Source organism: Miscanthus floridulus, chromosome 14 (genome assembly GCF_019320115.1).
Source record: "Miscanthus floridulus cultivar M001 chromosome 14, ASM1932011v1, whole genome shotgun sequence".
Lineage (NCBI taxonomy): Eukaryota > Viridiplantae > Streptophyta > Magnoliopsida > Poales > Poaceae > Miscanthus > Miscanthus floridulus.
This window is the reverse complement of record NC_089593.1, coordinates 22,212,912-22,284,538: the sequence shown is the minus strand read 5'-3', so window position 1 is coordinate 22,284,538 and position 71,627 is coordinate 22,212,912. Positions and strand designations below refer to the sequence as shown.

Here is a 71,627-nt window from a genome sequence, read left to right as displayed (position 1 = left end):
CTTAAAACTTCAAAAAGTTGAAAGTGAAATTAGATTTGAAAACCCACTTTGCTTTGAACTAAATTTCAAAAAGAGTAAAATGTATTCGGTTACTCTTCAAAGTGTTATTCTAAAAACACTTTTGAACGATTTTATTCTAAAACACTTTGAAAATGACTCTAAAGTGTTTTTAAAATGGGTTGTTTGAAAAAGACCGATTGATTTTTTTGAGTTGTCTTATTTCAAATTTTATTTTAAAGGTGTTCAAAATGCTTTCAAGATATTTTACAAAAGTTTGAAAATTTTGGTTCAAAAGTTTGCAACAATTTGCATTTGGAAACAAAGCACTTTTGGCTTTGAATTAGAATTAAGTTTGATTTCTAAACAAAATTTGAAAAGAAAAGGTTTGAGTTGATTTCAAAATTGTATTTCTAAAAGGAGTCTTCCAAAATGGTTTAAAAGGGTTGAAAATTATTTGATTTGATTCCCTAAAAGTTTTATTCCAAAAAGAACTTGAACATGTGTATTAAGTCTTTTGTTTGACTTCAAAAGAAAATGGGAATTGAAAACTTACTCTCTTTATTTCTAAAGTAGTTTTGAAATTGATTTGGTTTGATTTCAGAAATCCCAAAAGAGTTCATTCAAAATGATTTGAAAATGAAGTTCGAATGTTTCATTTGTTTTCTAAAATCTTGAAAATCCCTTGTTTGAAACAGATTTCAAAAGAACCTGAGTTGATTTGTCAACTCTTCATCTGAGATTTGATTATAAAGTTGAGTTTCCAAAAGAGTTTGAAAAACAAAGCTTAGTATGTTTACCTGAGTTTCCAATGATTTGAAAATGGTTGGGTTTATTTCAAAACCTTAAAAACATTTATTCAAAAGAGTTTCAAAACATGGTTGAAATATTTTCTTGAGTTCTAAACATAAAATATATTTTGAAAGCTATTTCAAAAGGAGTTGAAAAAGAAAATTTGTTTGGTTTTGATTGAAAGTCTTCCTTTTGAAAAGAAAAACATTTCAAAATGCATAAAAATGAACCATAGAATTCAAAGTTCTGATTGAAGCTAAGCAAGATCTTTTGGAAGCTTAACATATGGATAATAAGATTCATTGGAACATATTAAGAGAAGCAACAAGATCGGACTTGGAATAAGATGGAACAAGAATCTACAAGAGTAGCCACGTGATGAATTATCATACAACACAAGGTGAGTATCAAGATGGTGTTGCTCAAGGAAATGAAGAAGATCCCAAGTTGAAGTTATTACGTCCCATGTTCATAATATTATAATTTAAATAATGATTACGTAAACTTGTTTCTAAATAACAACAATCTAGGACAATATCTACCTTTTATAATTAATTATTAATTAATGTCAACTTAAATATGTATTTATTAATTATAATTTGCTTAGTTTCAACATGATTTATATAAAGTCAGTTAAGATGCTTTCACATGCATTTTTCTCTTGCAAAGTTAAAGTTAATTTGATTAAATAATACGTGTTTGTTTATGTATAAAATATGACTAGTTCAACTCGGCTTTTAAAATAAAATGTGATTTTATGTAATTTGAATTAATATGCTTCATATAGTTTTGCTCAATTAAAATAAATCAAGCATATAGGCTTTTTCTCAAATCTCGATAGTCGTTTCTTTTTTATGATAGTTCCGTTATCGGTGATTCTTGCGTTCCCGTGATTGTAGCGATGCTCCCACTCTTTTAGTATATTATTTTAAAGCTTATGGTTTTCCGTTTTATAAGCAAAATCTTCTGGTAGATGTATCTTTTCAACCATAGCTCCGATTAGCGTGCCTCTCGCGACTATGTGTTCGTAGCGATGCGTAGAATCGTATTTAATACTCTTTTACTTTTTTTTCTATGATTGGTGTATTGTTCTGATATAGATGTAATTGTATACTATACATGTATGTGTATGGATGTTGTGTGGTGTTATATGATTACGTCCAGTCGGTGATATATACGTGGTGATCCAGAAGAAGAAGGACGTTGAAGATTAAAGCTTACCGAAGGATCGGTATTTAAGACAAGTGTACCAAAGGCCCCTTGTACCTATGAACAATTACTATTCATATTCATGCATGTGTTTAATTTGATATACCCTTAAGGACTTTACCTAGATGAATTCTTGTACCACATATCCTTGTTACCTATGGTTTGGGTATGCATTTTGGATAGATGTTGCAGTGCTGAACATAAAATAATAGCTAAACATGACTAAAGACATTATGCAATATGATAACATGAAGCTTTGTAGTAATAGATAGGGGGCAAGAGTATGGAGTTGAGTACTCTAGTGCCTCTCCATAAGGACATAATCCTAAAGCGACAACCTAGGAGGCTCTGTACAACTTCGAGTGTCACATGACTCTGACTTTAACCTGTTAACTAGATTGTACTAGCTCGTCTGTAGCTTCTAGTAAGTGTAAGAGGGTATCTTTCCTTTTTCTGCTAGGATGTGTGTACCGTGCTGCGTTGCCCATGTGTGCCACTCCTTAGTAGCTACGACTTGTTAGTGCAACTAGCTAAGGGTTTCATAGTGAAACCCTGCCACACTTCCTAGGTAGAGGTGTAGTGGGCCTTGCAAACCTAGCATTAGGAATCATGGCTCGGTGGGTAAAGATGTACAATTTCTATAGAAATATTTGAACTATTATAGCAGCCGTGCTCACGGATATGAGCGGTCTAGATCCTTCAAGATTAGTGGTTACTGTGGATGGTGGATGGCTAGAAATTGAGATAAACTTGACTATACTTTAATATCACTTAGGAATTGGGATTGTTCACTAAAGTAGTGATATAGGATGCTAAAACTTAATCAACTAAAATTGTGAACCACAGTCAAACAGTGTCAGCCTTTTTGAGCCTCATAGATCCCTTTGATATACTTGCTAAGCATGGTGAGCTTACAGTTGCTTTACATCCAATGAAAACCCTAGATGGGTACTAGATTGCTAGTCTAGAGGAGCTAGGCTTGTTGTCAACCAGTCAGTCGTCCCTGTGGATATAAAGTCTTTGCCTAAAGATCGGAGTTGTCTTTCTGCTGTCTATACTCTGAGATTATATTCTTTATACTAATATGTTATGTATTTAAGTATTGTCTATTGATATTACCCTTATTTATGGCTATATGTGAGATTTGACTTTCTGGGCTCACATATAGTGTGTATATGGTTTTGTCTTTAAAACCAGGTGCGACAAACTCTCTTTTTACTCTATCTTTTTTAGCAAGACTGAGCTGTCATCTTTATTCATTCATTTTTTAATGTCCCTTGGTTTGCATGGAGCTCGGGATTCTCACCATCCTCCCCCACACTTGGACTTTTCTGTACAAGTCAAGTGTAGAGTCAGGTTCTCCTTTTAAGTGTGTTCCATCACCCAAAAGCACAAGGTTTGTAATTGATGCAACTCCCATGTTCTCGAGCATTGCATGCCCCTTTGTTCTTCTTGGTCTCTACCTAAAATGGTTAGTGACAAGAATACCCGAAGGTGCATACTTACTTGATAACATGTCCTTACTTTTATTGAAAAAGAAAGTTTTTTATGATAATAATATTTCTTTATATTTATTATTATTTTTTATGATAATTCAGGGTATCTCATCTTGCAGCTATCAATGGTGGTATAGTTCCCAGCTTTACCACCAAATGTTTAGCATCAATGCTCAAGCTGCAAGGTTAGTACCACAGTGCTACTATGAGATTTGCAGTATTTGTGATAAACGAAGACATCTACAACCATCCTCCTAAAAAGTTTGGAAATGAGGAGTGATGGGTGGTTGTCTTCCTCGTAGCAACAAGCAGCACTAAGCACAATAATCTCTAGAGACTCCAAATGTGAGCATGAAATATGAGGAGTATCGAAAGAGAAACTTTCATGCTCAATAGTGGAATCTTTCTTCTCAGTCTCCAGAGTTGGTGCTTTGGGCATGTCCATGGCACAAAACCTATCATGTAGGATCAATGTTGATTCTCGATCACTATTGAGAACAACGTTTGGATGGCTAAATCGACATGACTTGGGTTTGAGTGAGGGTGATGGCGTACGTTCTGTTTCACAAGCAAGCTTAGGTGAAATGAACGGGGACATGAATTTTGCCTCCTTAAATGGGTAACGGCTAGGAAGATGCTCTGCCATTGGGTTTTCTAGGTGAATGGCAGAAGCAATTTTACCCAACTTATCATCAAGGCACCCATGGAAAAGTTTTTCTTGAATAAGATTTTCTAAAGGGTAACCTATGAGAATATCAAACTCAAGGATGGCATAGATATGAAAGTTTATATGAACCTCAGTTTCATTTATTTTTATTGGCATGGCCCTAGCAATCCCACAACACTCGAAAATGAGCCCTAACAGACTGTTGAAGAGTTTGTCGGTCGTGACTAGCAACATGTCGCCCAAAAGGGTTTTCGCTAAGAATTGTGACATGATATTAGTCCTGACTATGAGGTTGTGTAGGGCTTCTATGGAAGTTCCATTTAATGAACAAGACATGGTCATGGAAGGTGAAAGGATCTAAATTGCTTCAGACGAACATTTCACCTCAATTAACCATTCTTTTGAAGGCTCTACGTTAGGAGAGACTTCCTTAGAAAGAAATATATTCTCTTCATGCCAAGGAAGGTTTGAGGTTCAACCATAATCCATGAATTCGGTCGAAAACTTCGAAGGATGAATTTCTCCTTCCTTTAGTGTTTTAGGTTCAGGTGAGGGCTCAATAGTCGAATCTAAGGATGATAAGGGTAAGGACTCGGCTAATGAGGGCTCCTCAAAGCTTGACATGCCCTTTTTAAGGAGGGGGTTGGGTTTTACAATGATAGGAACGTGCTTCTCTAGGATGTGATCAAGGATTTTCCTATGTTCCATCGTAGTTTTATGTGTAAATGACCCTCCAACGGTCATGTCAAGGCAGAGGGCAGCTTCTATGTCAAGACCCAAACAAAGAGATGCAAAAGCACACTATCAAGTAATGACAAGTCTGGGCCAGCATGTATTAACATTGAAAACCTGGCCCAGGCTACACCTATGGACTCCTTCTCATTTTGCTCGAAATCAAGGATTACCCTTGGTAGAGAGTTGATATGGGACATAGGAAAGAATGCAAGACAAACCTTTTCTTTAAGTTCTTCCCAGTCCCCATTCATACTTCCTTTGGCATTAGTGTACCACTGCTTCACCTCCCCTTTGAGGGAGAAGGGAAACAATTTCCACATAAGAATTTCTTATGTCAAGCCCGGGATGCTCAGGCATGAACACATTTCCTCAAAATCTTACAGGTGGTTAAGAGGATCTTCATTATCATAACCAGAGAAGGGTTGTGCCCAAACCATGGCTTTTAAACTAGGGTGGAGTTCATAGCTGGATGAAAGTTTTGATTTTGAAAAAGACAGTGGCTCTGAGAACTCCCCCTTTGAAGCAGAGATATTTTGAATAGGAGTGGTTAGCTTCATGATAGAAAAGGTAAAAGAAAACTATTTTTGTTTTTATAAAATAAAGGATACAGATACGAGGATGAACTAGGCTCAAAGAAAATAGCAACCATTCCTCGACAATGGCGCTAGAAAGCTTGTTGGTATTTCTTAACGAATGTAGAAGAATCCGCAAGCATACGGAATTACCGTTGTAGCCTTCACCTAGAAGTATTCAGGGTATCGTATTTTCCACAGGGAATGGAGGTACTTTCTCCATCTAGTTTGTCCAAGGAAAACTCAAGGGTAGAGGTGGAAAGGGGTAGAGATGGATTCCTATAGCTTTTAGGTCTTTAGGATAGCGATACTCTACTTCTACTTCTTTACTTCGGGCATTGGAGATCACCTGGTCTACCAAGCGATGCCAGCCTATAGCTCTATGCCATACCCAGACATGGGGGATTACAAGGGATGAACATGGCTATCACCACCTGCCGCCTACCCCTCAACTGTGGAGTATGAGGCAAACGAAGGTAGCCTCTAGCCTAGACACCACGTCTACGCTATCGACTACTACTCTAGCATTGTATAGGGTGATCCATCTTTATCGGGAGCCCTCTACTAGAGTATCCACCATGGGGATGGAAGACAAACCCACAAGCAAGTATAGGTAAATCTCAACTAGACAAAAGGCATAAAAGATTATAAGAACTATGATCACTTACTTAGCCAAGATCCCGTTAAGGAGTCCAATATTTGTTCAAAGAGGAACAAGCTCGAGGAGATACCGACAAGTCTGGCGCTTCCCCGCTCTCTTCCCTCACATCTCACTTTCTCACTCTAGTTAGCTACTAGGGCATAGCCCTTTGGAAATGAAGCTCAAGTGGTGCTCTTTCACCCTTGGAATGTTGTTGTCCTCTTGTGAGGAGAGGGGGGCTCCTTTTATAGGTGGGAGAGAAGGGAATGTCCATGGAATATTCTTCTCCCTCACATTGAAAGCACCAAACCGCCTCTTAGGTATAGTGAACCTAGCATTTCACCACCGCACTGCCCTTCCCTCATCATGTTGGAACCGCTAGTGAAGGTTGGACCCACACGGCAGCAGGGCTGGCACGGGCGCGGCCACGCCCAGGTGTTGCCTCCCCCCAGCCGCCTTGCATATGTCGATTCTCCTCTAGGCCTAGGCCTCTATTGTGGGGTGGACTCGCCCATTTGAGGTAGGTGTCTTGGGTTTCTTTCTTTCTTTTCCTTGTTTTGCTTTGGGCCAAAATAGGACTTGTTATTTCTTTTGCTCTTTTCTCCACTTTTGGCCCAACTTAGTATGTTTCTATACTTAGCCCTGCAAAACAAGTGAAACACCAAAACTTGTGGAATATATTTAGTATAAAGCCCTATTCACTAAGTTTGGTATGGTTTTTATATAAAAGTTGGCAGTTAAAAATGTGAGTTAAGGACCGCCAACAGGTTGTAAAGTGTAGAGAAATTCAATGGTCAAGAGTCTACACCCTTGTTCATGTAACTCCCATGCATTTTCCCACCCGATATTCTTGAAAACAAGATCAAATTCAGAATCCATACCTATTGTTTGGAGAAGTGTTGGGTCAAAGGTAGGAGTATGGGCGAATGTCCTATCCTTCAATGCTCTGAAAAATCCTCTTCTCATGATCGTCTTGCGGTTTGATGTCCTTATCCCTAAGGAGGGTGAAGGACTCTTCTTGGGATGTCCGTGAGGATGACCCAACTGCTGGAGATGGAGGGTCAACCTCCATGTCAGACCCGGCATGAGACGAAGTATGGCTCCTTGATGGATGGAATGACACCACCCTCTTGATCATGTCGACGAACTTACTCATGGTTCCTCCCGACGAAGGTTCAGGATTTTGAAGTCCACCGAACTAGACTCCTTCATTCGCATTTATTCTTTGGGTGTGGCGATTAGTCCTGGAGATGGAGACCTTACCAGTTGTACTTGAACTTCATGCCACTCAAAATTGGAGCATTGTTCTGGTCTTGGCTTGAAGGCGAATCACTCTTCTTTTCCATTGATGCAGAATTTAATTTCTCTGGCCCCGACATCAATGTGAGCATTCATAGTGCTTAGGAAGGGTCTCCCAAGGATGAGAGGCGTTTTCATATCTTCCTGCATGTCAAGTACTACAAAATCTATAGGAACAAAAAAGTTTCAAATCTTTATCAGAATATTTTCGGTGATTCTTGTAGGATAGTGGACCAATAGGTCGGCTAGTTGTAGACACATTGATGTTGACATGAGTGTTGAATAGTTGAGCTTATCAAAGACCTTTTTGGGCATGACACTGACACTTGCTCCAAGATCGCATAATGCATTCTCAAAGTTCTAGTTCCTGATCGAGCAATCGATAGTGGGACATCCTGGATCCTTCTTCTTGATAGGTGAAGTATTTAGGATGGCCACACTACACTCCTCCATCAACTTAATTACCTTAGTAGATGGCAGTGCGCTTTTATTGTTGAGGATGTCTCTAAGATACTTCGCATAGGTAGGTACCTATAGGGCATCTAGCAACGAAATATTGATATATAACTTTTGAATTACCTCTACAAACTTACCAAATTGTTCATCCACTTTGGCTTTCCAATTTCTTTGTGGAAACAGTAGCAGAGTTGTGTCATGAAAATCTTGTTGTAACTCTTGTTCTTGTGGCCCAAATTCTTCAACTCCATTGGATGTTTTCTCTTCTTCCTGCACTACCACTGGTGTCTTACATGTCCTTGTCGGATATGGTGGATCATGACTAGACTTGCCACCTCTTGTAGTTATGGTGTTTACCTTCTCAAGGTTAGTAGCAACAGGCAGAGCAGCAGCCAATTGGGCTAATTATGATTCTATTCTTTTATTATAGCTAAGTTGGTCTTTTATAACAGAACAAAAACTATCCATTTTATTATTCATGCTTTCTAGGACTTTATCTTTAAAAACAAGCTTCTTAGAAATATTCTAATTAATCCTAGCTTGTTTCTAAGATTAAGTCTCTTAAGGATGGCTATTTAGGAGTATTATAATAACCACCTGGGTGAGTTGACCGTTGTTGTAGATTCCATCCTTGCCTCTGTTGTGGAGTGGAGTTGTTGGTGACAATGTTGGCATCTTTCTGATATTCAGGGAATTCAATCCCTAAATACTCTCCACATGCATTCTGAGCATTGAATGTATCTTGAATAGCTTGACGATCCTTCTTTGTAATTGGCTCGTTGTTCAAGCCAATTCAATAGTGTGTCCATCTTGGTTGATAATGCACATACCTCCTCTGGTACTTCTTCACTCTTGTGGCATGATTGAATATTGCATGATGACCAGCCTTGATTAGAGGCTATCCTTTCCATAAGAGCCTCAGCTTTTCTAGGGGTGAGTGACATAAATGATCCTCCAGCAGTGGTGTTGACGGTAGTTATCGTACATAATTAATCGTCAACCAAATATGAAAAAGGGTATAAATGAATCATCAAAGTAGACTTAGGAGTTTAAACTAATAAATTCCACGAGTTTTAGTAAATCTATGTTTTCAGCAGGGTGTATCCAAGAAACTGCCGAGGACTTAAACGTCAAAGGGAATTATGGAATTTCAACGCAACTCAAAATCTAGAAGATTCTAGAGGACTCTAGGAGTCAACCCCCGAGGCAGGCCATGAGAGGCTGCTAGGTGGGACCGGCCGGTCCCACCATGGTGCCGCCTAGTCCTGCTCGGTGGGCCCCACATGTCAGCTTCTAGAAGATTCCTCCTACCGCCTTTGAGGATGCATCTAAGCCATTCCTTAAGTCGGTTTGATCCAAGGGCTGATGTTGCTTCCCTAGGGCTATATAACCACGGCCCTACCCTTTGAGGCATTGCTCAGTTGATCCTGAGAGCTACAGAGCTAGAAACCCTAATTCCTATCTCCACTAGGATTGAAGCATAGCAATCAAGAGTAGATTATTTCTTCATAGTTCTAGTCTAGATCTAGAAATAGAGAGGTAGAGTGGGAGAGAAGAGTTCTAGAGGAGTCCCGGCCTATCGGTGCTTCCTCTACAACTTGTATCTGGAGGGATCAAGTTCTTATTGAGCTTGCTCCTGAGATTTCTTTGGCATTCGACTTCTAATTCAAGTAAGCATCTTGTTCATATTATTCTTTAGGTTTGCGACTCTCTTTTAAGTACTTTAATCCTTGTAGCTCTTGGGTTAAAGTAGTATTCGTAGTGTAAGTGTGGTGCTTAGACTAGGTTACTCATAGATGTATCCTATTTTCTGGATCGGTGGTAGCTCACGAGGGTGACTTTTATAGCCTCATTGAATCCTCTATAGTCCACCTCCCATTAATAGGACTAGCAGGAATTATTGAGCTATAGGAAACATACTTCGTTTGTGTTTTCTATAAGTTTCATCCCTAGATTGAATAATAGAAGACAAGCTTACTAGAGTTAGGATTAGAAGGCCTTAGTAGTCTCCTCTATATCCCTATTGTTTGGCCTTGATTGTGAGTTTGGGATAATTTTAGCATTAGTTAGTCTCACACACATTTCCTCAAGTTCGATATAAAGCTGAGTACTCCCGGTGAAGTGCTACATTGGTATAGTCTCCATGTGCTTGCGAATTATTCTATGTGCATTAATTTATACCAACAAGCATTTCTGGTGCCGTTGCTGGGGAAATGGTTGTTGAGTTAACTTCGAGTCTAGCTTATCCTTGTATTATGCTTTTATCTTTTTATTCTTTTTACCATGGACTTAGAATCCACACCCATCTACCAATATGATGTACCCATAGGCATGAGCCTATAGCCAAAAGAGTCTTCAAAGCCTATCCTAACCCCTGGCTATGAGCTACGCCCATGTCTAGTTGAAATGGTTCAGGCACAAATCCTTTTTGGGCGAAGATAATGAAAACCCCTATTCCCATCTTAATGAGTTTGAGCAAACATGTGCATGCCTACGCATAGCGGGCATGTTAGATGAAACCATACGTTGGAAGCTCTTTCCCTTCTCTTTGACGGGAAAAGCTAAACATTGGTATAATCTCACCATAGAGAGTAGACAAGGAGATTGGGGAGCTTTATGTTCTAGCTTTTGCCTACAATTCTTTCCCATCTCTAGGGTAATCAAACTTCGTGTAGAGGTTCTAACATTTAGACAAAAGAAGAAAGAATCTCTAAGCATGACTTGGGAATGCTTTAATAATCTTATCAATACTAGCCTAGACCTTGCCATTCAAGACCCCATTCTTCTTCAACACTTTTATATGGGTCTTGATAGGAAATTGTGGCAGAACCGACCGGAATAGCATACTTATGGAGGCACTCATCTTCCAGCAGACACTAAGCACCCCGAAAACAAGCTACAATAGGCGGTATCCGTTGGGCACACCCCAAGGGAGAACCCAAAAGATCCACATTTTTTCCAAGGATCCAATAATGAGAATGAGTTACAATACAAGTCCATTTCATACATCAGAGTTTCTTAAAAAGTACATTATTACAATACCAAAATCAGAGTGTGGAATGATAAACAGCGGAATTTAAAAATAAACATCTAGCGATAGGGATGAGGATCCGTCTGAGCCCACCAGAAGCATCCTCCACACAAGGTACATCTCATGCATCACCTACAATAGGGGTAAATAAACCCTGAGTACACAATGTACTCGCAAGACTTACCCGACCAGTGGGAATAATTTCTCGACTCCAAGGAATATGAGAAGCTTTATGGCTTGCTGGTTTATTTTTAGCAAAAAGCAATATTAATAGTGAGTCCTTATTTAGGTTGTTATTATTGGCCGCATTAAGTAATTATCTATGCAGTCTATGTAAGCACTTATTCTACTTTCAAGAAAGAGTTGAGAAATCAGTTACATTTCATCACCTTCCATCTTTTAGTTCTTACTATGATGCTAGAGTTAAGACAAGTCGTATCGCCTCGGCAGTGATTCACAAACCAATGTGCCCAGCTGGGTGCCCTGAAAACACACGCCCCACTTGTATCCCAGGCACAAGCAGGACTAACCCATCACCCTCCTGTCCCGGGTGTCTAGGTCCCCATCCAAACTTGGACTCCAAGCCCCCACTCCTGAGTCCCGGACTCAGTGTGGTGCCAGGACCTCCACCATCTCTGCCTCCAATCAGTTGGTCCAAAAAGAGCCGGATCCATGACAAGAGAGCAACAAGTTTTCCCTACACCCATACCCAAGTATGCGCTCGGGACAATAGATTTGTGACTTGCCTAGTGTCCATTGCAATGACCGGTCCTTAATCGACAAGGACAGGGAAAAAGTGTAACCAAGTCATGCCCTGTTGGCCGCAGGACACAATCCCTTACACCCACCAGTACCCAAACCATATCCCTGCCCGGTCACCATTTTCCTTTCCACCTTTTAATCATGAGTGATCATATTTTATCACCTATTTGAGAGTAACGGGAAGTTACTCACGCTACCGATATCCTGAGCATAGCAGCTACTCGACCTGTACTAGTAGGGCTCACGGGTAGATACATCTATGCATGTAGTTTCCATAAAATGTCTGTAACTTAAATGCACATCTCATATATATATATATATATATATATATATATATATATATATTCAATGATTATTTAAAAATAGGGGTTATGCATCGGGGCTTGCCTTGGGCAGGTGATGGGTCAGTAGGGTCAGCACCAAACGGCTCTAGGGCTCCTTCCTGCACGAGGATCTCCTCCTCGTACTCCTCAATGACCTCGTCATACTCCTGTTCATCGACGGGCATGACTCCTACCAGCTCATGATCTACATGCATGAAGTGATGATGCAATACTTAGTAATCTAGCAACAGCAGCTCTTAAAATAAGGTACGTCTATCTAACTACTATGCTAGTGCTACCGACCATGGTATTAAGTTATTTATTGCTATCAACACAAGTATGAAGTATGGCATTTATCATTATAGCAACTATAGCTATCCTTACCCCCTAACGCTGATTTACGCTATATACAATAATGCAAGGCTAATAGCTACTCCACTTATCAACCTACCCTAGGGCTACAAATTTTACAGCAAGTACCTACCAACCTAGCAAGCCTACTGTAAAATTTTTATATCTACATCTATCACCAATCTTCCACAAATATTAACCTACATAATATTAGCTCTCTAGTTTTGAATTTATGACCCAATCCTTATCACAGCTAACTGTAATCTAACTGTACTAACAAGTAGATGGTATTTTTGTGAATCTAACAAAATTAGTCTCACTATTTTTGGACCCCTACAAAATTTACTACAATTTACCAAAGTTTAGCCAAATTCTTTATTGAATAAACACTTCCTATTTACTAGAAATTTGAAAACGTCATTCTATTGCGTGGCCCACTCGGATCGGCTTGGCCCACAGCGGCTTCCCGCCCGTGCACAGGCTCAAAGAATGGCACGGCCCACTCGGCGTCGCGCGACGTGGCCCATCGCAAGTGGCCCACTATGGAGCCACGTGGGGCTACGCATTTAGCGAAAAAGCCCTCGTCCTTTACCCTATTCTCAAAACTAACATGAGCTCTATTACACTAAGTCATAGGTTTTGCAACTGCCACCCTCTACTTTCCCTTCTTCATCACGATGACATCCCTCGGCACCCGCGCGTGCACCGGCGCGACGGCGCAGCACCAGGCGGCCACGCCGGCCACACCCGACCCCCAATCCCAACCTAAGGAGCCGATGCTCACCTTGACTTCAACGCGCAACCATTGGAGGTGATACTGCAAATGGGGATGCTGTCCTGAGCTCCCTCCTCAGCGATGGCTCTTTCCCTGCGACGGCGGACGTGTTCCCATGAGCCACCACCTCAACAGCGTGAACCAACTCATGTGTAGGCAACAGAGACTCACCCCGTGCTTACCGGTCACGGTGGCTTGACCGGAGATGGCTCAAGTGGGCCTGGCCACATGCACTCGGCAGGCCTTGCGGCGGCGGCTATGGTGAGACTGCAGTGGTAGCGCTGGGCAGGCAGCGGTAGGGTGAACTAGGGCGTGCATGCGGTAGAGTGGAATAGGGTGAAGGTGCGGTGACAAGCAATTGGACAATGGTGGACGTGGATAAGGGAATTTCACGGCGCGGTTGTGGGTCTTAAAATGACCGACGACGACGAAACGGTCCAACTAAGCATGGCAAGGGCCAACAACAACAGTGGACGCATTCGACATGTGGCTAAGTCCACACTCCATCCCAAGGCATGTAATCACACTGCCTATGCAGATGCTGCGCTGACTCGGCACGGCCCGACGATGGTAGGACAGGGGAAGGTAGGGGCGTCGGCTTGGCGCTATCGCCGCAGAGGCTGGCAGGGTAGAGGGAACAATGGCATAGCGTGGCAGCAGGCACTGGCACGCTGGCGAAGTAGGTAGCCGCCCCATGCACATGCAACTGTGTGGCATCAACGGCAATAGTGCCAAGTAGGCAATGCTCATGAGCGCCAGGCGAGTGGCGACACCAGCTCGGCGAGCAGGAAGGCGCAAGCAGACGCAACGGCGCAGTACGTGTGCGTGTGCGCATGCACGTGGTGTGTCATGCAGCCACGACAGCGTGAACTGCAGCATGGGACCCAATGGCTCAGCCGACATGTGCGAGGGTAGGGCGCGGCAGGCGTCCAGGGCGTAGCACGGCAGCAGCGGCGGTGCTAGCTATGCGCCCGTGCAAGGTGGCAAGTGGCCGTGGCCCGAAGCGCAAGGGTCATGCGCGTGCGTACATGCCCCGGCGTGGTAGCGGGAGCATAGCTGGCATGGCAGCACGCGTTGGCAAGCCAGCAGCGGTGCCAGGCCAAGCAGGGGGGTGGTGACCATGCCTGGAGATGGACCATGTGTCTTGCATGCTTTTTAAAGCGGCTCAAAAACTCAGATCTGATGCTACAACCGCCCAACCAGTTGTTCTACGAAAAAGGGTACCCAAGGCTAGCCAATCGTGCCAAACATCTTGCCACTTCTTAACCCGGCCGCTCTATAAACTTTGCCAAACATGGCTTCGTCGACCCCTTTTCAAACTTACGTGAAATGTCTTAAACTTCGAATGGTTTCGCGTCGAATTCCAATTCCAACCTACTGGGTATACGAGCTAGCGAGCCTCGTCCTCGACCACACCTATTTCATCATCGCCTATGAAGTACTTACTACCAACTCTATCGAAGTTCGCATAAACGTACTATAACATTTTTGTTCGATAAAAATTCACTTAGAATACTAATCAACATGAAACGTAACATCTATTTCTTGTTTTGGATAAACGTTTCAAGTGCCGAACATTGATTTATGCCTCCGGTTACACACTATTGCACATAAGTATGATGCTCATGCAGTGTTTTAGCAAAAACAGTACAATGTAACACCGAGGGTATTACAGAAATCCTCAACTCTTCTAAAAACAGCCTTGGGAGGCTCATTTTTGCATGTCGCCGCAACTGCGGGGAGAAGCATTCTTACCAAAATTTTAGATAACACCCCTAAGGAAGTAGAAGAAGAGCCACTAGAGGAAGAACCTTTGATAGTTGAACCCAAACCTTTACTAGACCCATCACCAACTTCTGCTATCCCATATCCTGAACCACAAGAAAAGGAGGAAACTCCGAGTTTGGATTTCATGCTGGAATTTGAGGATGCACTTTTTAATGAATATGGAAATACCTCGAATTACCATACCACGAGGAGACCCCAAATGTCTAAGGAATTATCTAGTGAAGAACCTTTACATCGTTCTGAGAAAGTTTTCCTTAAAAAGACTACGAAAGAGCAAGTGTCTGTTGTTAGCAATGAATGGCTAGCAGAATCAGAGCTTTCCTCTGACATGATTCATTTAGATTCACCTTCTATATCCATTAGTTGACAAACCAACAAAGCTCCTTTTTGATGCTCTTTACAATCCAGTTGTGGGTATTAATATCATGTCTACATCTTTTGTTCTTGATTTATTGGAACACATGACATTAACCCCCACAACAAAGTTATTGAAAAGTCTTTTAGGACACATTCTCCCAAGTTTGGGGATTTTGTATGTCCTCCCTATCCATGTCAACAGGACTAGAGTTCATTTAAGCTTCTACATCTTTGATGTTATAGAGTTTGACCTGTTGATAGGGCAACCAATAGGAAGACTTATCCAAGAAGGACAAACGGGGAAGTTAAATATAAGACTTGGGAAAAACTTTAAACTTTCTATACCTATTACTCATTCCCTAAATACTAGGAGTGAGTCAATTCCTAAGGAAGACCCAATGGAAGAGGTTAAGGTTGCATCTCTTGAATTTTTGATTGAACCTAATCTTGAAGAAGATGCCTAGTTCTTCATTGAGGAAGAAGAAGATCCTATGGACCCTGGCCCTCTAAATGAATTACTAGACCCACCTATGCCCACCATTGAGCTTAAACCCCTACCTTCTGCTCTTAGATATGCTTTTCTGAATAATGATCAGGATTCTCCTCTGATCATAAGTGATAAACTCTCCCAGGAAGAATCCTTACGCTTACTAACTGTCTTAGAAAAGCATTGTTCTATATTTGGATATTCACTCCAAGACCTTAAGGGAATTAGCCCTGCTCTTTGCACCCAGCGTAGGCTTAATAATGCGATGAGAGGTTGTTAAGAAGGAGGTCTTAAAACTATTGCATGCCAAGATTATTTATCCTATGTCGCATAGTGAGTGTATTAGCCCAGTTCAAGTTGTGCCTAAAAAGGGAGGCATGACTGTTGTTAAAAATGAGAAGAACGAATTAATCCCCCAAAGAACTGTCACTAGATGGCGCATGTGCATAGATTATAAAAAGCTTAACAAGGCAACAAAGAAAGATCACTTTCCGTTACCCTTCATTGATGAAATGTTGGAGCGACTAGCAAACTACTCTTTCTTTTGTTTTCTTAATGGGTATTCTGGTTATCACCAGATTCTGATCCATCTAGATGACCAAAGCAAAACCACTTTTACATGTTCATATGGAACTTATGCTTACTGTAGAAGGTCTTTTGGATTATGTAATGCTCCATCTTCTTTTAAAAAATGTGTGATGTCTATATTTTCTTATATGATTGAAGAAATTATGGAAGTTTTCATGGATGATTTTTCTGTTTATGGAAAAACTTTTGATGATTGTCTTGAAAATTTAGATAAGGTTTTGCAAAGATGTGAAAAAAGCACTTAGTCCTTAACTAGGAAAAATGTCATTTTATGGTTAGAGAAAGAATAGTGCTTGGACATTTAGTGTCTAAAAGAGGGATTGAGGTAGATAGAGCTAAAATTGAAGTAATTGAACAATTACCTCCTCCCATAAATATTAGAGGGATTCGAAGTTTTCTTGGTCATGCTGGTTTTTATTGCCGCTTTATAAAAGATTTCTCTCATATTGCTAGACCACTTACAAATCTTTTAGCCAAGGATGTTCCCTTTGAATTTGATGATACTTGTATGAAATCTTTTAACATTCTTAAGAAAGCAGTCATCTCTGCACCAATCATTCAACCCCCTGATTGGTCGTTCCCTTTTGAAATTATGTGTGATGCTAGTGATTATGTTGTGGGGGCAATTTTTGGACAAACTAAATATAAAAAGCATCATGCAATTGCCTATGCTATCAAAACTCTGACAGGACCTCAACTTAATTATGCAATAACTAAAAAAGAGCTCTCGGCTATTGTCTTTGCTATTAATAAGTTTAGATCTTGCTTAGTAGGAGCTAAGGTGATTGTTTACACTAATCATGCTGCTTTAAAATACCTACTTACTAAGAAAAATGCTAAACCAAGATTAATAAGATGGATTTTACTACTCCAAGAATTTGACTTAGAAATAAAAGATAAAAAGGGAGTAGAAAATTTTGTTGCCGATCACTTGTCCAGAATGCAGTTTAAGAATTTGTAGGAACTACCCATCAATGATTCGCTGCGGGATGACATGCTCTTCAAGGTCACCAAATCCGCCCCCTAGTATGCAAATATTGTTAACTTTATGATTGCAGGATATGTACCACTAGGGGAGAACAAACGGAAGTTGATCTACAAAAGTCATTTCCACATATGGGATAAACCGTACCTCTTCAGAGTTTGCTCTGATGGCTTACTTAGAAGATGTGTATCGGTAGAAGGCATCAAGATCATTGAACGATGCCACTCATCACCATATGGAGGACATTATGGAGCATTTCACACTCTCAAAACCTGATGAATGGCGAGAAAAAGCATATCATAATTCCAAGATTTACAAGGAGAGAACAAAAAGATGGCATGATAGGAGGATTAAAAAGAAGGAGTTTACACCCAGAGATAAGGTATTACTTTTTAATTCAAGGGTCAAATTATTCGAGCATGGGAAACTTCGGAGCAAATGGGAAGGACCATTCAAGGTGATAAGCACTTCGTCGCATGAAGCAGTAACTCTTCAAAATGACGAAGGTATGTTATTCAAGGTAAATGACCACCACCTTAAGATCTTTCTAGAGCATAATAAATCTCCGGAGGAATTAGATGCAGTTTATTTTCTATCTCTACCTTAATTTACACCACTGCCATCCTCCGTAACAATTCATAACGAAGGGATATACTTTTCGGGATAAGGAAGAGGTTAGAAGACACCTCGAAAAAAATTGGACCCAAGAGGATGACATGTGGGACCAGGCGGTCCCACCATGGTGTCACCCTAGGAATCGGTGGAGGGATCTTCTATAAGCTGACAGCGGGAGCCCACTGCCAGGGACCGACCGGCACTAGAGTGGGACTGGCCAGTCCCACCTGGCAGGGTCTTGGCCTCCGCTTCGGTGTGAAGTCTTCCTGTATTGCCTAGAACTTTCTAGAGTTGTTTCCTTAGTGAAATTCTGATTTTTCCTTTGACATTTAGATCCCTCTTGATGGTTTTCTGATTATACCCTGCTGAAAACATAGATTCACCAAAACTCATGGAAATTTTCAGTTTAAACCCCTAAGTCTCTATTGGTGATCATTTTCATGCATTTCCTTGGGTTATTTTGGCATATATTTTGATTGATAACTATCGTCCACACTCATTCAAGTCTTCACGTTGTTGTCGAACATTCATTTGGGGTGCTCAAAGAAAGATGGACAATTTTACGATGTGTCCCCAACTATCCAGTAGAGATGCAAAATAAGATAATTATATCATGCTTTGTACTACTGAAAGCTCTAGTTTGGTTTTGGTGAATTGATGAAACCCTAAGTGCTAACCTAGTTCATCAAGTGATCATGAGATAGGTAGCACACTTCAAGTAGAGAAGCAAATGAAGATCATAACATGACAATGGTGATAGCATGGAGATGATCAAGGGCTTAAACTTGAAAAGAAGAAAGAGAAAAACAAAAAGCTCAAGGCAAAGGTATAACTTGTAGGAGCTATTTTGTTTTGGTGATCAAGACACTTAGAGAGTGTGATCACATTTAGGTTTGATGGCCGTACTATTAAGAGGGGTGAAACTCGTATCGGAATGCGGTTATCAAAGTGCCACTAGATGCTCTAACTTATTGCATATGCATTTATGATCTAGTGGAGTGCTAACACCCTTGAAAATATTTTGTGAAAATGTGCTAACACATGTGCACAAGGTGTTTGCAGGGTTGAGATGGGTTTGGGTCCCTCTCTCCCTCCCGCCGAGCTTGCGAGGCGGGATTCGGCGCTTTTGGAAAAATGAAATGTCTATTTTCTATTGCGCCGGATGCAAAATTCTTGGTGATTGGCACATTTGAAAAAGGGTGAAGAAGTTAGAGTTGAAATGGAGTTGGTCGAAATGATGCTGGCGTCGGTCTACTGACCGGACGCTGGGTCACTCAGCGACCGGACGCTGAAAGGCTGTGTCCGGTCGAGCTGTCAGACGGCACAGTAGGTAGGGTTGAGCACCGGACGCTGGTCTGCGTCCGGTCAAGGTGGACCGGACGCGTCCGATCGAAAAAACATGCCTCGGGGAGCTTACTGGAAACGACCGGACGCTGGGGCTTCAGTGTCCGGTCAGTTTTGACCGGAGCGTCCGGTCAGCTTCGTAGCCGTTGGAATCTGACGAACAGCGTTTGAAGGTGATGACACGTGGCGTCCATCGGGCGACCGGACGCTGAGGGCCAGCGTCCGGTCAGTATGACCGGAGCATCCGGTCAGAGCGCGTTTTGCCCAATGAAGGGGTATAACGGCTCTATTTGTTGGGGGCTCTATTTATAGCCCCATGGCCGGCTCAAGGGATAACTATTGCACATTTTCATTGACATAGCAACCTTGTGAGCCTAGCCAAAGCCCTCCCACTCATCTACATCATTGATTCATCATCATAGTGAGATTGGGAGTGATCCAAGTGCATTGCTTGAGTGATTGCATCTAGAGGCACTTAGTGATCGTGTTTTGCTGCGGGTTTCGCTTGTTACTCTTGGTGGTTGCCACCACCTAGACGGCTTGGAGCAGCGAGGATCGTCGAGCGGAGGTGGTGATTGTCTTCGGCTCCGATCGTGGTGATTGTGAGGGGTTCTTGACCTTTCCCCGGCGGAGCGGCAAAAGGTACTCTAGTGGATTGCTCGTGGCTTGTGTGATCCTCATCTTGTGTTGGTTGTGCGGCACCCTATTGAGGGTTTGGCGTGTGAAGCCAATTAGCGCGTGAACCTCCAAGTGAGTGAATCGCCACAACGAGGACTAGCTTGCCGGCAAGCAAGTGAACCTCGGTAAAAATCATTGTGTTCATCATTGATTCCGAGGTGATTGGTCATCATTGTTATTCATCTTCGTGATTGATTGGTTCATTCATCTACACGGCGGTATAACCCTCTTGATCACTCTCTTTACTCTACCGCAAACTAGTTGACAAGCTCTTTAGTGTAGCTAGTTGTGAGAGCTTGCATGCTTGGTTGGTGTGGCTCTTTAGTTAGCCTTTGAGAGCACACTAACATAGGGTAGTGTCATTGATCTTGTGTGAATTGACACTATCTAAACTAGAATTGTGGTAGGTGGTTTGCATTTTGAGTAGGCTAGCGCAACACTCGCTTCGCCTCATAATTGTCTAACCATTTGGTTAAGTGTTGTTGTAGAAATTTTTATTAGGCTATTCACCCCCCCTCTAGCCATTAGGACCTTTCAACTACACAATTACCTGTGGGAGTGGGAGCATGGTGATGGTAGTACATCAAGGTACCAACCATCTGATTGGGTTGCTCTCCACTCGCAAACTAATATGTCTATGCTGCGAGAACTTATCAGCAACGGACTCTCCTACGCTCGTTAGGTAATGTATGTCATTCATGCCTTCTTTGTTATATAATCGCAACACACATGGATACTCCTTCATAATTGACTTGTATTGTATGACAGTACTATGATGACCACCTAGGGAAGGACACATGGCTAGGTGTATGTGGAGTCCAACGACTACATGTTCAAAGTGTGTCGTTGATTGTGTGGCTTTCGCACAGGTTTTTTAAATGCTCCATGTATGCCAAGTACCAAACATGCGTGGTTGATGTGCCATCAACACTGTATTCATGTGTTGTAATGATGTCCTAGTCCACATGTTGTATGGAACTCTATGTTGTAATGTATGAATTTGTACGTTGGACGACATGGGATGTTGTATGCAACTGTATAACGACAAGCAAGGTCGGCATGTCATAAAACGTCATAGCGACCCCCAAGTTTGGACTACATAGCCTGTTATAAACATGTACGTCAGTGTTGTAGGACCAACTGAGTCAAACCAAAAAAAAAGTAGGAAGCCATCTCGGCGTTAGAGAACAGCACGCCGAGGTGCCCAACCTCAGCGGGAGTTGATTTCACGGCGAGGTTGGGGGGTAGCTGTTCCTTACTGAGTTAAAGGTGAAACTCACGCTGAGGTGGCCAATCTCGGCGTGGGGTTACGTGACGCTGAGGCGGAGGAAGTCGGCGTTGGCTGACTCAACGCCAACCCTAAGGGCAGTGCTGGGCCCTAACCTCCAAGCCGTTGTTCGACTCTAGGCATAGGACGTATCCTTTTCACAAAGTAAGCATATGCTAACTAAGCAATTGAGGGTCATCCACTACGACAACCATTTTTTTAATTGGTATATTGTAGCCCTCAAAGTAGTTCAAAGCATTCCAATTGCTTGTGTTCTCATTCATGGACAACATCGGCTATTTGTTACTTCAATCTAAACCACAACAGTTGAAATCAAGGATACAACGTACAATATATGTAATGGACACAGCTAACATTCCGTACAAAATTGAAACAAAGAAATTTAAAATGCAAAGAAACTACAATAGTTGCAATGACATGTGAGGACCTATGCATGCCAAAGGCGATGAGTTCATGCACTACAAGTTACATGCCTTAGGGAACTTTAACTTAAACAAGCGTACGGGACATCACCACTGATAACGACAAACATAGTTTACTTCTAGTAGTGCTCCCACATCGCAAACTGGGTTGAACCTTCTCCAAAATATCCTCCAGTACTAGGTGGAGCCGGCGGTGGCGGTGGGGAAGGGGAGCCTTTCTTCCTGTGATTAGTGCACTTACAATATGGATCACTGCAAAGGTTCCCTGGATCATTTGTGTTGTTCTCATCCTCCTCGTCTCTAGAACCGCTACCAACTTCCCTTTCTAGATCAAAAATGTGTTCGTGAAGGTAGTTGATGTACTATTCATGGGGATAAATCAGAGCAGGATCTACCCATCAAGTGAAGCCATAGTTACCCTCACTAATGGAATTCTAAGACACATAAAAATTTCCTATAAGTATTCACAAAACATGAAAAATATTTCAAAAAACAAGATATAGAACACAAGTAGTGCCCATCCTTTCAGACAACTAAAGAAACGATGGCCTGCTCCATCATTCTCGTCGGTGCACATCTGCACTACGCAATCCAAACCGTGGCGACATCTTGGCCAATCTTCTTTTCGGCTATCGTATCCTCTAAGAGGGCACTCATGGTTGAAATCTCTCTTGCTCTCTAGAGGAAACTCGAATACTGGTTCATCATAGAACTCAGGGCCAAGAGAACCCTCCCAAACAATTGGATCTCCCTTCTTCCCCCCCCCCCCCCCCCCCCCCCCCCCTCTCCTCTCCCTAGACCTACACCCTTTCGCTTGAGGATCCTCCACCAGACATTTGAACTACTACGAAAACCTACCACTACTGACGAAGTTACGCAACAATACAAGGTGGACAACATATATATAGACAAAGATGGTTCACCATTATTGCAAGTATAGCAAACAAGCGCATTTATTCAACCTACAAAGGTACTAAAATTTTTTGTCACCATTTAAGTTTTAAATTGTGTCTGAAAAGCCTAGATGCTCGATCTAAAAAGCCTACAACTGCGTCCTGTACAAATAGACCTAAAAAGCGTGGTACATTGCACAGTAGATGTGACAACACACTACACAACCTAGACCACTAACATTTAATGTATGAAAAGAGCAAGCAGTTCATGCTCCTTATAATATCTCTGCAATGAAATGTATTGAAAAACCCTACGAAATTTGGTAAATTCAAATAGTGTTCCATAAATGGGACCATCTGAAAGATAATACACCACAAAAAAGAGGTCTAGTCCATAACAACATTGTTCACTAATAAATCATGCAACTACAAAAACTACAGCATAGAACTACCACAAGGCGTAATCAGAAATCCTTAATAAGAAACATATTGAGTGAGCAACTCGTCATCCGAATACCATTCATCTACCACAACCTTGTTACTATGGCTAGGCTCACCTACAATTCGCTTCTATGCATGTCCACTACTACACGTAGCCTCCGCTTCATTGGCCACATCGGCCAATAACGCTTTCTCCTCACCCTCATGCTTGTAACAAGCGGCCTTCGCTTCAGCTGCGACCTGAGACAAGAACGCGTCCTCCTCCGCCTACAAGCCCTGATCTGCTAGAGCAATGAGCTCGCTCAGTCTGCTAGTATCCTCATCGTCCTCCTCCTGCAAGCTCGCCTCTGCTAGAGCGATGAGATCGCTCAACCTAGCAGTGTCATCGTCATCCTTGTCACCATCATCTTCAATGACAATGGAAGATAGAACAATGCCACCAACGCGCATTTTGTTATGTGCTCATTTAACTTCTTCTCCTCATACCTTGCATGGGCTACCTCTACGATATGGTCTCGCTAAATCCAATCTCTTCATGTATAAAATGCAACCAGTTAGCAACGCGATTATATAAATTTTAAAATGAAACAACGAAAATAACAAGGCTTGCAATGACTCACTGGCACACAATGAATGAATTTGCACGTTCAAGACCGGCATCAGTACTCTTTCATCCTCCATTACAGACTTCCTTGCCATCTCCTCCTCTAACGCCCTCCATCTCTCCAACCCCCATTTGTCAAGTCTGACATCGATCGGGTTACGAATACCGTGCTTTCTAGCAAACTCATGCATGTTCTTCGTTCGTAGTTTAACATAGTGGTCGACATAGTTAGGTCCATATCCCCTCTTACGCGCAATTACTTGCCTCCCCTTCAAGTCATCCAAGAACTTAGCTTGACCATCATAAGATTTCCACTTGCATTTCCTAGTGCTCTGTGAAAACAAAAAAATTTATCATAACTATTACCAAAAGCAGAAAAAACACAATTTTATGTTTTCACAAAAACAACCAACCTTATCATAGTCAATCATATGGCCGCAATAATGGCATATTCTAAGCTCTGAAGGGACTAAGCTGTAGTGGATTTAACACCACATTCGCACATGACTGGTGGTGCTTTGAAAATTACCCTTTCTTTCTTCTTTACCTTTTTCTTTTTCTTTGGGGGCTCCGGCCATTGATTCTTTGGACCATAGAGCCACTCCTTGAAATGACGCTTCAAATACGCAAACACCTAATTGAGGTGACATTAGTACATCAACAACAATAGCTCAAACTTTCATCAGATACACTGTGCACTTACTTCATGCTTGTTTGGACACAAACTCCAATGTATTCTCAGGATTTATCATAGCTCGATCGCCACAATCGCACACAGGAGGTTCCTCGAGTCGTCTAACTGTAGCTAAGTGCTTCTCCTTAGCTATCATTGGGGGTTTAGGGGGAGGTGGAACCCACCGCTCAAAGTACATGCTCGCATGGATGTCGCCCTCTCCACCAATCATCAAAAAAGGTACCTAGGATCAAACTTGTCTGGACCATTGATCCACTGAAAGAAAAAGCACCTCTCATGGGCCTACACAATAAGATTCCAACAAAATATTACTAACCTCCAAACACAAATGAAGCAAGAAAAAACACAATTATTTACTTACATTAAAACGACTGCATATGTAGAAGCAACGCGCCGCTGTGTCAGGATATCTCGATTGAAACACGTCGGCCGGGAAACCACAGTCACACTGAGGGACAGGAAGCTCAGGAGGAACAGGGGCATCTTTGCTAGACGCATCGGGGTACAATTCTCTAGGTCGACCCTGTTTCAGCCACAACTGCTCCCGATACATGTCTTCCATCTAACAAAACGTTTGTATTTTCAGACAATTTGCATTACAACTAAAGAAGCTTATCATATTAAACAAAAATTAAATAATTACTTGCATTACAACTAAGCATAAAGCATTCAATAAATAAGTATCCCTAATGCACCGATGAATAGCTAAGTCAGTAAAACAAACAATGTTAGTATAACTCAACATACATACATTTCAGCCCAATTATTGAATAAGACACAGCTTTCTCAAATTACATCAAACAACCAAACATAACCTATTACCAAAAAATAACAACAAATGAAACAAAATCTAACCAGATACGATGAAAGAGGTCAACAAGGAACACCTTGGAGAAGCGTCATTAACCTCGATCGGGCCTCCCTATACCTGCATTTAAGGTTTAGGGTTCGAGGAAAGAGAGAGGGAGAATGGAGGAGGCAGCAGCATGAAGCAGACAATGAATGACCAAGGAAGAAGGAGCTGTGGTGTGACCTTATGCCCTCCCAGCTCGGCATCGATTCAGTTGACGTCGAGATGTGTGGTTCGACGTTAAGTAAAGGGAGAATTATGTATTTAGCACTGAAACAAATCAGTCTTCCACATTTGGCACTAAAAAATTTAAACTTTCTTATTTGGCACTAAGTTGAAATTTCCTTCTCTAGATAGCACTGCCGTCCATTTAGGCTAGTAACGGCGTCAAGTGGCTGGTAAAATGACATAAATACCCTTTTTATAATAGAAATACATGATGACAAATAGAGAAATAATAGATGGACATGTTGTTCTCAAAAAAATCAAGAGCTATAAATGACGAGCCAAAACTCCACCACCTTTTCTTGTTTTGTTTGTTGTTTGTTTCTGCGAGAGGTCGCACTGCTAGGATTCCTGAATCCTCCATCCTTGTTGCCTTGTTGGGATCATCCTAGTCCTAGAAATGGAAGCTGCGCACACGAGTGGTCACAGAAGCATGCGGCGCAGAAGATGTCGCAGCCGCTGCTCTTCGATGCTTCCGTGGCTCCACCACGTTCCGACGAAGCCCACGAGGCCAAGCCCGCACGACGCGACACGGCCACCTCACCTCACCTGTCCCTCACTAATGCCTGCGCCGGGCGTCATCTCGTCGCTCTCCTAGGAGGCTCCCTATATACTCGAACATGAGCGAGGCAAACCAGATGAGCCGATGCCCTCCGCCCCCGCTGGCAGCGCTTGCCGTGCCGTGTGTTCACGCCAGTACGCCATGCCACCCACGGCACTCTGGGCCCCGTGACTTTAGATAGATCCATCTTCTCTCTAGAGTAGAGCACTTGTCGGGCGGGCCAACCGGCGCGATGCTCGCCTCCTCCGCATCGTCCGGTTAGATGGTCGGGCTCTGCGTCCTACGCTACTCGCCCACTCCTCTCCTCCCCCGATGTGGCCGCCTGCTCCCTCAGCACTTGGCCATGCTGCTCCCCCGTGCCCTGGCCTTCCACCCCGTCGCTGCCGCCGCGACCTCGCATCAGTGCCGATGGGCAAGGCCGCCCCGTCTCGCACATGCCCCGTGCTGCGACTTGCAATTAGCGCTGGCGGGCGAGGCCGCTGCCCCATGTCCGCCACATGAGGCCGCTGGCTCCTCCGCCCCATCCTCATCTCCCCCAATGATTCCTTCCATGGATCTAGGGTTCTGTTTTTTTTATTGAAGAGGATAGAAGGCTCAGGGGAGAAGAGAAGCCGAGACATGCGCCACTTCCGCGTCGGAGAAGAGACGAGTTGCGTGATAAGCAGAAGGGCATTTTGGTCCTTCTCAAAGACAAGTGCCATGGTCAATACAGTCAACTAACGACTCGATGTTAGATAAGAAAATTCAAAATTTTTAGTGCTACATTCGGAAGACTGATTTGTTTTAGTGCCAAATAGATAATTCTCTCTTACGATGACCCCTGAGGGCCCATGCTTACGATAATAAATGACGACCCCATGCCCCATGATGTGCCATGAGCTCAGCGTCATCTAACACCACATCGAGTCGTGGATGTAGGCGTGATGTCCTAACACGCCGAAGGTGATTTTTTTAATTTTAACACTTTTTGGAAACTAATTTTAAATCTAACACGGTCGGGTTTTTTTTTAAACTAACACTTTTGACCACGCCTATTGCCCTAGCGCGGCCAAATACCTGTGTCGTGTCATGCATGGTGGTGCGGTAGAGGGCTGATGTGGTGGCGACCAGAATCGCTGACCGCTGATGGGGCAGGGCCTGCCGCGCCACCGATCTTGGCACGGCACTGTCGTGCCCTGATCCGTGGCGCGACAGAGCCGAAGAACACCAACGCCGCCAGTCCCGCTGCCCGAGTAGCAAGGCCACCAGGCCACCGCTCCCACATCCGCCCGCGCCAGCTCGTCACCATGCCACGAACGCCGGTAGCCCAGCCCCCACCTGGCCCTCCATTGCCGCCTCCCTCCCTTCCCTTCCATTCCCTAGCCGCCTCCCTCCCTCCTCGTCCTCGTGCAAGGTAATGATGCCCATTTTATTTTCGTTTGAATGGTGGATAGTATATTATGAATGGGAGCTAAGTTTAGGAGAAAAATTATGTTTGGGAACTATGGTCTACGGTTTAAAAGAAGATATTAGTTTGATTTTGTCAATGTTAAGGTTAATTATTTAGTTAGAACTTCTAACTTAGAAGTATATTTACCATGTATATTTTTGTTGCTATAATTGTCGGTTACATTATTTTAGTTGCACTGCAAATGATTATATTTTACATTAATTTGCGTTGTTTTGATTGATGTTTAATTTGAACTATTTTATTAGATAGAAGACATATTTTGGGAGCAGTTATGACAAAAACAGGGTCGTCCTAGAGAATTGTACCCCGACGAGTCTAGCAAAGATACCTCTGTCCCTCCTGAACTCATTGTCCCTAACTGTGACTGTGGTCGTCCGGCCGACGTGTTTCAATCGAGATATCCGAACACAGCGGCACGTTGCTTCTACACGTGCAGTCGTTTTAATGTAAGTAATTGTTTTCGTATATTTTTCTTCTTCATTTGTATTACTAGGTTACTAATATTTTGTTGAATTTTTGTTGTGTAGGACCATGAGAGGTATTTTTTCTTTCAGTGGATAGATGGTGCAGACAAGTTTGACCCTAGGTACCTCCTTTTTGATGATTGGTGGAGAGGGCGACATCCAAAAGAGCACTTCGAGCGGTGGGTTCCACCTCCCCCTAACCCCCCTCCAATGACAGCTAAGGAGAAGCACTTAGCTGTAGTTAGATGACTCGAGGAACCTCCTCTGTGCCATTTGCGAAGACCGAGCTGTGATAAACCCTGACAATACGTTGGAGTTTATGTGTCCAAACAAGCATGAAGTAAGTGCAAAGTGTATGTGTTGAAATGTTGAGCTATATGTGTCATGTACTAATATCACGTTATTTAGGTGTATTCAATGGCAAAGTGTCGTTTCAAGGAGTGGTTGTATGGTCCTAAGAACAAATGGCCCGAAGAACCTCCAAAAGCAAAGCAAAAGAAGAAAGAAAGGTTAATTTACAAAGCACCACCAGTCAAGTGCGAATGTGGTGTTAAATCCAACTACGATCAAGTCCCTTCGGGGCTTGGAATAGGCTATTATTGTGGCCATATGATTGACTATGATGAGGTTGGTTATTTTTGTCGTAACCATGAAATCGTATTTTGTTTCTTTTGCTAAGACATATATGATATAATTTATCATTTGAACATAGCACTAGAAAATGCAGGTGGAAATGTTATAATGGTCAAGCTAAGTTCTTAGATGAACTGAAGGGGAAGCAAGTAATTACACGAAAGAGGGGATATGGACCTAACTACGTCAACCTTTTCGTTAAACATCACAAAGACAAGATGCGTGAGTTTGCTAGACAGCACGATATTTGTAACCCGATCGACGTTGGGCTTGTCAAATGGGGATTGGAGAGACGGATGACATTAGAGAAGGAGAGGGCAAGGAAGGAGGCAAGGGAGGAGATAAGAGTACAGATGCAGGTTTTGAACGAGCATGTTGTTTCATTATGTGCTAGTGAGTACTTCGAAGCCTTTTTTTCATTACCTGATTTTAAATATAATATAATCGCGTTGCTAACTAATTGCATTTTATACATGAAGGGATTGGATGCAGCGAGGACCATGTTGCAGAGGTGGCTCATGCAAGGTACAAGGAAAAGAAGTTAGATGAGCACAGAAAGCGAGCTGGTCACACCGTTAAATCACCGATTGTGTTGTTTGATAAGGGGGACGAGGATGAGGACGACACTGCCAGACTCAGCGAGCTCATCACTCTAGCAGAGGCGGGCTTGCAGGCGGAGGAGACTAAGGATGACACTGATAGACTGAGCGAGCTCATCGCTCTAGCAGAGGTGGGCTTGTAGGCGGAGGAGGTTGAGGATGACACTAACAGACTGAGCGAGCTCATCGCTCTAGTAGAGATGGGCATGCAGGCGGAGGAGGATGACGACGTGTTCTTCACAGAGGCTGCAGATGAAGTGGAGGCTGCTTACTACAAGCGAAAGGTAGATCAGGGCAATGCAGGTGAGCCTAGCCACAACAACAGGGTTGTGGTTGAGGATTGGTACTTGGACGATGAGTTGCTTACTCAGTATGTTTCTGACTGAGGGTTTTTTATTGCGCCGTCTGTTAGTTCCATGCTTTATTAATGATCAATGTAGCTATGTAGTAGAAATTTCATTGTGTTGTCTTATATTCCATTTGAACTACTGATGTATTGTATCTATCTGTCATGTACTCGGATTACCCATGATCGATCTTAAGTGATCACATCTGTTTGTATCATGCGCTCAAAATTTCTAAAATAAACGTAATCGGGTGAAATTATCTCGAATACAGCGCCGTAGCCCACTGGTTCGGCCATGCCATAGCCCAGGTTATGCCACGCTAGACTCCACAGCGCGTCAGTGCCACGCCATAGATGACGGCACGGTAGTGATGCGGACAAACAACATCTAGCTTCAATTGAGTTGTTGTCGATAATGTACAAAACTACAAGTGGTGCTGTAACCGTGCGCAAGTTGAAATGAATATGAAGCAAATAAATGGACGACAAGTTGCCACATAACATTTTCATTGGTTTATGAGTCTATAAGTTTTCGACGACAATATTCGTTCGATATAAGTTCGACGTAATGAACTAAGTCCCAGAAATATAAGGATCCCTCGAATGCCTCTTGGAAACCTCGTCGTCCGGTGAAAGAAGGGGGTCGTCGTACTCCACCTCAAGAAGGGGGTATAGCTGGTGTGGTGTGGGAGGGACCATCCTGTTACAAATTGATAAAAAAGGTTAGAGTATTCAAATTAATAATATTCAGATTAACACTATGTAGCATTGCAAAATTTGAACTACTTGTTATGCAGTACGAACACAATATAAAATCACCTGCTGCCCTCGTCTTCTATGCCGTCTAGCCTTGTGACCAGATTGTTTACAAACGGAGCAAAGATTCCTGCCACGGGTCTCATTGAAGTCTCCCCCGCTGTACATGTCTTCGCCATACCCTCTCATAGCGTCCATGTCCCCCTTGAGTTGCTTCTTCTTCCTCCTACCCTTCCCTACCTTCATTAGATCTGGATGCGGCACATAGTCATAACCATTATAAGGTGGCCATTGTGTCGGGTCAAGGTATGGCTCGAAGCTCATCTCCCAAATACTAACGGTGTTCGAACGGAGATACAAAGGTGACATATATGGCAGATCCTCATAGTTGTACCCACGAACCCTGTAGGCCGTGATCATATGAGAGCAAGGGGCATACATGATCTGAGGGACGTTGCAACTGCACTGTACCTTTTCAAGATCAACTCAGTAGTTTCGTCCACCATAACGTTCGCCGCCCAAGCTTGTGCCACCCTTGCCCCGTACACTAAAGATATGGCGGCGGGGTCCATACGGCTCGACGGTGTGCTGCTTGGCCAATTCCTCAGCCTCCTTCAAATGTTCAGCTTCGATCTTTCTAAAACACCCCTGCTCAGCTATATTCCTTTGTGCAAGTTCTCACCTCTTCACAAAATATTCGTTGCACTTATGAAATGATAACTCAACAATTCTAGACACAGGCAACGATCGAACTCCGGTGAATACACGGTTGAAGGACTCTAAGGAGTTAGTGGTCATGATGCCATACCTGAAACCCCCCTCGTCATATGCTAACACCCACTAAGTCTTCTGTTCCATCTATGCCTCTAACCAGGCCTTTCCCGCTGCATTTACCATCTTGTCTAGTTCTATCTTTGTCTTCTTGAACTGGTGCTCTATACATACACAACATAGAGCCTTTACCTTGTCACATACCTCCTGCTTCTGCTGACACCGCCAAAATTTAGCAGCAAAGTGTCTCATGCACCATCTATGTACTAGAGGCGGGAACCCATCTATATGCTCAGCTGCAGCATTAAGAAGCCCTACGTGATGGTCCAAGATCAAACATATAGTGCGAGTTGGGCCAAGCACTTACACACGTAGAAGCCGCATGAACCATGACCACGATTCATTATTCTCTCCCTCTACCAAAGCAAAAGCCATGGGTACTATCTGGTCCTCAGGATCAACGGTAGCAGCCATCATCAAGGTGCCCCTGTACTTTCCTGTCAGGAAAGTGCCATCAACAAGTATGACTGGCCGACAAAACTGGAATGCATGTTCCATTTGCGCGAACAACCAGAACACACGATAGAGGACATGCCTCAACAGGTCCCAAAAAAACATCCCTCCGATGTCCATAAACCATTTCAAGCCAGGGTTGTAGTAATGCATTACACATAAGATGCGGGGCACCCTGTTGTACGTTTCCTCCCAAGTACCCAATCGAATCGCCAGAGCAATTTGCTTAGCACGCCAAGCCTTTCCATACGTCACATAGTACCTAACGAATCCAGATATAGATTGTTGTAAAGAAGACACCGAGATATCGTTATTATCATCAATGAGCCCCAATATACGACGGACAAGGTAACATGCAGTGAGCTGCTAATGATTTTCCTTCCTCCTATTGTCTAGGCAAGTGTGGGGTTCGACAACTTTAGTTATCCTCCACTTGCCATCACTCTGTCTCTTTCGTGCATTTAACCTCCACATACGATCGGTTTTGCATATCACATGATACCTCAACTCCTGGTCCAAATGAGTGACGGTGTATGGTCTATGGTGGTACACAGCATAGTCCTGAAGGAAGAGTTTCATTTCTGACATTGTGTTAAATATCATTCCCTTCCTAAGGGTTTCTTTCTCATGGTTATACAATAAATTCCTACACAACTGGAGACCGGTGTCACAAACTATCATATCCGTCATGCTGATATCCCTATAGTTTGGAACGCCCATGAAAGGTACGTTCTTGGACCTTAGTTGCTCAAGCTCAGTCGCTGTGTAAGGTGGTGGTGGAACATACTGCTGTGCTTCGCTAATTCTGGCCCATAAATCATAGGGGGTATCATCTACAGCTAAATCTGTGACTAGTCTACCCTGAGTCTGGACACCATGCAAAACCTCAGTTGGTACTAGTAATGGTATAGTATGAACCGGTACTGGCATGGCATCAGCCGGTGTTGGCGTAGCATCTGTACCTCCTTGGTCATCATCAGAATCATCTGAATCACTACTAACTACATCAATGATTCTGTCCTCCTCCTGCTCCTCTTCCCGCTCGAAATCATTCACATCAAAGTCATTGCTTATACAACCTACTATAGTTGAATGAAACTGCTCCTGCGTCAACTGATCATCCAAATTCATGTTACCCTAAGTTGCTTCCCCTTCGACCCCTAATTCTTGCTCATTACCTCCAACACTGTCAATGGATGGGCCATCCAGAACACCCTACATCCTGTATCCATTCTCCACCACCATCTTAGCCATGGACACATTGGAATCTTGAAAACCCCTAGTGTAGCGGGACCAATGAGCAGGGTCGCGCAAGGACATAAGGACATAGTGTGCCCTAGTCTTCCCAGTATCAAACTTCCCCTTCAGTGTGAAATCACCATCAAACTTTGCATTCAAACGAACACAAAGGTCGTTGAAGCTAGGAGGTTCATCAAACCATTCCAATTCTTCTTCCATATCCTCAAATATACCATCTTCTCTCCTAACACTTCCTCCATACAAAACTCTAACACAACAATCCATTTGTAAAAATATTTCAAGAAACTTCATCAAGCCGTCGAAATTGTCGTACGTAATGTCTATAATAATATTAATACATATTCTAATTATAACTGTACTAACTAATCTAATATTAATATCTATACAAGGCTAACTACAATAACTAATTAGACTAACTCCAATGTATAACTAGACTCAATAACTGTACTAATTAAACTACCTAACTTTACTACCTATACTAACTTACTATATTACCTATACTAACTAAACTAAATAACTTTACTAACTCTACTAACTATACTTTAATAATTTTACTAACTTTATTAGGGGAGTACCTCGCTGCAGCGTGCTAGACTGGGCCGAGAGGCGCGGGCAGCCGCTGTGCGTGGCCGGAAGGGGGTGGCGCGTCGGCGTGGTGGCTCGACGGCCGCACTGGGCGGCCGACGACCGTGCCGTGCTCGGCAGCGGGCTGGCTGGTGCGGGCGGACGCGGCCGCGGCGGCCGACGTGGTCGGCGACGGGCTGGCTGGCACGGGCGGACGCGGGCGCGGCGGCTAGGCGGCCTTGCTGCGCTGCTCGGTCAACAACGGCTGCTCGGCCACTGGCGGACGCGGGCCGCGGCGGTCGGTTTTATTTGGCTCTGCTGCGCCAAGATCGGTGGCGCGGCAGGCCCTGCCCCGTCAGCGATTCCGGTCGCCGCCACGTCAATCCTCTGCCACGCCACCATGCATGGCGCGGCACAGGCATTTGGCCGCGCCAGAGCAATAGGCGCGGCAAAAAGTGTTAGTTTTTTTTTAAAAAAAAAACTGACCGTGTTAGATTTAAAATTAGTTTCCAAAAAATGTTAAAATTAAAAAAAAATCTCAAAGGATTGGTCTACTTTCACAAAATGTTTCACTGGGGTTATTTGTAAAAAAAAATATTTTTAAAAAGGATCAAAATGCAAAAATTTCACCGCCTCCGCTCACCCCGCCGCCACATCGTCTCCTCCCGGATCTCTCTCCTCGCGGAGGCTCCTGGCCCTCGTCGTTCTCGACGTGGACGGCGGCGGCCGCTCGCCCCACAGCCGCGTCGCTTCCTCCGCCCCTCCCGCTCCGCCATCGCTCTAATCGACCTGCTCCAGGTTGTCGCCACCGTGCAGCCATCCAAGGAACACCTCTTTCTTTTTTATTTTACTCTGACTCTCTGATCTCCCTCTTTCATAAATTGATTTGGTTTCCTACTCTCGGGTTTCGTCATACATGTATGCCGATGCACTGTTCGAGTCCTGAACCTGCCTCTGGACTTCTTTGCCGCGCCCATGGAGTATCCTGGCAGCGGTGGGGCCGACGATCTGGTGTCCGGCGACATCTCAGCCACGAATATGGCCCTGACTTCGCCATGCCCCTGGATCTGTGATGGGTAGTGCCATCTGCATTGCTCTTTTCTTTTATTTCCTCTACAGGCGTGTTACTGTACCGTATGCCTTTCAATTGATTTCCTACGTTGTGATGCATGCTTTTTAACCTTACATCTATGCATTTTTTATGGTTTATTATGCGCTCTTCCATTGCTCCTCTGTTTATTCAGCTCAGCTTCTGAGCAGATTAGCTGTTGAATTTTTATTCCCTCATATACTATATCCGGTACCATGGTTAGACTATGCTATTGTAATGTAGGTACATGGTGTTTCCTGATCTCATCGTGGCAGCTTGTGATAGATTAGTTGTCCATAATTTTCTCTCTTGATTTGTGCTAATGCATAGCTGTTCCATTTTTTTTATTTCACGAATCATATGCTTAGCAATGGTTCTTATATATATGTTATTTTGCTTAACATTTTCCACTCAAATAGAATTGCAATGTAGGATACACCTTCTGTAGTTAGGGCCAAGTGAAACCTCTTGACTAATTTGAAGCACCTTTTTTTTTTTTCCTTCCAGTAAGTTTCAGAGTTTTCAATGAAAAAAAATTTCACCACAAATCTGGTACCTGTTAACCGTTTGGCCAATGTTAATTATTTAGCTGCCATCATGAAGTAATACTTCCCTGCTCGTCGAATGTCTATGGTCCCATAAACACCTTAGAAGGATATCGAGGACAAGGAGCACCCTCGTGATATATGTGAAGGGTTATCTCGAGGCTGCTAGGTGTCCATTAAGTACATTGGCACTGAGGGTCCTTCAGCAATATGGTAAGTTGGCTCTGAGTGTTGATTCTTTGTTCCGTATGCTTCACTGCTTTTTAAATTTTTACTAGCAAAATATGCCCATACGTTGCAACAGGAGAAACAAAGCTAAAACTTTAAATCTAATTTATTTTATGTTGACTATGGTATTCATAATATATGTTAATGTTGGTTTAGCAATGTTCTATTAAGCTTGTATTGAATCAGAATAAAATTATGATAGATTTTATTTATTCAGTTGCGAAGCACACAAATATTTAGACACAAACGTGTCATAACATTAATTTTCATACTATTTTCATATGGTGCTGCACTTAAATATCGAGTCGAGCTCTATAAATTTCTTTGAAGACCCATAAAAATATTTAAATTCTCATATTTGATTAAAGTCTGCAAGGAGCAGCGAAAGATTCGGTAAAAAATCAGACCTAAAAACCGAGGGCAACAAGAAAAAATATCAATTTTTATAACCACGATATCTATTCTATTCTATATAATATAAGTTAATATTAATAATAATGTCATCAAAAGCTAACCTTAATTGCTTGTGGACGAACGTCATATTGGGGGGAAAAATATCGGAGTGTACAACTTTGCTAGCGGTAGAAACTGAAAAACATCGACAATACCCTTCTTTTCTTTCTTTTTTCTTTTGAATTTTCTTTTTTTACTTTCTTCCATTATTTTCCTCTCAGATTTTTCTTTCCTATAGTATATCCGAACCGCACTCACCTTATCCTTATCCGAAGTTACGAACCGCAGGCGGATCGCTCCTCTCTTCCTTTCCGATCTCCATCGCCGTAGCCAGGAAGTCTGACGTTGCTCCCCTCGGCTGATCTTTGTTGGCGCCCCTTCCTGCTCCTGCTCCTCCACTGCCACGCCGAGACCGCATATCTCTCGGCTATCCGCGTCTCTCTTCAAACTCCGACCACCGCACATATCGTTCCCGCCCCCGCCCACGCGCCGCAGCTTGGTCGCCCCTGCGCCCCACCCCCAACGCGTCGGCGCAGCCCGGCTCCTCGGCACCACGACGCCTATGCACCCGTGTAGCACTTGGAGGGCCGCGCCCACACGCCCTGGCCCGGCGATTCCTTCTCAATGCCCCGGGGCTGCACACGCGCTTGCCTTGGCGGCATCTACTCCTCCGTGCCGGCGACAACGCCTGCCTTCCCGCGCACACCCGTGATCCGTTGAGGGGCAAACTCGCCCAGGGTGCACACATCTACACAGGAGCAGAGGCTGCAATATATATCCTCTCTATATTGTTCTCTGATTTTGATCTCTATGAATTGGGTTGTAATTAGAGGTGATTTCTAGTTGGAAAAAAGAGCGAATCCCTTCTCGATTCGATTTGCATTTGCAGTTCGTTTCCAACTTGATTTGCAGTTCTTACGGACTTCTTCCTTCCCTTCTGTGCGTTTCTTTGCTTTATTATTTATTATTACTCTCCGTGGGTAGCATGCAGATTAGTTAGGAAGAGCGAATCCCTTTCTCGATTCGATTTGCAGTTCGTTTTCGACTTAATTTGAAGTTCTTACGGACTTCTTCCTTTCTTATAGACTTCTTCCTTCCCTTTTCCTTTTTCTTTGCTTTATTATTACTTTGCGAGGGCAGCATGCAGATTAGTTGGAGGCCAGACGAAAAAAAATCCAGACCAAAAAATCGGCTGCAGATTAGTTGGAGGCCAGACGAAAAAAAAATCCAGACCAAAAAATCGGCTGAAATTTTGCCTCTTTAGTATTAGGTAGAGATAAGCAAAAAAACTTGTCTACTGCAGCTGTCCCCATAATTACCTCTGATATTCTGTCAGATGTCAACCTCAAGCATTCTGTTAGAGCATACAGGTATTATTCTCAACTTTTTGGTTTATATTTAGCCTTATTAAATATAGACAAAGATTATGATGACACCATTTTCCTTCGGTTAATCTTCAGCTTACAGATTTCTTAATGGTTGCTCAATTGAATAGATAACAAAGAAAAATTTTCTATCCAGTTTCAGGCTATGGAACTGTTCATCTCTTCTGTTTTGAGGCATGATGGAGTGATGCCTGCAGGGTAGTGGACACCAAGTTGGGAGTAGCAGGGGTAGCGGTGCAGGTTATGGCCTGCAACCCCGAAAGTGTACCACCAAGTACTGGTACTTAGGCGAGCCAAATGATTGGTAGGTCACTACTAATGCATCAATGACACTAGATGGTACAGATTCGACAGTCCACCGACCACCCTGTTCGCTGGATGGTTTCTGGCTGGCTGGTTCTGGCTGTTGTGAGAGAAAAACACTGCTGAATGGCTGGCTGATAAGCACTGATAAGCACAAGCGAACAGGCTGGCGCTCGCGCACCGGGACCAAAATCAGCGAGTGATTCTCTATGCCTTTTCTCCACAAACTTCTCAGGAGTTTAATTTTTCTTCATGAAATGTTGCCATGCGAACTTCTTTGAAAAAAATTCTATTTATGAGAATTTTTACATAGAACCTATACATAGTTTTTCGTTATTCAACTTATTGGGAAAAAACCTTTTTGGGCACTCTTGTACATCTATGTTTTCCGTTACCCTTGCATTCACAGAATCAAACAGAATCACAGAATCAATGTCGAAATGTCCGATACAGAGAATCAAAGTCCAAATGTCCGATACATTCACAGTCCAACAGAGATATCGAACTCCAAACTCCAAAGCCAACAGATAACAGAAATAACCAAAATGAGCTGTTCAGTGTAATGTTGCCTCATTAAAAACCTTTCTAGGTAAAACTCACTTTTGTGAGAAACCCTAGAAAGAAAAAAAGAGTACAGTCAACTCTTAATTAAGTCTTACAAACCATTGTTCAAATGATAGACAAGTCTTTCACAGTCAAACTCACTCTTTCACAGCCACAGATCACACTCTCAAGAGTAAGTCTCAACCTCACTAAGTACCAGGAGCACCACCAGCAGCTTCATATTCATCAAGGTACAAGTTTTGGAATGAGTCTTCCACCTCTTGGTTGTCAACAGCATGATGTTTCCTTTTTTCTCCTAACTCCCAGTCCTTTATGCAGGTCAGCATCTCCACAGTCTCTGGTGACAAGCGTCGCCGCCGTTCCTCAATTATCCTACCTGTCAAACTGAAACAAGACTCCGAAGAGACAGTAGATACAAGAACTGATATGATATCTCTAGCCATTATAGATAGGATTGGAAATGTTAGCTTGTGGTCACGTCATCACAGAAGTAGGTCAAAATCATCCTCATAAGAAGTGATATTGTCATTGTCTAAGTAAGCTGAGAGCTCACAAACAGCAGAAGTAGATGAAGATAAAGTGGCAGGGAGAGGGGAAGGACTAACAACACCTGATCCACGGCCAAAGATTCTTCCTCATGCCTACTTTTTCTTACTTGTATGATGTGATGGTTGTGCAACCCTTTGAGACCTAACTGCATTAAACTTGCTCTCATATTTGTTAAACAGTTTATACAAATCAGTTTTGACATCAGCATAGTATGAACTATACTCAGAACCAGTATATTCCCCAAGTAATTGCAGCACATTAAAGAAACCTCTCATCTTAGCTCTAGGATCAAGAATGAATGCATATGAATATAATAGAGGTATGTCCTGCTAATATTTAAGGAATTTAAGCTTCATAGAATATACAATAGCTCTCATATTTTGATATTTTTTCACATGAATGCAAATGAGAAGCAATCTCTAGGATATGGTGCAGAACAAGTGGACTTGTAGGATAATAAACACCAGACAGAACAACAGTGGAGTCATAGAAGAGTTCCAGGAACTCCAATAACTTAGCAAAATACCAATGATTTGTAGTCAATAATTGTGAACCATAATGAGAATTAATAAACACAGAAAAGATATTTTTGTATGGAAGCAAGTGTTTAAGCATTAGGTAAGTAGAATTCCATCTAACATTCATATCCAAGCCAAACTTTCTAGGTCTAACACCCTTAGCATTACAGTATTCCTTAAACAATGCAATTATTTGATTAGAGGAATTTAAGAAGTTAATTATAGTTCTAAAATCTTCTGTGTAAGGTTTCAACCTCTTTAATCCAAATTTTACAATGAGATTAATGATATGATAAGCACAACGTTGATGTACAAGACTATACTTACAGTTACTAGGATCCAAAGGATCAAGTGAAGGATTAGGACCCAAGTAACCAACAAATAGAGGTGTCAAAGTGTTCATAGCCTTAGCATTAGAAGAAGCATTGTCAAGAGTGACAGAGAAAATCTTATCAACCAGACAATACTCCTCAACCACAACAGCAATTTTTTCAGCAATGTTTTCACCAGAATGTTTAACTTCAATCAGCCTAAGACCAATAACCCTTTCTGTAACTCCCAATCAACATTCACATAGTGAGCAACAATACTAATATAGTCCTCCTTAGCATTACCAGACCAAATGTCTGAAGTCAAAGCAACAGAAGCAGCAGTAGGCAACACAAAATTCTTAAGCATATCACGGCGTTCAGTAAACAGCTTACCAAGTCTGTCTAGAAACCTTGACAAACCTAGGGTTATGAGCAAGAACAATGTAATCCTCCCAGGCCTGTGTCTTACCTATACCTAATGGAAGGTCAAACCTAGCAATCAACCAACACAACTCAGATCGAGCAACAGCAGGATTGTAGTCCCAGTTATGCACAGATCCATCAGGATTGAAAGAAAGCCTAAGCTGAACCCTAGCAACGTGATCAGCCTTTTCCCTACAAGATTTCTGGTGCCTAATCAAATGGCCAGTGCCAGCAGAAGATCTAGCAGATAATTTACTCTTACACATTTTACAGATAGCAGCAGTACGAATCTTTGAACCATTCACAGTCTCATAGATCTCATTAAAATCAACATAGACACCAGATTTACGCTTACCAAGAGATGAGATACCATTTGTGCTGTTGGAGCCGACCGGCGTCCCTGTCGCCGTCGCCGATGGCGCCGACGCCGCCCCTCCACCACCGTCGTCACTGTCCAGATCGATCGGAGTAGAGCCACTACCGACATCGATACCCAACAACGCAGCAACGTCGTCACAGATGTCGTCGTCGTCCTCGGGGACCAGCCCTGCCGCGATCAGGTCATCGTTGCTGGTGAGTGGATAGACGACATCATCGTCATCCGCCATGGCGACCTTGACCGCGGACGACTGATCTCCAGCACCGTTCCTCAACGGTGCACGTGGTTGCCGTGCCCGGTCTATGCCACAAGAAGAGGACGGGGCATCGGCAACCGACCTGCGCGGAGGAGAAAAACAGAGAGTTAGAGAGATAGAGATCCAGATCCAGGGTCAGTCACTCGGTCTCAGAGACACAAGAAGATAGATCTAGGGTTAGGGTTAGGGTTAGGGTTCGTGCACTACCTACGCAACCGGAGCCCGGTGCTTGAGATGACGAGGGCCACCCAGAGGAGTGACACCAATTAGAAACGACGGCGAACGACGGAGGAGGGACAGACGGGAACACGGTCATGAACTCACATAGTTCACCGAGAGCGAGAGGTCAAGAGGAGAGAGGGAGAAGGGAGGAGAGTGGAGTCAGGGTCAGACAGGCGGATTGAGGTCACCGGAGTCGGGGACGATGGACGAGATCACGAGAGAGAGCTCAGATTGCACCGCGGCGAGCGACGGAGATTAGGGTTAGGGTTGGGAGCGGACTGCGGAGCGGGCAAGGCCGCGAGGGCAAGGGGCGACTGGGTGAGTGGGGAGCGGGCGAGGCGAGCGAGGCCGAGGCTCCCCGCTTGGGCGCGGGGCAGGCCAGGCCGCCACCGGGCCGTGCCGTGCCGGCCCATGTGCCTGTGGTAAGGCCCAGGCACGGCCTGCTCCTCCGGGCCATGCCAGCCCAGGCCTGCTCGTCGTCGGGCCGGGCCGAGCTTGGGCCGGGCAAAAAAAGGGCCTTGGGCCGGGCCGACGGGCTCGGGCTGCATGGCCATCTATGATTCCTGCTTCTTGCCGTCTCCTCCTCCCTCTCGCAACCCTAGACAACCCATACCCCACCAACCACTGGATCAGGAATCGGCATCACTGGGCGCACGAGACCAAGGATTTCGTTTGCAATCCTAGGACTCCCATGTCGGTATTCTTCCTCTGTTCTCTATATATGTCTACAGATTTGTTGCGGATCAGTGTATGATCCGTGCTCGTGTTAGGATTATGTTCAGCTCTCCTTTTCATTTCTATACATTTCGTGATGAGGGATAGAGAAATTCGTGTGGATGTTATTCTATTGCCACGAGCGGTTTCCTCCATCCGAAGTGTCTCCCGAATCCCGATTGGGTTCGTTCCTCACGGTCACGGACCGCTGTTTGAAAGGCAAAATTATAAATCACTTGCGTAATGTGTAATGTAATTGCCCGTTTTGCCACTCAGCGTATCAGCGGCAACTAAAATCATTAGATGCTAGTGTCCTACATAAGTGCTTTAAGACAACGAATTTCAACCAAAATCTCCAGAGTGCTTGATTTGTTGCATATGGTGTGATCAGTGTTCATGTTAATCCCAATAGACTCAACTCTGTTTCTTTTCCCTTTTTTCGGTTGTGAACCGAGATATGGGAAATTTAGTTTTGTCAACCTTGAGTTTACCAAGATGAATGAGTTCAGCATTCCATGGTGTCATTTAATAGGGCAACGATGTGTGATTGTATACTCAAGGCACAGCTGCCATAAGTCAGAGCTTGCATTAAGTATGCCACGTGTAATTTGATTGCTTAATGCTTCTTAAGTTGTCCAAGTGTTTTGTTCGTTGATTTCAGAACTTCAGATCAGACAGCTTTAACAGTTCAACAAATTGGAACTTTCATATGAAACACAAATTGTTTAATCAGTTTTCATAAAGAATTTCTCAATCTTGGGAATTTTATCTGAAACTGTTTCCAGTTTACATATTTGGTTTAATTTACAATTTGAGACTTTCTTGATCTTTTTTTACAAGAAAAAAGAGGAGAATGTCCAGGAGCTTAATTTCAACCTGTCACCCTGATAGATTCTGAGTTTCATACTTGCACCTATTACTTATTGAGTGAGCAGTGTACTCAGTAGTTTCCATGTTTTGTACAAGAAATGCCCCTTTTCTTGGATTATGCTTGAAACATTTGAAAACAGTTCTTTTCCTTCATCCCATGTGGTCTTTTTTAACAGCTTGGTTTATCTTCTGCCAGGGCGGACGCTGAACCTGTTGATCAGAAGAATTGCCTTGAGGAAAGTTGCAAGCCACAATGTGTAAAATCATTGTATGATTATGAGGTGGGCATACAGTTCTCTTAATGAAAAGAAGGTTGATTCAGTAATTCCATTCACAGGGTGAAGACTATATTTGCTAATTTAACATTGTTCCTGTGCATCACTTCATGGCTATAATGCAAATTTTTATTTAAAATATTGTCATAACATACAAGTTTCAAGTCTGGCCTAACACGCTATAACTTGTGCAATCATATCCTTTTACCATCTGTATTTCCTGGCCTTCTTTTTATCTTTTTCTTTTTAACACAGTCCACTTCAGTTGTGTAGTCGTCCTATGGGAAGCTTATTAGGATTTAGGGCTTTCTGTTATCTTGTTGTCAGCAGTATGGCACAGAGTCAAGTGGATGTGGCATGGGATTCTGAATGTTATATAACCATATAAACATGCTATTTGAATTCATGAGAGAAGATATGGATCTGATTACCAATTTATGTGCAAGTTTCTTTTTTTTATCTCATTCTTCTATAGCTGAAACACTGAACTTGAATTTCTAAGGCGCTACGAGCATTGGCAAGCCTAATCTTGATGTTCTTGTGAAACATGTTTCCATGTTAAGCTTGTGTGCTTAGTGTTAACTATCCTGTGCACAGAGATGCGTCAAGAGAGTCGAGAACGATGGAAGTGGTCAGAAGCACTGCACTGGCCAATATTTCGACTACTGGTCATGCGTCGACAAGTGTGTAGGTAGCACTTGTGCGTTGGATAGTTATGAATTAACATCCTTCACTCTTGATCATCCTAATCATCATTTGTGCATCAAATTTGTGTTACAGGTTGCACCAAAGCTCTTTGACAAACTGAAATAATGATGCAATGTGACTTCAAGGTGTGATCTCTTTCAGGAATCCAAATAGCTCCAATAAATCCATCCCCTGGCCTCTGGATCTTATTTGCTGAACCTGTAACAGCTAACAGGAAGCCATTTGATTCATTTTGCTAAACTGTTTGAGCGGGGCATGAAAACAGTACTGCTCTGGCGGAGATTCTTTCAGTGCTTGTATTGAAAGTTTGAAATCATTATCTCGTTTTTATAATTCGTGCATGTGGCTTGGATCCCCTTAAAAGTATCATTGGCTTACCTCCTTAGCATGCGTTCATTAGTCTGTATACACTATCAAAATAGCGCTCAAGTTTATTTAATCCGTTTGATCTTTCACAAATCTGCTAGACATAGGACTTCTGGATTACCCGCAAACAATCACTAAGGCAAGTTACTTGAACCCCTATTGGACATGTCAAATGGCGCTGCACGCTTGCTTGTTGCAAAAAAGAAGGCATTCAATCCTGAGAGTTGAGACGCACAGAAATACATTGCAGCAGCATCGCTTCAGGTTCTCACCAAAACTGGGAGGGAGTGGTGCTTCTACCACTAGAGTTGAACACACCAGTGTAAATCTTCCGAAAGCAACCTAATGCGAATTGAGCATTGCGCCTTATTGGAATGGCAGATAATGCTAGACATGGCAGCTACTGGGGCAATACATGAAAAACATCCACCCGCGTTGTGGCGGTAAATTCTCAGCCGTTGTCATAATAGGTAGCCCAAGCGCTCGAGCCAATTTCCTCTATGTAAGAACAATGAGGTGACCATAAAAAATAGGCCCCAAGAAGATTGTTCAAATGTATACAAAAGCAAAACCAACCAGGGAAAAAAATTGATATGCTACATTCATAATTAGCGACTTCAATCCTAAATATGGCAAATCACTGAATTGAGAAAAATGTCAGGTATGTGCATGGGGGTTAATCTTTTGTGTTCGAGTTATTTGATGGATCTTGGACCGTCTTTCCTGAAGTTCCCTGTCCAAAGGGCAGAGAATATTCCAGTGTTAATATGATAGTATAACTCTATAGAATATGGTTTGGTAGGGTTTCCTTCTCTAAGGCGTTAAATATGGGAGTTTGGAAATACCTGAACGTGTGCCAAAAGATCCTCTAGTTCGTCTAAAATGTCCGAGAAAGCTGGCCGGTTGGATGGATCTGCTTCCCAACATCTCTGCATTAAGTCCAATAGCTTTGGATGCGTCTTTTTTGGAAGTCCTGGGCGCAATCCCTGGTATGACAGTACATTTAGCGCATTTCACAGAGCATATTAGATGCTATAACACCTACTCTTTCTTACCCACCTGTCTCACACCTACAGCAGCTTGGAGAGGGGTCATGGTATCATATGGGATCTGGGAACACCAAAGATCGAAAATTGTCAAGATCCAGCAATTGCAATAATAACTAACCTATAACCATACAAAAAAGAGTAACAATACCTTAGACGTTATCAGCTCCCAGAGAACAATAGCAAAGCTGAACACATCTGCTTTGTTATCATAGGGTTGATGATTTATAACCTACGATGTGGCACCAAAGATTTATCAGAAAGGTATTTAATATTTTATCTCTCTTTACTAGTTACTATAAGTTGTAAATATACGATCTTTTCATAGATCCATTGTAATCTTGAAATCCTACAAAAATGGAAACAGAAACTTTAGTCACTGTCTCCATATCTGTTTACTTGTAAGCTTCACTGGGTATACCTTATATACCAAATTTGGGCAACCCTCTCAACAATTAATAGAACGATTCAAAAGGTTCTATCAGCAGCTTGCTCGTAAAACTACCAACATGGGTAAGGTCTAAGTTTCTATGTCAAAGTTTTAATATGCAATCACACACCGATATGAAAAGCTTCTATCAGCAGCTTGCTTCTGAAACTACCAATATTCATAAGGTCTGAGTTTCTATATCACGAAAATTTTGGTATACAATCACACTGTTCCAGCAAATAGAGCTGTACCTCAGGCGCCATCCATCTGTACGTTCCAGTTTCAGCTGTCATGATACCTCCTTGATCCTGGAACCGAGCTACACCAAAATCAGCCACTTTCACAACCTAGAGAAACAAACAAAATCATTGATCAGTTGGAGTAATATTTGTCAATTAACATTATTTGTACTGTATGACGCATGGCCTCAAGCTCTAATATAGACAATACACACAAATAAAGACAATAAATCCTTGATTTTACTACCGGTATTCTTTTCATCTCATTTTCTCTTACAAATGAAGTGTAAATAGCTAAATGGCACATACATGATCTTTGTCCATTAGAAGGTTGGCAGTCTTCAAGTCTCTATGGATGATACCCCTTTCATGCAAGTAGCACATCCCTCGGCATACATCAACGGCAAACTTCAACAGAGTCGTGAGGTTTAGAACATTATGCTGCTTGTGCACAAAGTCATACAGGCTTCCTCCAGACATGTATTCTGCAAGGTAATTAAAAAAAGGTTAAAAGAGTATTACAAGAGGAAAATGCTAAAACCTACAACATCTGTTAAGACGCAATGTTATAAAAACATTTTCAGCAGGTAACTAGCAATCCCAGAAGGCTGAACTTATAACAGGCCAGTACTATGAACAAGTAGGGCTTTGCATTGCACATATTCGGGTCAGATTTTCTGTACGACAAATAGTTCTTTGTAGTTTCTACTAGCCATCAGATGCTACCAAAAATCTCACCTGTAATTACGCAAAATTGTGGTGGTTTTGTGCATGCACCAATGAATCGCACAACATTTGCATGGTGAACTTCTCTGAAAAATGTGGAAGGTGAAGGCAAATCATACACCATTAAATTATTTCAACCAATTGCAAGTAGGATATAGGATATTCAACTACATCACAAAAGTCACAAGTGATCCCACAAATATTAGATACCTTAGTATATATACTTCTTGCGTAAACTCGTTCCAAACATTCTTATTCAAATGCTCAGCTCTTAGAACTTTAACAGCTACATCCTCACCAAGGTAAGTCCCATGATACCTTCAAATAAGCATAACACAATAAGAAAGCACTATTGAATACAGCAGCTAAGTCATCAGAAGTATAAACTGGACTCACAAGTCCCCACAAGAACCAGAAGCAATTATCCCTCCCATCTTCAGAAGTCGTTTGTCGATTTCCCATTCACCACCTTTAACTTGGAAGGGCAGTGTTCTTTCAGCTGCTGAGGAATGAGATGAACCAGACCATGAACCCTGCGTGAGAAGGCTCAAGACAAAGTTTTATTAGTTTTGGGTAATGGAACCCTACAAACCAAATCCTGCATAAACAAAAAGTAAAACAGAACTTGTCCGCCTAATACACAATCGTAATTTGTATCTGTATATGAACAGAAATTACCTCATTTCTTAAAATGGATGCTTCAAGTGCTTTGTGCAAACCATCAGTGTCCTGATAGTAAAATTGTGAGTTAGCATTACTGGAGGGGCAAGTAAAAAATATGGATACTTACTCCTGCCATTTTACAAAGTAAGTCTTATTACCCCTACCCGGGAGTCATTGTTTCCAAATAAATCCAGAGAAGAAAACAAGGCTGCAGTTAATGCTACTTTGCCACTCACTAACCCATTCTAACAGTGTGAAAGAGCATAGGTAAATGTAGTTAATAGGGGTACATGTGGTCATTTTCCATCAAACTTTCATTAGATGAGCCTTAGAGCCTCCCTGGGCCTGCTTACACAGTGGTTGACCACTAGGCTAGATTCATATATAACTAGAAAACAATCTCAGGTTCATTCAGAGTTCTTCAACCCCCCCCCCCCCCCCCCAAAAAAAAAAAAAAAAAAAAAGAGGAGGATTGATTCAGAGATTGATGATGAATCACGATATTTTCGCAAAGTTGTGCACACTCAATGCAAAACAACAAGACAATTGTGGTAATCTCTATCAAGTATGTTGGATGATTCCTTGACTCAATCCTAGTTCTGTTTATCTACAGAATACAAATGATGTGTGGACCATAAGATACCGATTAAGATGGTTAAGTGGAGCAGATTTCAGATTGAACCTCTTGCATCCCTACAGCTAACTGATCTTGTGCAACACAACTTAATATGGATGTTAAGTTGCTTCTATATGCATGTATTAAACAAGGTACTGCAGGCCTCAAAAAAGTTTCTACAAAATTTATAGGTAGGATATTAGGAAGGATTAGTGCTTCATGAAGAAATTGCAGACGTGTAAATGGGTTATTTCATGAGGCTTGTTGCTTCACATACATGTAACTGCACATGCTAGATAATTTACTAGCACCAGAATAAACTATACCAATTAAACGTGCATCGGTGAACATTGTTAAGGGTGCCCTCACTCAAGATGAATTTATTACTAGCAACTTGCATTGCTAAGAAAGACATCCTTTAATTCTCAAGCAAGTTGGGGGAAGGTTAAGTCTAAGAACAACCACAATGTATTGATCTCAACAATTCAACTAATGCCATGATAAAGGTCTAACATATTACCTCAATGGGCCAGCCATCAACTACAAAAACATCAAGAGAATAGCCATCATGGGTAGAGAAAACGTGTGCTTCTCTGATGTTCAATCCAATGTCAGATAGTAATGCAGACAGCTGGCAAGAAATGTTTAGTTAGATGCTGTACTGTGAATAAAAGGTCCAATTATGTGCAATGTAGCGTGTACAATCCAATACATGCTTGAATGCAGAAAAATATCCTTTAGCAAGATAGAAATCAACCAGGAGTGCTCAAATTAGACTTCAGGATATCAATTATTCAAAAATTAAAAAAACTCGAGCATGACAACATTAGTGGTAAAGCTTTGTATATGGATTAGAAAAATGCTATAACATCTTGATATCTTAAATATGTATCAAAACTTGAGGATAATTTAATAGGTACACAAAATTGCTGACCTGACTAAGGAGCTTTGGCTTGTCAATTGTGGAGAAAACGACCTCATGAATGTGAGTATACGGTGTGTCCTGCCTGTGAAATGTACAGTCAAGATTAATACATTGAAAAATAAAGTTTTGTGTGAAACATTTGTCTTGGGCATATCATAGTTATTCATGCAATTGCAAATGCATGAGTTTTTTTTTGTACAGAATTAGGAACTACTTGAGATGAATTTCTTCAGGCATACAGGAGAGAAGTATATCTATTCTGCATCTGCTTGTTTATCTGATGCACAGACTACAGAAGTGAATGTGTGCTTTTCTACAGAGGTCAACAAGTTTGATCTGTGTGACTCACTAACTCCAAGCTCCAACATACATTAGTATTCAAAGGGTTGCAGCCTTCACAATATTTAGAAGGAAGGTACAGGAAACGGGCAACTATGTCGTACAAAGGCAGGCCATTGCTCACCAGGCCAAGTTAAATGTTGTGCCAGGGTTTTTGAGTTGCACCTTTTCGGAAAGATTCTCTAATTAACTAAAAGCTCCTTTTTTGGTGCACAGACAAAAACAAAACTAAAAGGACTTTGATCCTCCATGAATCCAGGAACATCAACTTGGCTGCAATATCTGGACTCTTAAAATGAGAAAGGAAATTTTATTTGTACCTCCTAATATTGCATACACTCACTACTTTTTTTGTGCATTCTATACCACGTCTGCTGGTTTCATTTCACATGCACATATATTACCCCCCCCCCCCCCCCCCCCCCCAACCCACCCCGGTTCGAAATTATACTTTAATTTGGCTTTATCCTAAATCAAATTTCTCACTTTGACAAACTTTTTTAAAAAATATACATCTACGAGTTCAAATAAATGCACTATCAAAACAATGAAACATATTTGATGGAGAATCTAATTTGATGTTGTAAATGTTTATGCATTTTTCTAAAAAAACTTGGTCATTAGAGAAGTTTGACCTAGGACAAAGCCAAAGTGAACTATAATTTAGAACGGATAGAGTACTCTAATAATTGCGTCACAAGTACCCTAGGACATAAAGATATTCTAATATATATAACCACTCAACCAGCGTGTGCAAGAATCATAACTTTAGTGAAGAGTGAAGGTAATGCAAGACAAGTGTTTTAGTACAGACTACAAAAAGGCAATGAGCCACATGTTACTATGTTACTAGCAATCTAGCATTCCATTTGCGGATCCTCAAAATCTTTCGAAGTAGCACATGTCATAGGCATCTACCTTACAGAGAGATCGTCACCATCATCATCCCCTTCTTCAGATGCATCGGAGTCATATGCTGGATCCATATCTTCAATCTTTGATCAAAGTTTAGAGTCAATTTGACAACTCCAATTTCTATTGCGATACTAAAGATAAGCAAGCATTAATGCACGGGAAACATTTAGCCTTGATAAGAGATGAAAGAAAAGGTAAAATCGCAATCTAATAGACCTCTCTTCCGAATCACTAGAATACTAGACGAACTAAACATTAAAGCATGATATGAATTGCCTGTAAAGAATAAAGATCTTTTATTATCTAAACAAAAAGAATATAAATAACATAAACAGAAAAGTTGGTAGCAAGCTGCTGGGCTCAAGCTCAAGGTAGGTTTCAGGCCCTGTATTGTACTTGTACGAATGATGTATCAGTCAAAGCCAGTCACTCTCTCCCTTGTTCACATTTTGCAAGATGTTATTAAGTGTACTGTAAATACATATTAGCAGTTTAGCACCAACAAAACAAGAAAACAAACTCAATTACCTATTAACTATCTTTTAGTTGAACTCTCACATAATCATCCATAAAAGATACCCTAACAGAAATTTGGCAAGTGGAACTCTTTCTCCTCCTATGGCAACTACTGTTTCTCAATCCAACTTATCCTTCACTTAACAAATATAGAACAAACTATCAAAATCCAATTGTAGCACAAGAGCTGAGTTATAGTTCTTACAACCAAGCATGTATTCAAATGGCACTAAATGGCTGCTGCAGAGAGCACTGTGCCCGTTCACAGTGAGGAATATGGCAACTGATTACTGGCACTACCATTTTTTTTCAGATATGCCTATACAGCAATCAGGCGACTTGAAGCCTACCCTTTTTTTCCATTGGATCTAAAATGGGTGTCTAAGATCAAACCTCTCTAACTATCCTGTGCACAGAGATGCGTCAAGAGAGTCGAGAACGATGGAAGTGGTCAGAAACACTGCACTGGCCAATATTTCGACTACTGGTCATGCGTCGACAAGTGTGTAAGGTAGCACTTGCTGCGTTGAATAGTTATGAATTAACATTCTTCACTCTTGATCATCATAATCATCATTTGTGCATCAAATTTGTGTTACAGGTTGCACCAAAGCTCTTTGACAAACTGAAATGATGATGGAATGCGACTTTGAAGTGTGATCTCTTTGAGGAACCCAAATAGCTCCAATAAATCCATCCCCTGGCCTCTGGATTTTATTTGCTGATCCTGTAACAGCTAACCGGAAGCCGTTTGATTCATTTTGCTAAACTGTTTGAGTGGGGCATGGAAACAGTACTGCTTTGGCGGAGATTCTTTCAGTGCTTGTATTGAAAGTTTGAAATCATTATCTCATTTTTGGAATTTGTGCATGTGGCTTGGATTGGATCAAAAGTATCATTGGCTCACCTCCTTAACATGCATTCATTAGTATGTACACTATCAAAATAGCGCTCAACTTTATTTAATCCGTTTGATCTTTCACAAATCTACTAGACATAGGATTTTTGGATTACCCGCAAACAATCACTAAGGCAAGTTACTTGAACCCCTGTTGGACATGTCAAATGACGCTGCACGTTTGCTTGTTGCAAAAAAGGTCAGTAATTTCTGAAGTGGATGAAGGCACCCAAACCCTAGAGTTACGCACAGCAATACATTGCAGCAGCATCGCTTACAGTTTCTCACCAAAACTGGGAGGGAGTGGTGCTTCTACCACTAGAGTTGAACACACCAGTGTACATCTTCGGAAAGCAACCTAATGCGAATTGAGCATTGCGCCTTATTGGAATGGCAGATGATGCTAGACATGGCAGCTACTGGGGCAATACATGAAAAACATCCACCCACGTCGTGGCGGTAAATTCTCAGCCGTTGTCATAATAGGTAGCCCTAAGCGCTCGAGCCAATTTCCTCTATGTAAGAACAATGAGGTGACCATAAAAAATAGGCCCCAAGAAGATTGTTCAAATGTACACAAAAGCAAAACCAACCAGGGGAAAAAAATTGATATGCTACATTCATAATTAGCTGACTTGAATCCTAAATATGGCAAATCACTGAATTGAGAAAAATGTCAGGTATGTGCATGGGGGTTAATCTTTCGTGTTCGAGTTATTTGATGGATCTTGGACCGTCTTTCCTGAAGTTCCCTGTCCAAAGGGCAGAGAACATTCCAGTGTTAATATGATAGTATAACTCTATAGAATATGGTTTGGTGGGGTTTCCTTCTCTAAGGCGTTAAATATGGGAGTTTGGAAATACCTGAACGTGTGCCAAAAGATCCTCTAGTTCGTCTAAAATGTCTGAGAAAGCAGGCCGGTTGGATGGATCTGCTTCCCAACATCTCTGCATTAAGTCCAATAGCTTTGGATGCGTCTTTTTTGGAAGTCCTGGGCGCAATCCCTGGTATGACAGTACATTTAGCACATTTCACAGAGCATATAAGATGCTACAACACCTACTCTTTCTTACCCACCTGTCTCACACCTACAGCCGCTTGGAGAGGGGTCATGGTATCATATGGGATCTGGGAACACCAGAGATCGAAAATTGTCAAGATCCAGCAATTGCAACTAATAACTAACCTATAACCATACAAAAAAGAGTAACAATACCTTAGACGTTATCAGCTCCCAGAGAACAATAGCAAAGCTGAACACATCTGCTTTGTTATCATAGGGCTGATGATTTATAACCTACGATGTGGCACCAAAGATTTATCAGAAAGGTATTTAATATTTTATCTCTCTTTACTAGTTACTATAAGTTGTAAATATACGATCTTTTCATAGATCCATTGTAATCTTGAAATCCTACAAAAATGGAAACAGAAACTTTAGTCAGCTGTCTCCATATCTGTTTACTTGTAAGCTTCACTGGGTATACCTTATATACCAAATTTGGGCAACCCTCTCAACAATTAATAGAACGATTCAAAAGGTTCTATCAGCAGCTTGCTCGTAAACTACCAACATGGGTAAGGTCTAAGTTTCTATGTCAAAGTTTTAATATGCAATCACACACCTGATACTGAAAAGCTTCTATCAGCAGCTTGCTTCTGAAACTACCAACATTCATAAGGTCTGAGTTTCTATATCACGAAAATTTTAGTATACAATCACACTGTTCCAGCAAATAGAGCCTGTACCTCAGGCGCCATCCATCTGTACGTTCCAGTTTCAGCTGTCATGATACCTCCTTGATCCTGGAACCGAGCTACACCAAAATCAGCCACTTTCACAACCTAGAGAAACAAACAAAATCATTGATCAGTTGGAGTAATATTTGTCAATTAACATTATTTGTACTGTATGACACATGGCCTCAAGCTCTAATATAGACAATACACACAAATAAAGACAATAAATCCTTGATTTTACTACCGGTATTCTTTTCATCTCATTTTCTCTTACGAATGAAGTGTAAATAGCTAAATGGCACATACATGATCTTTGTCCATTAGAAGGTTGGCAGTCTTCAAGTCTCTATGGATGATACCCCTTTCATGCAAGTAGCACATCCCTCGGCATACATCAACGGCAAACTTCAACAGAGTCGTGAGGTTTAGAACATTATGCTGCTTGTGCACAAAGTCATACAGGCTTCCTCCAGACATGTATTCTGCAAGGTAATTAAAAAAAGGTTAAAAGAGTATTACAAGAGGAAAATGCTAAAACCTACAACATCTGTTAAGACGCAAGGTTATAAAAACTATTTTCAGCAGGTAACTAGCAATCCCAGAAGGCTGAACTTATAACAGGCCAGTACTATGAACAAGTAGGGCTTTGCATTGCACATATTCGGGTCAGATTTTCTGTACGACAAATAGTTCTTTGTAGTTTCTACTAGCCATCAGATGCTACCAAAAATCTCACCTGTAATTACGCAAAATTGTGGTGGTTTTGTGCATGCACCAATGAATCGCACAACATTTGCATGGTGAACTTCTCTGAAAAAGTGTGGAAGGTGAAGGCAAATCATACACCATTAAATTATTTCAACCAATTGCAAGTAGGATATAGGATATTCAACTACATCACAAAAGTCACAAGTGATCCCACAAATATTAGATACCTTAGTATATATACTTCTTGCGTAAACTCGTTCCAAACATTCTTATTCAAATGCTCAGCTCTTAGAACTTTAACAGCTACATCCTCACCAAGGTAAGTCCCATGATACCTTCAAATAAGCATAAAGCACTACTAATAAGCAGCTAAGCACTATTGAATACAGCAGCTAAGTCATCAGAAGTATAAACTGGACTCACAAGTCCCCACAAGAACCAGAAGCAATTATCCCTCCCATCTTCAGAAGTCGTTTGTCGATTTCCCATTCACCACCTTTAACTTGGAAGGGCAGTGTTCTTTCAGCTGCTGAGGAATGAGATGAACCAGACCATGAACCCTGCGTGAGAAGGCTCAAGACAAAGTTTTATTAGTTTTGGGTAATGGAACCCTACAAACCAAATCCTGCATAAACAAAAAGTAAAACAGAACTTGTCCTGCCTAATACACAATCGTAATTTGTATCTGTATATGAACAGTAGAAATTACCTCATTTCTTAAAATGGATGCTTCAAGTGCTTTGTGCAAACCATCAGTGTCCTGATAGTAAAATTGTGAGTTAGCATTACTGGAGGGGCAAGTAAAAAATATGGATACTTACTCCTGCCATTTTACAAAGTAAGTCTTATTACCCCTACCCGGGAGTCATTGTTTCCAAATAAATCCAGAGAAGAAAACAAGGCTGCAGTTAATGCTACTTTGCCACTCACTAACCCATTCTAACAGTGTGAAAGAGCATAGGTAAATGTAGTTAATAGGGGTACATGTGGTCATTTTCCATCAAACTTTCATTAGATGAGCCTTAGAGCCTCCCTGGGCCTGCTTACACAGTGGTTGACCACTAGGCTAGATTCATATATAACTAGAAAACAATCTCAGGTTCATTCAGAGTTCTTCAACCCCCCCCCCCCCCCCCAAAAAAAAAAAAAAAAAAAAGAGGAGGATTGATTCAGAGATTGATGATGAATCACGATATTTTCGCAAAGTTGTGCACACTCAATGCAAAACAACAAGACAATTGTGGTAATCTCTATCAAGTATGTTGGATGATTCCTTGACTCAATCCTAGTTCTGTTTATCTACAGAATACAAATGATGTGTGGACCATAAGATACCGATTAAGATGGTTAAGTGGAGCAGATTTCAGATTGAACCTCTTGCATCCCTACAGCTAACTGATCTTGTGCAACACAACTTAATATGGATGTTAAGTTGCTTCTATATGCATGTATTAAACAAGGTACTGCAGGCCTCAAAAAAGTTTCTACAAAATTTATAGGTAGGATATTAGGAAGGATTAGTGCTTCATGAAGAAATTGCAGACGTGTAAATGGGTTATTTCATGAGGCTTGTTGCTTCACATACATGTAACTGCACATGCTAGATAATTTACTAGCACCAGAATAAACTATACCAATTAAACGTGCATCGGTGAACATTGTTAAGGGTGCCCTCACTCAAGATGAATTTATTACTGGCAACTTGCATTGCTAAGAAAGACAAATCCTTTAATTCTCAAGCAAGTTGGGGGAAGGTTAAGTCTAAGAACAACCACAATGTATTGATCTCAACAATTCAACTAATGCCATGATAAAGGTCTAACATATTACCTCAATGGGCCAGCCATCAACTACAAAAACATCAAGAGAATAGCCATCATGGGTAGAGAAAACGTGTGCTTCTCTGATGTTCAATCCAATGTCAGATAGTAATGCAGACAGCTGGCAAGAAATGTTTAGTTAGATGCTGTACTGTGAATAAAAGGTCCAATTATGTGCAATGTAGCGTGTACAATCCAATACATGCTTGAATGCAGAAAAATATCCTTTAGCAAGATAGAAATCAACCAGGAGTGCTCAAATTAGACTTCAGGATATCAATTATTCAAAATTAAAAAAACTCGAGCATGACAACATTAGTGGTAAAGCTTTGTATATGGATTAGAAAAATGCTATAACATCTTGATATCTTAAATATGTATCAAAACTTGAGGATAATTTAATAGGTACACAAAATTGCTGACCTGACTAAGGAGCTTTGGCTTGTCAATTGTGGAGAAAACGACCTCATGAATGTGAGTATACGGTGTGTCCTGCCTGTGAAATGTACAGTCAAGATTAATACATTGAAAAATAAAGTTTTGTGTGAAACATTTGTCTTGGGCATATCATAGTTATTCATGCAATTGCAAATGCATGAGTTTTTTTTTGTACAGAATTAGGAACTACTTGAGATGAATTTCTTCAGGCATACAGGAGAGAAGTATATCTATTCTGCATCTGCTTGTTTATCTGATGCACAGACTACAGAAGTGAATGTGTGCTTTTCTACAGAGGTCAACAAGTTTGATCTGTGTGACTCACTAACTCCAAGCTCCAACATACATTAGTATTCAAAGGGTTGCAGCCTTCACAATATTTAGAAGGAAGGTACAGGAAACGGGCAACTATGTCGTACAAAGGCAGGCCATTGCTCACCAGGCCAAGTTAAATGTTGTGCCAGGGTTTTTGAGTTGCACCTTTTCGGAAAGATTCTCTAATTAACTAAAAGCTCCTTTTTTGGTGCACAGACAAAAACAAAACTAAAAGGACTTTGATCCTCCATGAATCCAGGAACATCAACTTGGCTGCAATATCTGGACTCTTAAAATGAGAAAGGAAATTTTATTTGTACCTCCTAATATTGCATACACTCACTACTTTTTTGTGCATTCTATACCACGTCTGCTGGTTTCATTTCACATGCACATATATTACCCCCCCCCCCCCCCCCCCCCCCCCCCAACCCACCCCGGTTCGAAATTATACTTTAATTTGGCTTTATCCTAAATCAAATTTCTCACTTTGACAAACTTTTTTAAAAATATACATCTACGAGTTCAAATAAATGCACTATCAAAACAATGAAACATATTTGATGGAGAATCTAATTTGATGTTGTAAATGTTTATGCATTTTTCTAAAAAAACTTGGTCATTAGAGAAGTTTGACCTAGGACAAAGCCAAAGTGAACTATAATTTAGAACGGATAGAGTACTCTAATAATTGCGTCACAAGTACCCTAGGACATAAAGATATTCTAATATATATAACCACTCAACCAGCGTGTGCAAGAATCATAACTTTAGTGAAGAGTGAAGGTAATGCAAGACAAGTGTTTTAGTACAGACTACAAAAAGGCAATGAGCCACATGTTACTATGTTACTAGCAATCTAGCATTCCATTTGCGGATCCTCAAAATCTTTCGAAGTAGCACATGTCATAGGCATCTACCTTACAGAGAGATCGTCACCATCATCATCCCCTTCTTCAGATGCATCGGAGTCATATGCTGGATCCATATCTTCAATCTTTGATCAAAGTTTAGAGTCAATTTGACAACTCCAATTTCTATTGCGATACTAAAGATAAGCAAGCATTAATGCACGGGAAACATTTAGCCTTGATAAGAGATGAAAGAAAAGGTAAAATCGCAATCTAATAGACCTCTCTTCCGAATCACTAGAATACTAGACGAACTAAACATTAAAGCATGATATGAATTGCCTGTAAAGAATAAAGATCTTTTATTATCTAAACAAAAAGAATATAAATAACATAAACAGAAAAGTTGGTAGCAAGCTGCTGGGCTCAAGCTCAAGGTAGGTTTCAGGCCCTGTATTGTACTTGTACGAATGATGTATCAGTCAAAGCCAGTCACTCTCTCCCTTGTTCACATTTTGCAAGATGTTATTAAGTGTACTGTAAATACATATTAGCAGTTTAGCACCAACAAAACAAGAAAACAAACTCAATTACCTATTAACTATCTTTTAGTTGAACTCTCACATAATCATCCATAAAAGATACCCTAACAGAAATTTGGCAAGTGGAACTCTTTCTCCTCCTATGGCAACTACTGTTTCTCAATCCAACTTATCCTTCACTTAACAAATATAGAACAAACTATCAAAATCCAATTGTAGCACAAGAGCTGAGTTATAGTTCTTACAACCAAGCATGTATTCAAATGGCACTAAATGGCTGCTGCAGAGAGCACTGTGCCCGTTCACAGTGAGGAATATGGCAACTGATTACTGGCACTACCATTTTTTTTCAGATATGCCTATACAGCAATCAGGCGACTTGAAGCCTACCCTTTTTTTCCATTGGATCTAAAATGGGTGTCTAAGATCAAACCTCTCTCCCTTATCTCCTTCCTATTCCTATCCCAGCTCGCTATCACTACCACAAGCGCCGCCCCCCCCCCCCCCCCCCCCCCCCCCCCCCCCCCACCCCAGCGCCTTCTACAGGAAATCCGACCAAGCTCATCCACCAAACAGGCTTCCTGCCTGCCTCTCCACTGAGACCATCTCTAAATAATTGAAGGTTGATGCACCACCTCCTCCACACCAACCGCCATCCTCCACCACGGCAAGCGGCACCCCCGCTGGTCGTCGCCTTGCTATACTGTCCAGCTCTAGGCGAGAAGCTCCCCGCAGTCCCTTAAGCTCGGAGGCCACAGGTAAGGTACAAACCCCCAGCCCCTGAACCCTAACCTCAAAGGGGCTGAGGAAGACGCCGTTGTGGCATTCATTGATTGGATGAAAAAAAAAAACGAGTGAGGGGAGGCTTCAAATCACTTGAGTGAGGTTTACCTTTCCTGTTCTTTTTCCAAACTAAACTTCGGTAACAATAAAATAAATTGAAACCACTAGCCACTAAAAGTAGCTACTGCAATCATATAGCACATATTAGTTTATTGCAGAACTTTACAAACTCTAAACCAACATATTGAAGAGCTTTACCCTCAAGAAACGGACATAGAATGCAGGGCGCCTATCAGGATCCTTGGCTTCCGCCAACACGTTCTGGTGGACCAAGACATCGGCTGCTTTGTCAACATTGATATCCAGCTGATAGCTACGGTATGAGAAAACAAAAGAAAAACCAATGTTAGCTTCATGATTATACAAGTAAGACAACGGAAGAATTAATTAACTGTCCTATAGGAATTCTAATACCAAAACAGAGACTGCAGCTACCAGCTTCCTTCAAATATCATAAAAGTGAACTACTCCACACACGGAGCAGAGGCAAACTACAAGACTAAGGGATAAGACTCTGACTATGTGCTCAATACAAGATAACTACAAGACTAAGGGCTAGTATGCAATTGTTACGCCACACTGCGCTCTGGTACATATTTGTTTGTAAGAATATTCGCTAACTTGAGAATTTTGCTGCTATCGGTCTAAAAGAGACGCTTCGGAATTTACTTTTTATATAGGTATAAGACAATAACTCAGAACGAGGATGAAACTTGAAAGCTTTCCTTTTTTCCAGACGGGTGTGAGCCAGCAGATGATTCTAAGAAACCCTGTTCACTCCATTTACTTCTAAATTTAGCTTAATCACAGAGCACACCAGATCAAAATCGAGCCAGACATGGCTGCTAGAAACCGTTCCAACATCACAGTAGTGTAGAATTGTAAATCCATCGAGTCCTGAAGCAAACAGTACCGAGTCAACTCCGATTCCATCGCCGAGTCAAACAACGGTCTCTTAGCACATCAAGCACGGAAGCACCAGTTGGTCAAACATAAACATGCTACAAAAATTCACCCTTAAACGAAGCTCACCACCAAACTTCGCGATTCCCACACCCAAAAGCTCAAAGCCGAAACAAGCACGCTACCCTCCTTGACCGAAACAATGACTTCCACAACCGGAGGGGGCTCTAAAGTCTAAACCACGGGAGGCAAGCCTAAGATGCGGCAGGCGAGTGTGGTAATGGATCAGCACCTGTGCGGGAGACGCCCGAAATGGGCGGCGAGCCTGTCGCGGAAGTCGGGGTCGGACGCCTCCGCGTGGCCGTCGGCGACGAGGCGCTCGAGCACCTGAGCGCAGATGTCGCGGGCGCCTCCGCCACTCCCGCCTCCGGAGCTGGCGGGCGCTGGTGGGGCAGCGTACTCGCGCGGCGGGGACGAGCTCTCCCCGACGCCCTCCTCGACGGGCCCACCCTGCTCCGCCGCCACCATCCCCCGCCCTGCTCCGCCTCCCCCCACGCCGCGCCGCACCGCGCGTCACCTGCCCCGCATCGCCGCCCCTCGCGCCTCCTTAGCTTCGCCTCGCCCACCCGCCAGCTCGCTCGCTCGCTCGCTCCAGTCGCGTGTTCTAGAAGCTTCGCGCCGGGCGCTGGGCGCTCTTCTGGGCAGCAGTCGAAGGCGAGAAGGATAGGAGTGTTCGGCTGGCGTCATCAGCCGCTCGCTGGCTTATAAGCAGGGTACGGTATTTTTGTGTTTCGAAAAAATTAGGCATACAAATCAGCACTCGCGGCTTTACAGTCAACCTGATCAAGCCAGAAGAGAGTGGAGCTTTTAACGAGCGAGGTATGATGAAGAGAATAGAGGGTCGTCATTATAAAAGTTCATAATTATTTTTAAGTTATTAAAAAATTTGAGTGGTTACATGTGCTATTGCTCAAAAAAATTTTACCCTCTCATTCCGTCCGTCCTTCGTCGGCTTTTTACCGTTTGACAGTTCTGATGTGTGGGTCTATAGGGTGGGCCAACGACATGCTGAGGGTGAGGTGGCCATGCACGGAGAGGCTGCCGGCGTGCTTGGAAGCCACGCAATGGACATTAGTGGCACTAGAGGAACGACGAACTTTTGTATGGCTTTTAGAACTAAGGGTATTTTAGACTTTTTTCACGGTAGTTTAACACCTTTAGAGATAAAAAGTGGACGGAATGGCATTGAGGATAAAAAAGTTCCGACCAGTGACATCTGTGACCTTATAAATTTTTTAATAACTTATATGTAATTATAAACTTTTATAATGACACACAGATAAAAGCAAGAGAATATGAGGCTGTTCTAGGGGCAAACACGTCTTTTCACATGGGAGCTCGGGGACGAGAATGTGTCGGGCCAAGGGGGCCTCGATGCGAAAATGGGGTCTGCCTGTGCGCAGTGGGCGTCGTCCTCGCCGTTGGGAGCCCGTGTGGGGCCCTGGTGTCAGTGAGAGGAAAACGGTGGACGTGGTGTACGGAGGGCACTAGTTGCGCGGACAGGGATGTGGGTTTTCTGCAGGGGATGCTGCTACGTGCACGCCACGAAGTTGTCTTTGAAGGTTTTCTGGTGGGCCCGCGCTTCTTTTAGTAGCAATGATGATTCATGGCGTGAAATGGGCTAAGAACAGCGATTGGAAGGGATCATTAAGTAGTGCCGCCACTCTAATGGTACTAGGGTTATATATTTATTTAGTGTCAAGTTGATCAAGCCACAATAGTTCTAATCTCCAAGAACGCTGGGTCTTGGTTGTTGAGTCGTTGTCATAGCTTGCTTATCTTAAGTTTATATATAACCAAGGGATTTGCACATACATGTTCGCTTCTACTTAAAGCCAGCATTGTTCGTCTAAACGGTCGTTTAGCTCGTTTACACTACCGTTTAAACGCTACACGGTGGTACACCATTTTTATTTAATTGGTTGTTTTAACCGTTTAAACGGCCGTTTTTTCCGTTTAAACACCTGTTTTGCCCGAATAATAGGTTAAACGGTAGGTGAACGACTATTTACCATTTAGCATTTAGGATAACACAGAAAGCCAGCCACATCGGCAGTAGATACACTATATATCACATAGCTCACGAACAACGGCAGCCGCGGAAACTAACAGGTTGATTAATCTTACCACGACACCAAAGCAAAAATACGAAGTCTTCCCAGCATGACATAACCAAAAATTCATTGTAACTGTCAAGCAAATAAACGAGATTTCCAAGTTAGTAGATATGAATTGGTCATGAGACTTTTTGCCACTAACGCTTAATTTAGATGTCATACTATGTCATCAGCGTGCAGATTGCTAACCAATTATCCTAAAACATCCTGGGGGGGGGGGGGGCTCCACCCATGGGCACCCCAAGGGGCTCATCCGTCGCCCCGACCACACCTTGCTGGGGAGAAAGCATCTCGCACAGGCGAAATGATGGGCGACAAGGGAATGAGCAGTCTTGGCCTGTCGGCGCACCCAGCATTTCGCTATAGCGAAATGGCGAGTACGATACGACGTGAGGCAAGAGCCGCAGGGTCCTCGTCTTGTCCGGGCGAAATGGGGGCGGCGGGCGCCCGGTATCACGGTAATCATGCCTTGTTTCCTTTTTCATCATGCCGGAATGGCGGGTCCAGCGGTGAGGGCCCGCCTGGCGCAGCCCTTTTCGCTATGGCGAAAGGAGCAACTCGACTTGGGTTTGCGCGGCCTTGGGCTTGGAGTCAGCTGAACTATTCGCTTGGGCGAATAGTCGCTAACAATTTGTTCAGTCATCGTTGTATGTCTTGCCGCCGAAGGGTCAACCGGCCTCATTTGGTCGACATCCCTGTCCACCTAGGGCCTGCTCGGTCGGCTCTAGAGGCAACAAGAGGCGGAGCCGATCGTTCCTCACCTGGCCGGCGTCATCCGAGGCAGGCGGTGACTCCAAATAGCGAAAATGCCCTCGGCGGCAGGGAATATTCCCTAGATGTGTAGCAGTTGTAAGGGCATTATTATCCCGCAAAAAGCCTACGAGCATGTATAAATAGCCCCCAAGTGGGTAATGTAAAGAGGAGGGCATAAGTTGAATGAAACTACCATATCTTTCCACTCATGTCTCACTTTTCGCCCTATCCTGCCTCTGGTGCTCGCTCGTGCGGCAACCAGGTGTTCGAAGGCTTGGGCCACGAACAACATTGGCGCCCACCGTGGTTGTTGCTTGAGCTTATCATGCCACCAAAGCACAAAGCACCGAAACCACCAGCGGACAAGGTGGAAGCATCCAAGGCGGCAACTTTCGTAGCCGCGCGAGATGGCACGGCAACGACGGAATCACCAGTCGCCCAGGTGGTACAGGACAACACGGTGCCTCCTCTCGAGCAAGAGGAAACGCCCGAAGGAGTGGTTTAGGAAGTCCAGGTCAATCAAGACGGAAACGAAGCATCGGAAGAAGATGAAGACGGTGAAATCACCGAACAGTCAAAAGATCTGAAGAAGTTAGACCAGTATCAACAAGATATCCTCATGCTATAGCACGAAAAAGGAGCAGCTACTGAGGCAGGCCGCAGCATGAAACAGAGCAGAGCAAACACAACGAGTAATCAGGCTAGCAGAGATCGAGAGAGAAAGGCTGATACACGAAATCCAAGATTTGCATGGAGCAGTAGCTGGCGGTGGTGCCGGTCGAGGTAGAAACATAATACCAGACACTATCATGTTAGATGAAGATGAAGAAGCATTCAACGCCACCTCGCCTTTGTCGAAGGAACTTCAGTTGCACCATGGCCTCTGGGCTACAAGCCATGTATCCCAGTTTTCGACGGAAAGACAAACCCAAGAAAATTCATCACATGTTATGAAACCGTCGTCGCCTCAGCAGGAGGAGACGCGCAGACTCTCACCAAGTCCCTAATCATGGCACTCGAAGATATCGCCCATGATTGGTACACATCATTGAAGCCCCTTTCTATCCATTCGTGGAGCCAGGTCAAAGCGAAACTCTTATCCGCTTTCTAGGGATATCACCTAGGAAAGAAAACTACAAGGGACCCGCTAAACTGCATACAGCGAGATGACGAGTCCCTGTCCGATTACTTAGAGAGACTCATCCAAATCAAAGCACAAGCACTTAATACACTAGAGGAAACATTGATAGCAGTCGCAGTCGAAGGATTGGCCATTGGCCATTGCGCCGCACATTTCGCCAGAAACTACCACACATCCGTCAAAGAATTGTTTGAGGTAATGAGGCAGTACGCCAGGTCAGACGATGACCTAAAAAAGCAAAAAGCAACACGTAACTTGTGGAGGCAAGAAGGCAGAGCCCCTAGACTACCACCAACCCTAGGGCAACAAAACATGAGACCATTTCATACAATTAATAGCCTACAAGAACATCCAGAACATAACTTAGCAGATTAAGGTTTCCATGGTCTGCCGCCAGACCAGCAGTATAGAATTTTTTATCAGGTTCCGCATGGCGGGCGAGGGGGTCAAGGACCCCATGGCGAACGCAAAGGCAGAGGAAGGGGAAGAAGCCAAAGGATACCCTATTGTGCCATGTGTGGCAAAAACGGTGGTCACTTCACAAAAGATTGCAAATATAACAAAATGGCTAGAGAGCTCAAATAGAAAGACGAGGCCACCAAAGGCAGCGAGACGTCCAACCATGTGTTCCACAACACTAATTATGAAATGGTAAACAACTAGGGCTACACCAACCCCTACATGGCCATGAGAAGCAATGCCCCATAGTACCCTGGCTTTTTGCATGGATATACCCAGCACCCGTACATTTGGCAACAATCGGTGTTCCCGGTGTATCACCATTTCACACAACATCCAGGGCATTCAACAACCCTATCCTCACTAGTCCAGCAAGAGCAGCAACAATCAAGCCAACCTCAGGCCACAAAACACAAAAGTGCCCAAGAGCATCAGGCTGTAAACAACATTCTACGATCCCAAGGTCACATATTTGTGATTACCGGTGGATCAAACCAAGAACATGAAAACAAGAGAGCCAGAAGGGATTACGAAAGAAGAGTACATACCATCTCGCCAAGGGTACCGCTCAACAGACTAGCTTGGTCCATGGTACCAATCACCTTCGACGAAAGCGACTTCCAAGTGTGAGATTTTCCACACATAGATGCTTTTGTAGCAACAGCAAACATAGTTGGATTCATAGTACACAACATCCTCATAGACAATGGGAGCTCCGTCGACATTCTTTTCATCAAACCTTTCGAGCAGATGAACCTCGACAGGAGAACATTGGAACTAGCTGGGAATTCATTGTTCGGTTTCAATGGGAAAAGATAGACGCCTTAGGGAAAAAAGTAATCCCAGTCTCTTTCGTAGAAGGCCAGAAGGTCTGCACAAAGACGATAACCTTCAACATAGTCAACATGGATTACCCATACACCGCCATCTTCAGTAGGGGAGTCCTAAACAAGTTCAAAATGGTGATAAAACAAAGCTACTTGTGCATGAAGATGCCATCACTGTTTGAGATAATTACAGTGCACGGAGATAAGGCCGCGTCAAGGTGAATAGAAGGCAAACTGATCCCTGGTTATAGCCTCATAAACAAAGTAGCGAAGAAGCCGCTTAACGAAGAAGCAGATAGCAAAGAAGCAGCAGAGCCAAGGGCAGAGACAGCCGAAGACACCTTAAAAACACCCTTGTCTGCTCTAGTACCCGAAAAGTGCGTACACATAGGCTCTGACCTCACAAAAGATGAAAGGAACAATATAGTGACTTTTGTTCATGAGAACCAGGATGTATTCGCCTGGTCTGCAAATGACTTGTAGGGTGTCAGTCGCGAACTGGCGCAGCATAACTTGAACGTCGCGAAAGGAGCAAAACCCCAGAAATAGAAATTGAGGAAAATGTCCACATAAAGAGTAGAAGTGGCAAAAGCCAAAGTACAAAGGCTACTCGATGCCGGTGTCATCAGACCGGTGCAGTACCTAGAATGGTTAGCTAATGTTGTAATGGTCAGAAAGAAGAACAGAAAATGGTGAATGTGTGTAGTTTTCACTGATCTAAACATGTGTTGCCCAAAAGATCCATATTCGCTCCCAAGAATTGACAAATTGGTCGACATTGCCGCTGGGTGCGAAGTAATGAGTCTATTAGATTGCTTTTTGGGGTATCACCAAATATGGTTGAACACGGATGATGAAGAGAAAACTAGTTTCATCACTCCAGGAGGAACTTACTGTTACCAGCGAATGCCCGAGGGACTACAAAATGCAGGCCCCACCTTTTTCTGGGTGATTACATTGTCATCAAGAGCGAGAAGAAGGAGACTCATATTTAGGACCTCCAAGAAACATTTAAGAACCTGAGAAAGAGTGGCCTCAAGTTGAACCTAGACAAATGTATATTCGGCATCAAGAAAGGCAAGCTGCTCGGTTGTTTAGTGTCAGCGAGAGGCATCAAAGCAAATCCTGAAAAATAGCAATGATAGTAAATATGAAGCCTCCCATAAGCAAAAAAAACAGGTGCATAAGCTAACTGGTAGGCTAGCAGCTCTAAACAGGTTCATCGTGAGGTCAGCCAAAAAGGGTTTACCCTTTTTTAGAACACTTTGAAGCTCAGATCATTTCGAATGGGCCCCGAGCAGCAGCAAGCTTTTGATGAGCTCAAAACATACTTGACCAAGCTAACAACATTATCTAAGCCTTCACCATCTACAACATTGCTGTTATATCTAGCAGCATCACCGACAACTATCAGCGCAGTATTGGTCGAAGAGAAGGAGCACGAAAACAAGATGAAGCCGTTTCCAATATACTTCGTATCAGAGGCTCCATCAGGAGCAAAGCTTAACTATTCTGAATTAGAGAAAATAGCATACACAGTGGTTATGGCATCAAGGAAACTCAAGCATTATTTCTAAGCTCATCACATCAAAGTGCTCTTAGCACAACCACTGAAGCACTGTTTTGCAATAGCGAAGCCATTGGAACAATCAGAAAATGGGCCACTGAATTGAACGAGTTTGTGGTTGATTTCAAACATAGATCAGCAATCAAGTTGAAGTGCTCGCTGACTTCATCGTGGATTGGACCCCAGCAGCTTTCAACACCACCTTACAATTCGAAGAGCCAACTTGGACTGTGCAATGCGATGACAATTGGGGTATGGCTGGCGCAAGTATAGCAATGATACTAACACCATCGAAAGGTCCAAAGCTGCGGTATGTGGCTAGGCTAGATTTCCTCATAACAAACAACATAGCTGAATACGAAGGCAGTGCTCCTAGGTTTGTGAAAGCTTAGAGCCCTGGGAGTTCAGAGATGCATAGTCAGATCAGACTCTTAGGTGGTAGTGGGACACGTCGAGAAAGAGTTCACCGCAAAAGAACCTGAGTTGATCAAGTACTTGGCTATAGTAAGGAGGATGGAAAAACATTTCACCAGATTCACCTTTCGTCACATTCCAAGAAGCGAGAATGCTAAGGTAGACAAGCTAGCAAAAGTAGCCGCGCAAAGAGTGCCATTACCAGCAAATGTATTCTATCAAGAACTGTCAGTCAAAGCCATAAGATAAGAGGAAGAAAGGCCTTGTAGCATGCATGCTATTGCAAGCGAGGACGGGAGATCACCCATTTTCGCATACCTTAGCGGAACCTATGAGCCATAGAGCAAACACAAAACAAGTAGAATGAACTCAAGAATAAAACAATACTCTATCATATCAGGAGAGCTATACAAAAGCGGAATCCTGGCACCATTGTTGAAATGCATAAGCAAAGAGCAGGGAATCCAATTGCTAAGCAAGATGCACAACGGAATGTGCGGAGCTCATAGTTTGCCGCACGAAATCGCCCATAGAGCAATGAGGCAAAGATTCTATTGGCCAACATCAGCAGAAGACACGAAGGAGCTGGTCTGCAGCTACGAGGGCTGCCAGATGTTTGCCAAAAAGCAAAAAGCTCTAACTAACCCAACCAAGTCAAAATTTTCAACTTGGCCATTACAGAGATGTGGAGTCGACATAGTAGGGCCATTGCCAACACACCGGAAATTTATGTTTCGCTGCAGTAGTCCTAGAATATTTCACAAAATGGATCGAGGCTAAAGCACTAGCAAAGATCACATTGGGAAGCTTAATCAGCTTTGTGGGGCAAAGGATAATATGTCGTTTTGGAGTACCATCTTACATAATAGTCAACAATGGGAAGCAATTCGACTACACAGAATTTAGAAATTTCTACAGCGAGCTTGGTATCAAACTAGCATCCACCTCTGTTAATCACCCTAGAAAGCAACAGAGCAGTCAAAAGGGCAAACAACCTGATTTTCAATGCAATATCTAAATCATTATTCAATTCTCCGAAAGGAAAATGGGTGCAGGAACTGATCACTTCCGTCTAGGGTCACAACATCTCACGCACTTAGACAAGTAGGTTCATCCCCTTCCGCCTCTTGTATGGTGAAGAAGCAATCACACTAGAGTAGCTCAAGTTAGGCTCTTTCCTCACCGAGATTGCAGCAACCACTCCAATACAGCGATATGTTGAGCTCAAAGCCGTAGAAAATGCCAGGCTGCAAGCCACGTCCAACCTCGACAAATATCATGAAGAAACAAATACCTAGAGAGACAAGAAAGTTTTGCGAAAGAACATCAACCTAGCGGACATGGTGCTGATTCGTCATCCCAACAAGCAAGGCAAATTACAGTCCCAATGGTACGGGCCATTCGTGGTAGCAAGCGTGGTCAAGCCAGGAGTTTATAGGCTGCTCAATGATGAAGGGGTCAAAATGGGACACACATGGAACACAGAACAATCTACGCCATTTCTACCCATGACATCTTCGCCCTCAAAGGGCTGTAATTTTCGTTTAGTTATTTTTGTAAAACTTCAAAAAGGGATTCACACTCTTTTTCCTCACAGGGGAAGCCTTTGCAAAAAGGTGTGAGGTTTTTTAATGAGGCGATCCTTTGTACCCCATTAATTCAATTTGAACTTTCCCTCACGCAAGGTCTAAAAAGTTAGATGTCGAAACAAAACCTAACTTTGGCAGGTTCTGAATATCGACGATGATAGCACAAGTTAGGTTGCACCGTTTCGCGCTCATGCGAAATGTGTCACGATCAAAACTAAGCAACCCAAAAACAAGCGCAAAGGAGGCACAAACCTTTCACATCACCAGAAAGGAGTGAGAGCGAAAGAGAAAAGGCCAAAAAGCCATAAATGTTTCGCCACACCAAAAAGGAGTGTCGGCAAGAAGAAAGAGTCAGACAGGCTCAAAAATAGTTTGCACCACCAAAAAGGAGTGGCAACGAACACAAAAGGCCCAAGATCCATAAAAATTTAGTACCACCAAAAGGGAATGGGAACAATGTTTACAGACCAGAAGGTGCAAAATCTTATTCGCTACCAGTATCGAGAGCAAAAGCATTACTGGAGTGTCGGTGTTTCATATAAGCACCGACAAGTAAATTTATAGTGATACATGTTAGGCCCAGATGGTGTGCTAAAGGACAAAAGATTTATACTAGTTTGGGCTAAATGTCCCTACATTCAGTCTGTTGCTAGCTCGTGTTATTAGCACTGAAAATAGTTTGTAGTAGGGGGTACAAACGGTCGAGAGAGGGATTGGTCCCAAGTCTCTAATGGAAGGGTCGAAATGATGCCAAGAGCTTAGTAGCAGCTTGACTGTATATGATGTGTTTCATGTTGTCTCTAGTCCCTCCTCTTGTTGGAGGAAGCACATCCCCTTTTGTAGATGAAGGGGATGGCTTTACAAGTGAGAGGGCAAGGATGCGTATGCTACCTAGCCTTGTTGTTCACTGTCTACCAAGCCTTGTAGTCCATTCCAGTGAGTGCGAGAAGATGGTAAGCACCTATAATACTGTCGATGCCACTGTAGAATGTTAGGATGGTTACAGAGTGCTGCTCCACACAGGGTATGGACTCTGATATAGTAGTTTTGACTTATGAGCCTTGCCCAGCCTTCCTCCGCACGCCTTCTGGTTCCTATGAGTCCCTGTCGGAGGGATGCGGGGTTAGGGTCTGAAGTAGCACTGTGGGCAAGGCCTTCTGATCGGAGAGGGCGTTCGGAGGCTGAAGCGAGTGCTCCAATCTGGTGGACCCAAGGGGCCATGAAGCGGGCACCGCTCCCTTAGGGACCATAACGTGGTGATAGCACATCCGTCATTTGTGGAGGACGCGAGTCCTTTCCTGGACCATAGTGGTTGTCATATGTCTACGTCGGGTTCCATGTCCGAGAGCTGAAGGCGGCGCCTACAACTCTATAGGGCGAAGAACATGCACCTGTAACACTTTTCAGGCTCTGCTACGCCTAGGAGGGTCTAAAGCACCCATCCCGTCGTTCCCTGATAGTACTTTTCCTGCCTGGGATGCAGGGTATGGTCCTCGAAGCCGCGGTTGACCTAAACGTCTTGTCCTACTCTGTACCTATCATCGTGAGGGGGCAAGGAGAGGTTGACAGGTGAGACAAAACTAGTCTTTGGACATCAGGTGAGGCAAAGTCCGCCCTTGGGGGTTGGGCGAGGTGAAGTCTATCCCTAAGCCCTCGGGTGAGGCAGAGCTGGCCCTTATCCCTCGAGTGAGACCGAGCCTAGCCCTCAGGGGTTGGGTGAGGTGGAGTCTAGCCCTTAGCCCTCAGGGTGAGGTGGAGCTAGCCCTTATCCCTCGGACGAGACCTGAGCCCAGCCCTCGGGGGTCGGGCGAGGCGGAGTCTAGCCCTTAGCCCTCGGGCGAGGCGGAGCTAGCCCAAGGACGTCGAACGAGGTGGAGCTAGCCTAAGGGCATTGGGCGAGGCGGAGTCTAGCCCTTAGCCCTCGGATGAGGCGGAGTTGGCCCAAGGGCGTCGGGCGAGGTGGAACCAAACTCTCGTTATTTGGGCAAGGAAAGCAGTGGCGTCCTTGTCCGTCTGAGAGTTTTTAACATTTGATGGTTATTGGTTCCACCTCCTGGGGTACCCTAGTGTTAGGTCCCCGATAGTAGCCCCTGAGCCCCTGGGTGATTCGGATAGAATCGCTCGGGGGGTGTTTTTTATTTCGTCAGAGTTAATTTGCCAAAGGGTGTGCGCATGCGCACCTGATGGGTGTAGCCCCCTGAGCCCCTAGGTGATTTGAGTTAAATCGCCTAGGGGGTAGTATCAGACCCTTTGTGGGTAAGGCTGAAAGACTTGGTTTTCAGTCGATGGGATATTTTAGTTAGTGCCGGCCTGGCTGGGACCTGACTACGGATCGAGGCCCTAGTGACTGTTTGCACCCTTGAATCTCGGTAGTTTGTGGGCCTATCCCTCATTGGGATGGGTCTTTGGATTCAGGACCCTAGGTGGGCCGAAGGGAAAAGCTCTGTGACCCATGTCCCCTCGATGGAGAGAGAGTCCCAGGTCCGTCGGGGGAAGGCGAATCGTCTAGCGTGATTTTTTGGGAAGGGATAGGGATCGTGTGCGTGTATCCTACGAGGTGACACGGCGGTGCGCGTGGTAGGCTCGAAGATCAAGGCAGACGGTTGCCTTTCTCGCATCCATCACTCCTATAAAACCATGAGGTTCGCCCCTAGGGTTCCACATTTTGCCTCCTCGCCTTTGCGTCCTTAGCCTCCATAGTCAATCGCCTGCATCTCTCGCATCCATACTGCCTCTACCATCAAACTCGCTGCTGCCTTGTTCCCTTGTGCTGCTCCTGCTGTCGCAATGGACCTAGGGTACAAATCCAACATCTCTCATCAGTGCTTAGAGGGCCTCGTCCACCGAGGCCTCCTTTGCCTATTGACCGTCGCCGTGGAGTGGTGGCTGCCCGGTGAAGAGGGGGAACCAAAGCCACCCGAAGGGTATGTCATTTCTTTTGCCCACTTCCATGAGTAGGGATTCGCCATGCCCACCCATCAGTTCCTTCAGGGACTGATGGACTACTACCAGGTGGAGCTTCAACACCTTACCCCCAATGGGATTCAGCACATTGCGGTGTTCATCGCCCTGTGCGAGGGGTTCTTGGGGATCGATCCCCACTTTGACCTGTGGCGGTACCTCTTTGCCATCAATCTTGTGAAGAGGCGGGTCAGGAAGTAGGATCTGCACAGTGCTTGGTGGGGTGCGCTAGCATCCACCTCTGCAGCACCTGGGCGGGGGCGTATCTGTTGATGCGTCTGACCACCTCTAACAAGGGGTGGCATTCACAATGGTTCTACGTCAAGAACGACACCACCACTCCCTTGCTAGCCTTCACTGGGCACTACATCTTAGAGGCCTTGGAGTCATGGGGATGGGGCATTCAGGCCAAGGAAAAGAAGCATCTCAACGGTCTTCTCGCTGCCCTCTGAACCCTGATGGAGAGGGGTGTGAAGGGGTCAGGGATTATTGGTGCCTACCACGCGAGGAGGGTTGCGCCACTGATGGCACTGCATGCTTCCCCTATATCAGATGGTGCCTGAAGCATCGTTCGAAGGGACGATGCTTGCTGATGATGCACTCCCTCGTTCTGAGGTGGCACAGCGTATTAAGGAGGCGATGGAGCCCACTGAAGGACTCCAGTTGGCGCCATCCTTGACTTTGTGTACCCGGTGCCTGGGACATCCCCCGATGCTGCCAGGAGCCAGGGGTTTGTTGACTTTGTAAGTTTTCTTTTCCCTTGCTCCTTCTTTTCGCTTGAAATTTTTGATCCTCTGATGCTAACCGTGGGATAGCGGGATCAG

At 43.2% G+C, this 71,627-nt stretch overlaps 2 protein-coding genes, 3 long non-coding RNA genes and 1 pseudogene across 6 annotated transcripts; 3 read left to right on the top strand and 3 right to left on the bottom strand.

The window, feature by feature from the left end:
- Positions 1-23,258: 23,258 nt before the first annotated feature.
- Positions 23,259-24,851, bottom strand: LOC136503178 (uncharacterized; annotated as a pseudogene).
- Positions 24,852-33,933: 9,082 nt separating this feature from the next.
- LOC136506202 (uncharacterized) lies at positions 33,934-37,605 on the top strand. Its single transcript, XR_010771427.1, has 2 exons — positions 33,934-36,968; positions 37,120-37,605. It is a non-coding gene; the product is annotated as an uncharacterized lncRNA (long non-coding RNA).
- A 3,524-nt stretch (positions 37,606-41,129) lies between these two features.
- On the top strand, positions 41,130-43,772 carry LOC136506203 (uncharacterized). The gene is made up of 3 exons (XR_010771428.1): positions 41,130-41,201; positions 42,289-42,373; positions 43,148-43,772. It is a non-coding gene; the product is annotated as an uncharacterized lncRNA (long non-coding RNA).
- A 138-nt stretch (positions 43,773-43,910) lies between these two features.
- Positions 43,911-49,473, bottom strand: LOC136506201 (serine/threonine-protein kinase STY46-like). Its single transcript, XM_066501316.1, has 13 exons — positions 49,344-49,473; positions 48,096-48,168; positions 47,682-47,792; positions 46,561-46,611; positions 46,279-46,415; positions 46,093-46,200; positions 45,895-45,968; positions 45,466-45,641; positions 45,169-45,264; positions 44,639-44,719; positions 44,501-44,551; positions 44,287-44,427; positions 43,911-44,174 (listed from the first exon to the last, which is right to left on the bottom strand). The coding sequence occupies exons 1-13, from the start codon at positions 49,409-49,411 to the stop codon at positions 44,118-44,120; spliced, it is 1,224 nt and encodes a 407-aa protein (XP_066357413.1). The 5' UTR covers positions 49,412-49,473; the 3' UTR covers positions 43,911-44,117.
- Positions 49,474-50,270: 797 nt separating this feature from the next.
- On the top strand, positions 50,271-50,718 carry LOC136506100 (uncharacterized). Its single transcript, XR_010771398.1, has 2 exons — positions 50,271-50,362; positions 50,458-50,718. It is a non-coding gene; the product is annotated as an uncharacterized lncRNA (long non-coding RNA).
- A 642-nt stretch (positions 50,719-51,360) lies between these two features.
- Positions 51,361-59,662, bottom strand: LOC136504538 (serine/threonine-protein kinase STY8-like). Of its 2 annotated transcripts, XM_066499473.1 has the most exons (15): positions 59,208-59,657; positions 58,211-58,325; positions 56,697-56,773; positions 55,447-55,519; positions 55,034-55,144; positions 53,913-53,963; positions 53,627-53,763; positions 53,431-53,538; positions 53,232-53,305; positions 52,802-52,977; positions 52,505-52,600; positions 51,972-52,052; positions 51,833-51,883; positions 51,619-51,759; positions 51,361-51,506 (listed from the first exon to the last, which is right to left on the bottom strand). In XM_066499473.1, the coding sequence occupies exons 1-15, from the start codon at positions 59,441-59,443 to the stop codon at positions 51,450-51,452; spliced, it is 1,584 nt and encodes a 527-aa protein (XP_066355570.1). In that variant the 5' UTR covers positions 59,444-59,657; the 3' UTR covers positions 51,361-51,449. The 2 variants fall into 2 exon arrangements, with proteins under 2 accessions (XP_066355570.1, XP_066355571.1); XM_066499474.1 differs by lacking the exons at positions 51,361-51,506; positions 51,619-51,759; positions 51,833-51,883 and having other exon boundaries at positions 52,034-52,169; positions 59,208-59,662.
- Between the last annotated feature and the right edge of the window lie 11,965 nt (positions 59,663-71,627).

What these genes read in the sequence shown, in the direction of transcription:
- LOC136504538 (XM_066499473.1), bottom strand. Translation starts at nt 59,443, where the DNA reads ATGGTGGCGGCGGAGCAGGGTGGGCCCGTCGAGGAGGGCGTCGGGGAG. An exon ending in AGCCAAAGCTCCTTAGTCAG is followed by an intron (nt 55,145 to 55,446) that starts GTCAGCAATTTT and finishes ATTTCTTGCCAG; the next exon opens with CTGTCTGCATTACTATCTGA. An exon ending in TTCTAATGGACAAAGATCAT is followed by an intron (nt 52,601 to 52,801) that starts GTATGTGCCATT and finishes TTGTTTCTCTAG; the next exon opens with GTTGTGAAAGTGGCTGATTT.
- LOC136506201 (XM_066501316.1), bottom strand. Translation starts at nt 49,411, where the DNA reads ATGGATCCAGCATATGACTCCGATGCATCTGAAGAAGGGGATGATGAT. An exon ending in TTCTAATGGACAAAGATCAT is followed by an intron (nt 45,265 to 45,465) that starts GTATGTGCCATT and finishes TTGTTTCTCTAG; the next exon opens with GTTGTGAAAGTGGCTGATTT. An exon ending in ACAGATGGATGGCGCCTGAG is followed by an intron (nt 44,720 to 45,168) that starts GTACAGCTCTAT and finishes GCCACATCGTAG; the next exon opens with GTTATAAATCATCAACCCTA.